This window comes from Nicotiana tomentosiformis, chromosome 3 (assembly GCF_000390325.3).
Source record: "Nicotiana tomentosiformis chromosome 3, ASM39032v3, whole genome shotgun sequence".
Lineage (NCBI taxonomy): Eukaryota > Viridiplantae > Streptophyta > Magnoliopsida > Solanales > Solanaceae > Nicotiana > Nicotiana tomentosiformis.
Window position 1 is genome coordinate 75804115 of NC_090814.1, and position 71314 is coordinate 75875428.

The 71314-nt window shown below is 37.4% G+C and overlaps 9 protein-coding genes across 9 annotated transcripts; 1 reads left to right on the forward strand and 8 right to left on the reverse strand.

Annotated features, from left to right (window-relative positions):
• The first annotated feature begins 22801 nt into the window (after positions 1–22801).
• On the forward strand, positions 22802–24775 carry LOC104086249 (protein PSK SIMULATOR 1). The gene has a single exon (XM_009590465.4). The coding sequence runs from the start codon at positions 22902–22904 to the stop codon at positions 24546–24548; it is 1647 nt and encodes a 548-aa protein (XP_009588760.1). The 5' UTR covers positions 22802–22901; the 3' UTR covers positions 24549–24775.
• Positions 24776–35933: 11158 nt separating this feature from the next.
• On the reverse strand, positions 35934–36350 carry LOC104086251 (putative zinc finger A20 and AN1 domain-containing stress-associated protein 8). Its single transcript, XM_070198665.1, has one exon. It carries the CDS (start codon positions 36348–36350, stop codon positions 35934–35936), a length of 417 nt encoding a protein of 138 aa, XP_070054766.1.
• Positions 36351–36710: 360 nt separating this feature from the next.
• Positions 36711–37127, reverse strand: LOC104086250 (putative zinc finger A20 and AN1 domain-containing stress-associated protein 8). Its single transcript, XM_009590466.2, has one exon. It carries the CDS (start codon positions 37125–37127, stop codon positions 36711–36713), a length of 417 nt encoding a protein of 138 aa, XP_009588761.2.
• A 360-nt stretch (positions 37128–37487) lies between these two features.
• LOC104121476 (zinc finger A20 and AN1 domain-containing stress-associated protein 9-like) lies at positions 37488–39458 on the reverse strand. The gene is made up of 3 exons (XM_070198666.1): positions 39185–39458; positions 38408–38578; positions 37488–37801 (listed from the first exon to the last, which is right to left on the reverse strand). The coding sequence occupies exons 1-3, from the start codon at positions 39456–39458 to the stop codon at positions 37488–37490; spliced, it is 759 nt and encodes a 252-aa protein (XP_070054767.1).
• Positions 39459–39818: 360 nt separating this feature from the next.
• Positions 39819–40234, reverse strand: LOC104121466 (putative zinc finger A20 and AN1 domain-containing stress-associated protein 8). Its single transcript, XM_070198667.1, has 2 exons — positions 40005–40234; positions 39819–39936 (listed from the first exon to the last, which is right to left on the reverse strand). The coding sequence occupies exons 1-2, from the start codon at positions 40232–40234 to the stop codon at positions 39819–39821; spliced, it is 348 nt and encodes a 115-aa protein (XP_070054768.1).
• Positions 40235–40594: 360 nt separating this feature from the next.
• LOC138908034 (putative zinc finger A20 and AN1 domain-containing stress-associated protein 8) lies at positions 40595–41011 on the reverse strand. Its single transcript, XM_070198668.1, has one exon. It carries the CDS (start codon positions 41009–41011, stop codon positions 40595–40597), a length of 417 nt encoding a protein of 138 aa, XP_070054769.1.
• Positions 41012–41371: 360 nt separating this feature from the next.
• On the reverse strand, positions 41372–42566 carry LOC104121457 (zinc finger A20 and AN1 domain-containing stress-associated protein 10-like). The gene is made up of 2 exons (XM_009633469.2): positions 42315–42566; positions 41372–41818 (listed from the first exon to the last, which is right to left on the reverse strand). Exons 1-2 carry the CDS (start codon positions 42564–42566, stop codon positions 41372–41374), a joined length of 699 nt encoding a protein of 232 aa, XP_009631764.2.
• A 361-nt stretch (positions 42567–42927) lies between these two features.
• On the reverse strand, positions 42928–43344 carry LOC104121442 (putative zinc finger A20 and AN1 domain-containing stress-associated protein 8). The gene has a single exon (XM_070198669.1). The coding sequence runs from the start codon at positions 43342–43344 to the stop codon at positions 42928–42930; it is 417 nt and encodes a 138-aa protein (XP_070054770.1).
• A 4622-nt stretch (positions 43345–47966) lies between these two features.
• On the reverse strand, positions 47967–53108 carry LOC138908035 (uncharacterized). Its single transcript, XM_070198670.1, has 5 exons — positions 51883–53108; positions 51318–51806; positions 50955–51134; positions 50782–50848; positions 47967–48239 (listed from the first exon to the last, which is right to left on the reverse strand). The coding sequence occupies exons 1-5, from the start codon at positions 53106–53108 to the stop codon at positions 47967–47969; spliced, it is 2235 nt and encodes a 744-aa protein (XP_070054771.1).
• Between the last annotated feature and the right edge of the window lie 18206 nt (positions 53109–71314).

The window sequence follows — 71314 nt, forward strand, 5'->3', positions numbered from 1 at the left end:
TTCGTTCGAAAATGCAATAAATATCAAAGGTTTGCACCAATAATCCATCAACCCGGAGAGCAGCTTCATTCAGTCATTTCTCCATGGCCATTCATGAAATGGGGAATGGATATCGTCGGCCCTCTACCATTGGCCCCAGGTAAAGCTAAATTCATTTTGTTTATGACTGACTATTTCTCTAAATGGGTTGAAGCATAGGCGTTCGAAAAGGTAAGAGAGAAAGAGGTTATAGATTTTATCTGGGATCACATCGTGTGTCAATTTGGGATACCAACAGAAATAAAATGTGACAATGGTAAGCAATTTATCGGCGGTAAAGTGACAAAATTTCTCGAAGATCATAAAATAAAAAAGATATTGTCAACACCATATCACCCTAGTGGGAATGGACAGGCCGAATCAACGAACAAGACTATCATCCAAGATATGAAGAAAAGATTGAACGAAGCTAAAGGAAAGTGGAGAGAAATTTTGCCTGAAGTCCTTCGGGCATATCGGACAACATCTAAATGCAGTACGGGAGCGACTCCGTTTTCCTTAGTGTATGGCTCCAAAGCTTTAATTCCGATCGAAGTCGGGGAACCCAGCGCAAGGTTCCGACATACATCGGAAGAGTCGAACTATGAGGCTATGAATACTAGCCTCGAATTATTAGATGAAAAACGAGAAGTGGCACTAGTTCGAATGGCTGCACAAAAACAACGAATCGAAAGGTACTACAATAGAAGAACCAACCTCCGCCATTTCATGGCCGGAGACTTGGTCCTGAGAAGGTCACCATCAACACTCGAGATCCTAATGAAGGGAAGCTAGGCCTAAATTGGGAAGGACCCTATCAAGTCCTCGATATAGTTGGGAAAGGGTCTTATAAACTTTTAACAATGGATGGAAAACCATTACCAAACAATTGGAACATATCGCTTCTCAAACGATATTATTGTTAAGGTATAATTTTCTCCTCTCTATCGTCTATATACATATATTCGACATTAACTCATTGCAGGAATTCGACAAAAGACATCAAGACCTATGGTTTCAAAGTACGTGTTGTACTCTTTTTTTCTTAAATCGGCTTTTATCCCAAATAGGTTTTCCGGCAAGGTTTTTAACGAGGCAACAACTATGTGCTACCTGAGGGAAAATCAATAGTATCTGAGGCTCATTCATAATCAACCTCGAATACTGGGGGGCTACCATCGAATAAATCAAGTTCGGTATAAGAGAGTTGTTTCATATCAAATTCATATCGGACAGGGTCTCGATAGAGAAACGTGTAAGGGCCAAATGGTCAAAATGAACCATGCCCACGTAGTTTTGGCCGAACCCTGGCACAAGATACAAACACATGTATAATGACCTATAAAGGAAAACTACTTCTTTTCAGATATCTCATACTTTGAAAAGATCTTCCTACTTCATGATTCAAACAGGCTTAAAGGCCAACCACCATCGAAAGAATTTTGATACGAGCAATCATAAAAATCCTACGGGCTACGATACTTTGAGTTCGAGTTCGAAGCAATCACTCATTCAATTATTAAGCCTAAGAGCTATCTTACTTCGAGTTCGAGCAATCACTCACTCGATCAACAAAAGCCTACGGGCTACGATACCTTTAGTTCGAGCTCGAAGCAATCACTCACTCAATTATTAAGCCTAAGGGCTATCTTACTTCGAGTTCGAGAAATCATTCACTCGATCACAAAAAGCCTACGGGCTACGATACTTTGAGTTCGAGCTCGAAGCAATCAATCACTCAATTATTAAGCCTAAGGGCTATCTTACTTCGAGTTCGAGCAATCACTCACTCGATCATAAAAAGCCTACGGGCTACGATACTTTAAGTTCGAGTTTGAGGCAATCACTCACTCAATTATTAAGCCTAAGGTCTATCTTACTTCGAGTTCGTGCAATCACTCACTCGATAATAAAAAGCCTACGGGCTACGATACTTTGAGTTCGAGTTCGAAACAGTCACTCACTCAATTATTAAGCCTAAGGATTATCTTACTTCGAGTTTGAGCAAATCACTCGACCATAAAAAGCCTACGGGCTACAAATACTTTGAGTTTGAGCAATCACTCACTCGACTATTAAGCCTAAAGGCTATGCTACTTCGAGTTCAAGCAAATTGCATGAAGCCTAAGGGCTGGACATTTTCATAAAACACAAGTAAACAAAATCCTCACTAAGCATAAGAATGGTAACAGTGACAAGCTGGGAAAAGAAAAGACTTTATATACATAATAATATTTACAAAACGACCGATCAGGGCCTTACAAAGGAACCTAATCATCTACGGAAGAAGTCTTTTCTACATCGGGCTCCTCCCCACTCTGAGACCCACTTTTGCTCCCGTCATCATCGTCGTCGTCGTCGTCATCGGAGGCTAAGGCCCCAGCTTCAGCTTCAAGCTCTCTTGACTTTGTTATCTCTTCAGAAAGATCGAAGCCCCGAGCATGGTTCTTCTCGAGGGTTTCCCTCCGAATTTGGCATTTGGCAAATTCGGCCATCTAATGTGCTCGAGTTCGAGTGGTATCAGCAACCTCTCTCGCATGGAACTGAGCGGCTTCGGCATCGGCCCGGTAAACAACCACCATTGCGTCTGTATCGGCCTTTGTTTTTTTTTAGCCTCGGCGAGTTCAGAGGCCAACCGAGCCTCGAGATCATCTTTTTCCCTCGCTTGAGCCAAGCTTTTCTCCTTCAGGATCTGAAGTTGATTTTCGGTCGATGACAACTGGGCCCGAGCAGTATCTCTCTCTACAGTAAGGCAATCCATATTTTCTTTCCATTTTAAGGACTCCGCCTTTATCTCATCAACCTCATCGCGGAGTTTCCCGATCAACTCAAGCTTCTGCTGCAGCTGTGAGACTGAAAGATTAGCCATCGTTCCAGTGTCGAGCCCATAGGCTTTTAATAGTATCATTACCTACTCGGATAGATCGGTCTGATCGCTTTAGTCAACTCAGCTCGGAGATCCTTGATTTTCTCTCATTTTTGCCTTAAGAGGAGTTTAAGGATATTCCTCTCCTCCGTAACCCGTTGGATATCGACCTCATATTGGTGTAGCTCAGCTCGGGATCGAGAACATGCTTATTGATAAGTCGTCGCAGCCTACGGGGGGAGAAGAAACGAAGTGAAAAAAGAAAAATAGACATGAGAGATAATACCAACAAAATAAATTAAAGTTTACCTGATTCAAAGCTTGTCACACTCCATGGAAAAATTTGATTCCTCATTGCTACCAGCAACATCCTCGACGCCGGTAAAAAGACCACAGAAAGGATCGTCCCCCTCATGAGGCCTGTCTAGTTCGAGGGCCCCCAAAGCTTGGGCTTCCCGAATCTCCCCTTCAGAAAAAGTAGGAAAGGTGGGCGAGTCTTCGATTGCTGCTGCCCCAGGTGAGTCACTTGGGGAGTTCCCTTCGGTTCGAAGAGATTCGGGAACAGCCCCTTCGGATACACCCCTAATCCGTTGGCTTCGATTGGAAACATCCTCGATCCACAACAACTCAGGAACTCTACCCGAATCCTTCTCCGATATACCCCCGGTATGGGCTGGAGCTGTATAAATCACCATCGATCCACCTGCCTGTGGAGAATCGGTGGTTTTCTTTGTTCGGGCTATCAGCACGAACTCCTTATTTTCCTCTTCCTCATCTTCATCTCTTAGGTGCTGAACCGACTCTGGGGTCAATGGGATGGTATTTTTCTTCGACTTACGAGTCGACCTTGCCTTCGGTTTTGGATTCTCGGAAGAAGAGGCCCTTTTTCCGCTTATTTCCCTCCGGCGGTCCGGAAGCTGGGATCGAGGTCTCTTCCTCGCCAGGAAGGGACCTCAAAATTGCATCTCTGCGCAGGCCTACACACGAGAAAATCGATCAAGTATAAGGAGAACGTTTCGTTCGAACTCCCAAAACATGAAAGATAGGCTTACCATGATTTTTCGCCTCCCATCGTCCCTTTTCCAAGTCACGCCACGAACGTTCGGCGTAAGAGGACTTCAAAGCTAGAGCCAGTACCCAGCTCTTAAGGTCAGGAATGACGCCAGGCATCCAAGGAACTGCTGCATCACAAAAGTGATATCGGCAAGAAAACAAACAAAGAAACAAGGCAATATAGAATAAAACAACAGAGTACACTCACGATTCATATTCCATTCTTCGGGGAGCGACATCTTTTCGGCATGGATCAGGTCCGAAGTCTTCACTCGAACAAACCTGTCCATCCAACCTCGATCATTATCCTCGTCTATATTCGAGAACAATACCTTGGTAGCCTGGCGTTGTAGTTTTATCAATCCGCCTCAAAAGAGGCGGGGACTATACAACCTAATAAGATGATCGAGGGTGAAAGGCATCCCCTCGATCATGTTTGCAAAGAAACAAATCAAAATAACGATCCGCCAAAAGGAATGATGAATCTGGCCTAGAGTTATTTGGTATTGCCAACAAAAGTCAACGATAACAGGGTCGAGAGATCCTAACGTAAACGGGTAGGTATACACGCTTAAGAACCCTTCCACATGGGTGGTAATATCGTCATCGGAAGTCGGAATCACCACTTCCTTATTGCCCCAGTTACAATCTGCCTTCAACTGTTCAAGTTGCTTTTTGGTTATCGAGCATAAATATCTCGATATCGGTTCGCATCGACCGAGAACCAGCGTGCCTTTGTCGAGCTTAAAATCAGAGGTAAGAAGGCATGTTTTGGGAACAAACTCCTCTGGCCGTGGCTCCGCCGGTGTTCTATCGGCGGCAGGCTGCGAAGCAGAGGCCTCTCCTTTTTGAGGAACGGTCTTTGATGTTTTCACCATTTTTACTTGAACTTAAAAGAAAGGAATAAAAGGGGGTATGATGTTTCAAAGGAAGATTTTTCGTAGTGAAAACGCAGAAGGAAAATTTCACACAAACAAATTTAGAAAATATGGGAAGATGCTAAGAAAATTTTGATCAGAGAATGTAAAAGTGATTAATGGTATTCAAATAGGATATTTATGGGTTAAGCGGTGGCGGTTCAATCTCAGTAATGGCCGACCATCGCCTGACACGCATTGAATGCCTCGGTAAACGGAACTGACGGGACCGCTATCTCATACATCACGATCGAACTCGATGCACACGTCAGTGTACGTATAACCGTACTGATGGAAATTGTATCGTTTCTCATTACATCCTTTCGGAGAAACGAGGGGACTATCTGTGTACGGTCAAAACCGATTAAGTCAGTCGTATGGACTGGTCGAGATGATAATACTTAGATCAAAGGGTATCTGCATGACGACAGGTCGAGGTCCGAAGTAAAGACGTCAAGCTTCAAGCTCTAAGACCAATCAATGACAAGATCGGTATCAATATCGAGCTCATGTCCAAATCGAACTACGAGTCAAAGCGAATATTATCGAAGATGCATAGACTGACCAACATTCACTCCGAATTTTGAGACTCCAAGTCATAATCGAGCTCGAACCAAGACCGAGGGCTCGATCCAATACCGACAGGGCTCCGAGTCAGTATCGAGCTCACAGACAAGAGCCGTTGCAATCGCACTAGGGGAGAGAATCTTGGCGGGAATCGAAAAAATGACAATTCATCATGGATTCTCCACTATATATTTTTTATTATTATAGATAAAGTAGGATCTCTCTACTATAAAGAGGAAAATCCTTGTAAGCATGGGGGCATTGTAACAAAGACAACTTGAGAGAGATTAACTTTTTTTGGCTCATTTACTTTGCCTTATTCATCAACATTTTTTTTTTCTCTGCCTTATATTTCATTCCATTTGTCAAGAACATATATATTCCTATTTCATTCTATGATTTGTACCAAGTTATATCACGTATCCTTAGGACCATACACAAATTTAACTTTATCCAATTTTTCGGGTAAACACGTATAATTTTATGTGTCACACGTATTTTTGTGAATTCGATACTACAAATTGTTTGAATGAAGTGTTAGTTGCATTATACAGTATGTCAGTGTTTGCTTTTGTCAGCTAAGGATCCCAATACGAGCTGTAGAATACAAGCACTTTGTTGCCTTCGATAGCTTTTTGGGGTTATCCCACTTTTAGAAGAGTTTTAAGACTAACGATATAAAACATATTGTTGTTACTTAAAATTATTATAGGTTAATTTAATGTTGGCTCTCTCTATATATGAGTTAATACTTAGAAAACAACGTTGAAACAGTTTAAGCAGATTAAGTTTTATTGAGCGTGTAAAATTTTACACGAAATAAAACTTAAATTGCACAAGTTTCATAATAGTAGTCTAATTCCTTTTACATGGGGTCTGTCTTGCATGTGATAGATCTCCACTATATATAGCAGAAAGAAAAAAAATTAAAACAAAAAGAAAGAGGAAAGAGTACAGAAAAATAAGAGAGGCATATATAGTTCTTTATTATATGATGTGTTTCACACGAAAAAAAACCCTTTACACGGAGTTCTTTCTTTTGAATTTCGTCACGTCTCTAAATACAACAACAACAACCCAGTATAATTCCATTAGTGGAGTCTGGGGAGACCCTGTGGTAGAGAGGCTGTTTTCGATAGACACTCGGCTCCCTCCTTCCAAGAACTCCCCATCTTGCTCTTGGGGTGACTCAAACTCAGAACCTCTTCGTTGGAAGTGGAGGGTGCTCACCACTAGAGCAACCCACTGTCACGTCTCTAAATTCTAAATAAAAACGAAAAGAAAAACCTTTGTAGGTGCTTGTATACGATTTAATTATATTTACATTATAACTCTCTTTATATGTATAACATGCCGTTGTTGAAAGTATTGTGAAGCTAAGATGCCATGTTTTACTACAACAACGTTATTTTCTTATAATATTATGGGTATATATATATACACCATTTGACTAAAACATGAATTGATGAGAAGAATAAATAAATTAAAATTTTGTATAGTCACGAAATAGCAAGTTTGACCAACTGTCTTGTGGGATCTAAACCTTGGAACATTAACCATTTACCATCGACAAATGTCTCGTTCCTTGCAGACTGTTACGTTGTAAAATCTAAAACCCTAAGTTTGAAGGAAAGGATGGCTTCCTTTTCCAACATTTCTCGCTGTACGTACATCTTCTATCATCTCCTATATATTTATTATTCTTATTCCTTTCAACTACATATCCCGCTGCCTCAGGGCTTTCCCCCGATCCCTAAACTTATCTTATTTGATTTAATTTAATTTATATATATTGATACTAGTGTAAACAATTTACACTATTAGGAGTAATACATATTAAACCTCCCTTATTCTATATGTTACTAATCCTTTTTCTATGGCTGATCGTCTGTTATGTAAGAGTTCTTTTACACCATCAGTCAGAGGTGCATGGAGTGTTGCGGCACCGAATTCATCTTAACCCAATAGCGGAATATATATTATATGTAAAAATTCACTAAAATTGCAATAAGTAGTATATTTGAATCCATAATTTTAAAAATATATTGAACTCAATACTAAAAATCTTAAAGATTGAAACTATTAAGTTTAAATCCTATATCTGCCTCTGTCATCACTATATACAAAGTTAAACCCGATCTGATTAATTTTAACTTCTACCTTACCTTCCTTGTCTCTTCCTACTCCAGTACAAAACTATGTTAACTTCAAGAATAGAATGAGTTGAACAGAACTGTGCTTATAAGCTTTATGGATCTCTAATTTTGTTTCTTTTCTCCTTTTTATCTTTTTACCATTTCCTTGGAAAAGGGTGGGCTACACGGGTATGCTTGTATATTACACGTTATACTGTATTAGAAAATAGCAATTTTAACTCAGATGCACGTTACTCCGATCAAGACGTGAAAATGTAAGATGGCTGCCCAACTATTAACCGACAAAGAAGCAAGGATCTCGTTTACTGCTTTTTCAATTGGTAATGTAAAATCCAGAACGAAAATAATTTAATTAAGCTCATCAGATCAGCACTGGCTTTTTTTTTCTTTCTGTTTTCCCTTTAGAGAGGACCAACTGGCTATGAAACCAGAATGACACTATCATCACTAAATTAAGTAGTAAAAAGTTCTATTTTAGATAAAAAATATTATTGCATAATCTGATTTATTCTATTTTATCAACCGAATAACCTCTGCCCCGGCCCCAAATGTTATGTGAATGAGTGTCGGAGTGGAGAGGGGTAGTAGCGGTGGAGGCAGTATTTTAACTAAAGGGATTTAAAAATAAAAAAAATAAACACGCGAGGAAAAGGGGATTCAACATATAATATATTTACATAAAAAAGGTTTTAACAATGTAATTTTCTGACCAAGGGAATTTGGATGAAACCCCTTCCACCCCTAGCTCAATCCCTGGGAGGCAGTGTGGTCTATTCTCCTAAAAACTGCACTGATAGTGCCCAAAAAAAAAAACTGGAAGCCTATTTTAATCAGCATTGTTAATTGATAATTGAAAATTGATGGGGGTATTATTTTCCAGAATATGAAGCATGCTGCTGTTGCGCATGTTGAGGATCGAGTAATAATATATGTTTCCATCTCAACAACACACTCGCAAATTGTTGATCATCAACAATTGCCTATTTGGCATTGACACACAAAAAAATTGTATTTGCCATCATTTTGGTCAAATTAAAGGCGCTCGTGCACGAAAATATGTGACTACTAACTATTGATCACTTGTTGCAGTTAGGGTTGTGGACCGGGTTGGTTTTGATTTTTATCAAAATCAAATCAAATCAAACCAACTATATCGGTTTGGATTGATTCGATTTTGCCTTTTTTTCGAGGTTTTTTGTTACATAAATATTATTTCAATCTTACTTCGTTAAAGTTATAGATAAAGTTTTGATAAGTGAATATATGTTTAGTAAAAATTAAAAAAATTGACAAACATATGATCTATTAAAATATTCTTATGGCAGAATTTTTTTAGTAACACATGATAATTATTTTCTTAGTCACCTAACAATAATTTTTTATTGATGTACGCTTTCAAGGTTGATTAAAAATTAATAATTAAGCATAAAATCAATATGAAACCTAAATAATGATATGTTCTAGTTAATTTTAAAATTATCGAGCTACTATTTCAAATTCGAAAAAGGTGTATGAATTTAACAGATTTTGACATATGAATAAGAAAGAACAAAGAGATTGACGCATTTCAATAACACTTGATAAGAAAGTGATGATACAACTAATTATTTAACGTAAATAATATGGATGCAATTCATAGTTCTATTAAATATTACGTACCATGAGAGAATCCCAAATATTTCTAGATATTTTCTAAAGAAAGTTCTGTATAAAATCTTAAAAGTATATATAAAAATTATATATTTATATGTCGGGTTGGTTCGAATTTTTTTACTCAATACCAAACCAAATCAAACCAAACCACCTAATCGGATTTTTTAATTGGTTTGGTTTGACTTTTTGGTTTGCTGCGATTTTCCAGTTCGGTTTGAACACCCCTAGTTGTAGTATTTTCTATTCCACAGGAAATTAATGTTTACCCGAAAAACAGATGGAGTTGAATTTGTACGTAGTTCTAAGGATATGTGATATAGATTAATACAAATCGTAAGGATAAATAGAAATATCAAATATGAATTGTAAAGAATACAAAATGAACAAGGTTGTAAAGAAGATGATTTTTAGGACTAAGCAAGATGAATCAATTTATGAAGCTTAAAAGAGTAACTCTTGAATAAGAGAATATGGTGCTTGAATTACAATGTAAGCCAAAAAACTGCCCTCTACAGAAATGTAGCCATCATCTTTATAGTGGAGGATGCTACTTTAGATATAATTAAAAATGCCTATTGGAGAACCCATGATAAATCAACTTTTTCCTAATTTCTGCCGAGATTCTCTCCCCTAGTGTGTTTGCAACAGATCTTGTCTGTGAGCTCGAGCTCGATCTGCCTCGATGCTGGTCGGTATTGCTTCTAGAGCTTGATGTTGACTCAGAATCAGGTGATGATTCGGGCTCGGTATCGATTGGCCTCTGCCCCTTAAGCTCGAAATCATCTCCTCATAGTTCGATTGAGACTCGAACTCGATAGTGACTTCGAACTCGGTGTTCGACCTATACCTGAAATCTAAAGCTCGTTCATACCATCTTTGGAACCCATCTCGATATTACGAAGGCTATCTTCGATCCATTATGTTTTGACCTCGATCAATCATACGAAGGCCGAAATCTATTTCGACCGTATACAGATAGTCCCCTCGTTTCTCGGGAAGGATGTGGTGAGAAACGATATAATTTCTCAATGGCTCGATTGGATAAGCGCTGACGTTTGCATCGAGCCCGACCATGACGTCTGTGATAGCTGTCTGTCAGTTTAGCTTACCAAGGCATTTAATGCGTGTCAAACGGTGGTCGGCCACCGCTGATATTGAACTGTCATTGTTTCAACCTATAAATAGCCTTTTCGTCCACCATTTATCACTTTTACTTCTTCAATCTTCAGAAGATATTTTAAGTTCTTTTTCGTCTCTTCTGAGTTTATTCGTTGATCTGTGACTCTTTTCTGCAAAATTCTTCTTCTAAACCACCAAATCTTTGTCACCTTCTTTAAATCCAAAAATGGTGAAGACATCAAAAATCGTCCCCCAAAAAGAGAAAGCTTCTTCTTCTTAATCTGCCGCAGACAAAACACCGGTGGATCCACGGCCTGAGGAGTGCGTTCCGGCGGCGTGTGTTCTTACCTCTGATTTCAAACCCGATAAAGGTTCGCCAGTTCCTGGCCGATGTGAGCCCGTATCGAGATATATTTATTCGATAACCGGAGGGTATATCGAGCAGATAAAAAAAGATTGTAACGGGGGGAACAAAGAAGTGGTAGTGCCGTCTCCCGAAGAGGATATTACTACTCACGTGAGAGAGTTTTTAAGAGGGTATACTTACCCTTTCACGTTAGGCCCCCTCAACCCCGTTATCATAGATTTTTGTCGTAAATACCTAATAACTCTAGGCCAGATCCATCCCTCCTTTTGGCGGATCATTATTTTGATATGATATTTTGTGAACAAAATCGAGGGGATGCCTTTCACCTTCGATCATCTCGTCTGATTGTACCATCCTCGCCTTTTTTGAGGAGGGTTAATAAAACTTCAACGTCGAGCTACCAAGGCTCTGTTCTCGAGCATAGACGAGGATATGGATCGAGGCTGGATGGGCAGGTTCGTTCGAGTAAGGACTTCAGACCTGATTCCGGCCATAAAGATTCCTTTTCCCGAGGAGTGGAACATGAAGCGTAAGTGTAATTATGTTGTTATCTCCTACTATTTTGTCCTTTCATTTCCTTTATCACCGATATTACCCCCTTTGTGGTGCAACGGTTCCCTGGATGCCCGGCGCAGTGCTCGATCTTAAGAACTGGGTACGGGATCTAGTTTTGACCTCCTCATACGCCGAGCGCTCATGGCGTGACTTGTCAAAGGGCCGATGGGAGGCCAAAAATCATGTTAAGCCCCTTTCTCATATTTTTTGGTAGTTCGAACAAGATGCTTTTCATACACTTTAATAAAAATTCCCGTATGTAGGTATGGGAAAAGATGCGATTTTGAGGCCCTCGTCCATCGAGGAAGAGGAAGAGGCCTCTGTCCCAAAGCCGGTGAAAGATAATAAGAGAAAAAGAGCCCCTTTTCCCGAAGATCAAAAATCGAAGAAGACGACGGCTCATAAGCCGAACAAGAATACCATTCCTTTGACCGTGGAATCAGTTCTGCATCTGAGGGACAAAGAAGAAGAAGAAGAAGAAGAAGAAGAAGAAGAAGAATAAGAAGAAGAAGAAGAAGAAGAAGAAGAAGAAGAAGAAGAAGAAGAAGAAGAAAATGATGGGTCCGCGCTCGCGGCCCGAACAAAGAAGACCATCGACGTTCCACAGGGAGTTGGATCGATGGTGGTCTATAAGGCTCTGCCTCGAACTGAGGATATATCGGAGAAAGTTTTGGGCAGAGTCCCCGAGTTGTTAGAGATCGAATATGCTTCCCATCGAAGCTAACGGATGGGGGATATGTCTGAAAGGGCTCTCCCCGAATCTCTTCGAACCGAAGATAATGCTCCAAGTGATTCACTTGGGATAGTAGCAATCGAAGACTTACCCACCTTCCCTTCTTTTTCCGCAGGGGCGATTCGAAAAGCCCAAGCTTTGGGGGCCCTCGAACTAGACAGGCCTCATGATGGAGAAGATCCTTTTCGTGACCTATTTACCGGTGTCGAGGACACTACCGGTACAAGTGACACATCGGATCTTTTTCACAAAGTGCAACATGCTTTGAATCAGGTAAGCCTTAAATTATTTGGCATTACCTTTATGTTTGCTTTTCTTTTCTAACTTTGTTTCTTCTATCTTTGCAGGCGGCGGTAGTTCATCGAGAAGCATCCCGAACTGAGCTGTGTCGATATGAGGCCGACCTTAAGCTCCTCTTAGGGCAAAGGGGAAAGGAAATAAAAGACCTCTGAGCTGAGTTGGCCAAGTATTACCAAGATCAGACCGATCTGTCCGAGCGGGTAATGATACTTTTAAAAGCCTATGGAATCGATACCAGAATGATGGCTAATTTTTGGGTCTCACAGCTGCAGCAGAAAATTGAGATGATCGGGAAACTCCGTGAGGAGGTCGATGAGATAAAGGCGGAGTCTTTGAAGTGGAAAGAAGGTATGGACCGCTTTGCTGCGGAGAAAGAAACTGCTCGAGCTCAATTATCATCAGCCGAAAACCAACTTCAAAGTATGAAGGAGAAAATCTCGGTTCAAGCAAGAAGAATAGAGGAGCTCAAGGCTCGGTTGGCCTCTGAACTTGCCAAGGCCGAATCCAACACCGAAAAGGCAAAGGTTGATGCGGATGTACTCGTGGTCGTATATTGGGCCGACGCTGAAGCTGCCCAGGTCCAAGCAAGAGAGGCAGCCGAGACCGTCGATACTCAAGCACATTGGGTCGCTGAACTTACTAAGTGCCGATCTCGGAGGGAGACCCTCGAGGAGATCCATGCTCGAGGTTTCGATCTCGCTGAAGAGATAAAAAGGGCTAAAGAACTTGAAGCTGATGCTGGAGCCTTGGCTTCCGATGATGATAATGATGACGATGATGGGAGTAAGAGTGGGTCCGAGAATGGGGGGGAGCCCGATGGAGAAGATACCGCTCCCAGAGATAACCAAGAAACTTATCCCTTAGTTTCTATGTTGTAATCAATCATGTAAACAATCTTGTATATATAAAATATCTTTTTCTTTTGCCGACTTGCTTCTGTTTTGTTTCCTGCCTTGTGAAGATTTTATTCATGCCTTATGAATGTTTTCACAAGGATTTAGGCAATTTGATTGAATTTGGACTTCGTAGCCTTTATAACCGAGTGAGCTCTTACTCAAACTTGAAATAAGGTAGCTCATAGGCTTAGTAGTCGAGCTGAGTGATTGTTTGAATTTGAAGTGATGTAGCCCTTATGCTTATTAGTTGAGTGAGTGATTCGAACTCGAAGTAATATAGCCCGTAGGCATAATGATCGAGTGAGTGCTTGCTTGAACTCGAAATAAAAATAGCTTGTAGGCTTAGTAGTCGAGTGAATGTTTCGATCTCGAAGTAATGTAGCCCGTAGGCATAATGGTCGAGTGAGTGCTTGCTCGAACTCGAAATAGAAGTAGCTCGTAGGCTTAGTAGTCGAGTGAATGATTCAAACTCGAAGTAATGTAGCCCGTAGGCTTAATAGTCGAGTGAGAGATTTAGAACTGGAAGTAATATAGCATGTAGGTGTAATGGTCGAGTGAATGATTCGAACTCGAAGTAATGTAGCCCATAAGCGTAATAGTCAAGTGAGTGATTTCGAACTCAAAGTAATATAGCCCGTAGGCATAATGGTCGAGTGAATGATTCGAACTTGAAGAAATGTAGCCCATAGGCGTAATAGTCGAGTGAATGTTTTCAAACTCGAAGTAATATAGCCCGTAGGCTTAATAGTCGAGTGAGTGATTTTGAACTCGAAGTAATATAGCCCGTAGGCGTAATAGTCGAGTGAATATTTTCAAACTCGAAGTAATGTAGCCCGTAGGATTAATGGTCGAGTGAATGATTCGAACTCGAAGTAATGTAGCCCGTAGGCGTAATAGTCGAGTGAGTGATTTCGAACTCGAAGTAATATAGCCCGTAGGCATAATGGTCGAGTGAATGATTCGAACTCGAAGTAATGTAACCCGTAGGCGTAATAGTCGAGTAAATGTTTTTGAACTCAAAGTAATGTAGCTCGTAGGCCTAATAGTCGAGTGAGTGATTTTGAACTCGAAGTAATATAGCCGGTAGGCATAATAGTCGAGTAAATGATTTGAACTCGAAGTAATGTAGCCCGTAGGTGTAATAGTCGAGTGAAATATTAGCGAACTCGAAGTAATGTAGCCCGTAGGCTTATTGGTCGAGTGAATATTTTCGAACTCGAAGTAATATAGCCTGTAGGCTTATTAGTTGAGTGAATGTTTCGAACTCGAAGTAATGTAGCCCGTAGGCATAATGGTCGAGTGAATGAGTCGAACTCGAAGTAATGTAGCCCGTAGGCGTAATGGTCAAGTGAATGTTTTTGAACTCGAAGAAATGTAGCCCGTGGGCTTAATGGTCGAGTGAATGATTCGAACTCGAAGTAATGTAGCCCGTAGGCGTAATAGTCGAGTGATTGTTTTCGAACTCGAAGTAATGTAGCTCGTAGGCGTAATAGTCGAGTGAGTGCTTGCTCGGACTCAGAGATTTATCTCAATCCTGTTTGCATAATAAATCTCGAAAATAGAGGAATTTATCTTGGATATAAGATATCGGTAAAGAAGAGAACTTTCTTTCTTTATACATGTATTCATGTTTTGCGTCAGGGCTCGGGCCAACTACATGAGCATGGTTCGTTTTGACCATTTGGATCTTACACCTTTTCCTATTGGAACCTTGTTGTTACGAAATAACTTTCTTGCATCAGAACTTGATATATTTAAGGGCTAATGCCCCCCTCCCCAGTATTCGAGGTCGATTGTAAAGAGGCCTCGTATACTGTCGACTTGTTTCTAAGTTTAGCACGATCATTAGTTGCCTCTTTAAAAACCTTGTCGAAAAATCCATTTGGGATAAAACCGGTCTAAGGGAAAAAGAGTGCAACGCGTGCTTCCAGACCTAGGGCTTCGTATTGAAGGATTCATCCTATCTCCTGATCGGACTCTTGCAGGGGTTAGTTTCGAAATGTAAACGAATATGGGAGGGTCATACCTTAGCAGTAGTATTGTTTTAGGTGCGACACATTTCAATTGCTTGATAGTTTTTTGCCGTTTATAATACCGAGCTTGTATGATCCTTTTCCGACATTTTCGAGAACCTGATACAATCCTTCCCAGTTCGGTCCTAGTTTTCCTTCATTTGGATTTCGGGTACTGAGGGTGACTTTCCTTAGCACTAAGTCCCCGAGTTTAAAATGGTGAAGCTTGGTTCTTCGATTATAGTATCTTTTGATTCGCTGCTTTTGGGCGGCCAATTGGATGAGAGCAGCTTCTTGTTTTTCATCCGATAATTTTAGGGTAGTGTTCATAGCCTCGTTATTTTATTCTTCTATTGTATATCGAAACCTGGTACTGGGTTCCCTGACTTCGACTCGAATCAAGGCTTCAGAGCCATATACTAAGGAGAACGGGGTTGCCCCCGTACTAGAATTTGATGTTGTTCGATATGCCCAAAGGACTTCGGGTAGGATTTCTCTCCATTTTCCTTTAGCGTCGTTCAACCTCTTCTTTAGGTTTTGAATGATAGTTTTGTTCGTTGATTCGGTCTGTCCGTTCCAACTGAGTGATACGGTGTTGATAATATCCTTTTTATTTTGTGGTCTTCGAAGAATTTCGTCACTTTACTGCCGACAAACTGTTTCCCATTGTCACACACTATTTCGGTGGGTATCCCGAATCGACATATGATATGATCCCATATAAAGTCTATAACCTTTTTCTCTCTTACTTTCACGAACGCCTGTGCTTCAACCCATTTAGAGAAATAGTCAGTCATAAATAAAATGAACTTAGCTTTACCTGGGGCCGATGGAAGAGAGCCAGCGATATCCATTCCCCATTTTATGAATGGCCACGGGGATAGGACTGAGTGAAGTTGCTCTCCGGGCTGATGGATCACTGGTGCAAACCTTTGAAATTTGTCACATTTTCGAACAAACTCCTTTGCATCTTTGCCCATATCGATCCAATAATACCCTGCCCTGATTCTTTTTTGGACTAATGAATTGGCATCAGAGTGATTTCTACATGTGCCCTCGTGCACCTCACGTAGGATGTGATCGGTGTCTCCTGGACCTAAGCATACTGCCAATGGTCCATCGAATGTCCTTCGGTATAGCGTTCCATCTGCAGTTAATGTGAATCGAGCAGCTTTGGTTCGTAGGGCCCTCGAAATTTTAGGGTCCGATGGGAGCTTTCCATTCTTTAAGTATTCAATATACTTATTCCTCCAATCCCAGGTTAAGCTCATAGAATTTATCTCGGCATGACCTTCTTCGATAACAGATCTCGAGAGTTGAACTACAGTCCCCGAACTTATCTCGCCTTCCTCGACTGATGATCCCAAATTTGCAAGTGCATCAGCCTCACTGTTTTGCTCTCGTGGAGCATGCTGTAAAGTCCATTCTTTGAAATGGTGCAAAGTGACCTGCAGTTTGTCCAAATACCTTTGCATCCTATCTTCTCGAACTTCGAAGGTTTTGTTTACTTGATTTACCACCAGCAAAGAGTCACACTTGGCTTCAGTGACTTCTGCTCCCAAGCTTTTAGCTAGCTCGAGATCTGCAATCATGGCCTCATACTCGGCCTCGTTATTAGTCAACCTAGTAGTTTTGATAGATTGCCTAATAGTATTACCCGTGGGTGGCTTTAAAATGAGGCCTAGCCCGGACCCCTTCACGTTCGAAGCCCCATCCATAAAAAGAGTCCATACCCCCGATGACGTACTCGATTTCAATAAGAGTTCTTTTTCGACTTCGAGTACGAGGGTCGGCGTGAAATCGGCCACGAAGTCTGCTAAAATTTGAGGCTTGATGGCCGTACAGGGTTGATACTCTATATCGTACCCACTGAGTTCGACAGCCCATATGGCCAATCGGCCTGATAGTTCGGGCTTGTGTAAAATATTACGAAGTGGGTAAGTGGTTTATACGCATATGGGGTGGCATTGAAAGTACGGTCTTAACTTTCTAGAGGCGCTTATCAGTGCAAGAGGTGAGGATATCTAGTTTCTTCTTCTCATAAGGTTCGACTTATATAATAAACGGAAAATTGCGTACCTTGCTCTTCTCGAACTAGGACACCGCTTACCGTGATTTCCGATACTGCCAAGTACAAGCAAAGTTTTTCGTCTATTTTTGGAGTATGAAGCAGTGGCGGTCTCGATAGATATCGTTTTAATTCCTCTACTGCTTGTTGGCATTCCGGGGTCCAAGCGAAACCGTTCTTCTTTTTGAGTAGAGAAAACAATTGGTGACTTCGATCTGACGACCTTGAAATGAATCGGCCTAAGGCTGCAATCCGTCATGTTAGCCTCTGTACGGCTTTTACAATGTCCACGATGGTGATGTATTCGATGGCCTTGATTTTATCGGGGTTAATCTCGATCCCCCGATTTGACACCATGAAGCCGAGGAACTTGCCCGAACCGACCCCGAAAGTACACTTCTCGGGGTTGAGCTTCATGTCGTATTTTCTTAAAATTTTGAATGTTTCCCGCAAATGGGTCAAATGGTCCTCTGCGCGTAGGGACTTAACTAGTATGTCATCAATATAAACTTCAATTGATTTACCTATTTGTTCCTCGAATATTTTATTTACTAGGCGTTGGTAAGTAGATCCTGCAATTTTTTGTCTGAAGAGCATCACATTATAACAATATGTTTCATACTTGGTGACAAATGAAGTCTTTTCCTGGTCTTCCGGGTTCATTTGGATTTGATTATACCCAGAATAGGCATCGAGAAAAGTAAGGATCTCGTGGCCAGCCGTGGCATCAATCATGCGATCGATGTTGGGTAGCGGAAAAGAATCTTTGGGGCATGATTTGTTCAAATCCTTATAATCTACACACATTCTAAGTTTGTTCCCTTTTTTAGGCACTACAGCTACATTGGCTAACCATTCAGGATATTTCACCTCCCGAATGGACCCTATTTTGAGAAGTTTGGTTACCTCGTCCTTTATGAATGTGTGCTTTACCTCGGACCGGGGTCTTCTCTTTTGTTTCACCGGTCTGAACCTAGGGTCCAAGCTTAGCCGATGTGTCATTATATCCGGTGGGATTCCTGTTATATCTAAATGGGACCAAGCAAAACAATCCATGTTATCGATAAGAAATTGAATAAGTCTGTTCCTAAGTTCGGGGGTTAATCCCGTTCCCAGGTATACCTTTAGTTCGGGCCAACGCTCGATTAATATGACTTGCTCCAATTCTTCGATCGTTGGTTGGATAGCGTCGGAATTATCGGGAAGCACGAAGGATCGAGGAATCCTATGATCATCATCTTCATCGATCTTCTAATTTTCTGGTTAGGTAAAAGCTGGTGTCTGTGATTGCTATTTGGCATCTTGTTCCCCCTTTGAGCTCGATCCCTTTATTGGCGAAGGCGAGGATATTGGATTCGCTTCCTCGACGGCAAACATTTCTCTTGCGGCCGGTTGCTCTCCGTACACTGTTATGACCCCCCTCGATGTTGGGAATTTAAGAACCTGGTGTAGGGTCGAAGGTACAACTCTCATGTTGTGGATCCATGGCCTTATAAAAAGGGCATTGTACTTGTTGTTGCCTTTGATTACGTGGAACTTCGTTTCCTGGATGGTCCCGACCACGTTTATCGGCAGAATTATCTCGCCTTTGGTGGTTTCACATGCCATATTGAATCTGTTTAGGACTAGGGTCGCGGGTACGATCTGGTCCTATAGACCGAGTTGTTGTACGACCTTCAATCTAATGATGTTGGCCGAGCTACCTGGATCAATTAACACACGCTTAACTTTAGTTTTATTCATAATTACGGATATTACCAGTGTATCGTTATGAGGTTGTATGACTCCTTCTGCATCTTCATCATTGAAGGACAAAGTTCCTATGGGTGCGTAATCCGGAGTTCGAGATCGCTTTTCTCTCACAATCAATGTCTTAGTGCATTTTAGCACCGGCCCTTGAGGGGTATCGACGACGCCGATGATCACGTGAATGCGGTGCTGTGGTTCTTCTCGTTCATTTTGCTTGCCGAAATCCCTGTTTTTGAAATGGTTCTTCACGCTGTCGCTTAAAAATTCTCGAAGTTGCCCTTTATTGAATAACCGGGCTACCTCCTCTCTTAGTTGCCTGCAATCTTCCGTTCTGTGGCCATGGGTGCCATGATATTCGCACATTTGATTGGGATTTCTCTGGGCAAGATCGGTTTGCATGGGTCGAGGCCATTTAGTATTTTTGATGCGTCCGATAGCCGACACGATAGCGGATGCATCAATGCTGAAGTTATACTCCGATAACCGAGGCGCTTTTTAGATCCGGTAGGCCCGTCGAACCGACTTCTATTCATTAGCCCCCGAGACCCTTGACCTCGATCACTTTTTTTGTTGATTTGTTCGGGGTTACGTCTCGATTCATTGATTCTGTGGTTTTCGTTATACGGTCGATATCGATCCCTGATCGGACCTTGTTCTCGATTGATATCCCTCCGAGCAGCGGGTTCAGCTCCCAACTAATCATCTTCGACTTTAATTTTTGATTGGTAGATTGTGCACGTCGGCCCAAATGATAGCTAGGTACTCGATCAGGTTATGCTTCAGTCGTCATGATGCCGTCGAACTTCGTTCGTTCAAACCCTGAGTGAAAGCCTGAACAACCCAATCGTCTGTAACTGGTGGCAGATCCATTCGTTCCATTTGAAAACGAGATACGAACTCCCTTAGCATCTCGTTATCCTTTTGTCTTACCTTGAAAAGGTCTGATTTCCTCGTTGCGACCTTTATGGCCCAGACATGTGCCTTTACGAAAGAATCTGCTAACATGGAAAATGAGTCGATCGAATTCGGTGGTAGGTTGTGATACCAAATCATTGCTCCCTTCTAGAGGGTCTCTCCGAACTTTTTCAACAACACAGATTCGATTTCATCGTCCTCCAAATTATTACCCTTGATGGCACACGTGTAAGAGGTGACGTGTTCGTTGGGATCGGTCGTTCTGTTATATTTGGGAATTTCGGGAATACGAAATTTTTTGGGGATTGGTTTTGGGGCTGCGCTCGAGGGAAAAGGCTTTTGCACAAATTTTTTGGAATACAACCCTTTTATCATTGGTGGAGCCCCCGGGATCTGATCGACCCTGGAATTATATGATTTTACTTTTTATTGTTGGCTTCAACTCGCTTTGTGAGTTCCTCGAGTATTTTAGTGATTTCGGGAGTAGTCCCCGATTCTTGCTCATTTGACCTCACTATGGCTGGCTCCGTTCTGTGGGCAATTTCTTGGGGTGGACTGGGCTCCAGCCTGCTTGGTAGTTGGGTTTGGCTCTGCAACTGAGCTATCGCTACTTGTTGGGCTTGCAATATTTCAAAAATCATACGCAAGCTGACATCGTTTTTCTCAATGTTATGGGTGTCTCGAGCTGCAGACCGAGTGCCACCATGAATGCTATTTTCAAGTTCAGAATGTATGTTCGCCTCAATGGCCACATGCGAATTGATATCTATCGGCACTCTGATCCGAGCTCCAACAGCGTTGACAAGTGGTCTTTCGGTACTGGGTGTCGAGTTATTGTTCGCATCTTGAAGACCAGCTTCGTTGTCGATGGATAAGGCCATTTGATTGGTAGTTACTCGCCGCTAATCCGAAATCTGAGATATTTTCGGAAACAAGCACAAAATGGTGTATTTTTGCAGATTCGTATCAAATAATCACTCTTATCCTTAGCCCCACGGTGGCCGCCAAACTGTTTACCCGAAAAACGGATGGAGTTGAATTTGTACGTAGTTCTAAGGATATGTGATATAGATTAATACAAATCGTAAGGATAAATAGAAATATCAAATATGGATTGCAAAGAATGCAAAATAAATAAGGTTGTAAAGAAGATGATTTTTAGGACTAAGCAAGATGAATCAATTTATGAAGTTTAAAAGAGTAACTCTTGAATAAGAGAATATGGTGCTTGAATTACATTGTAAGCCAAAAAACTGCTATCTACATAAATGTAGTCATCCTCTTTATAGTGGAGGATCCTACTTTAGATATAATTAAAAATGCCTAGTGGAGAACCCATGATAAATCAACTTTTCCCTAATTTCTGCCGAGATTCTCTCCCCTATTGTGTTTGCAACAACTCTTGTCTGTGAGCTCGATCGACCTCGATGCTGGTCGGTATTGCTTATAGAGCTTGATGTGGACTCGGAATCAGGTGATGATTCGGGTTCGGTATCGGTTGGCCTCTGCCCCTTAAGCTCGAAAATCATCTCATCATAGTTCGATTCGGACTCGAGCTCGATAGTGACTTCGAACTCGGTGTTCGACCTATACCTAAAATCTGAAGCTCGTTCATACCATCTTCGGAACCCATCTCGATATTACGAAGTCTTTATTCGATCCATTATGTTTCGACCTCGATCAATCGTACGAAGGCCGAAATCTATTTTGACCGTATACAATTAGCTACACATTTCTTTTGCAATTTATATAGATGATAATTAATTAAAATAGAAAATATTGGCCGAAGATGATATATGAATGTTGATTGTCGTTATCAGATCATGATGTTCAATTTGGATGGAAGATATATAGATAGCTAATTCTTGACTCCATAAATTCAACAGTTTTAGAAAGTTTTCTTTCCATGTCATTTTGTGACCTAATACGTCCCGTGTTTCATTGCCTAATCTTTAAAATTCAAAAATCTAATATTGCTTGCAAGCTGGCTTCGTCTAAATAGGAAAAAAAAAGAAAAAAAAGAAGAAGGAAGAGTGGGTGGGGGGCGCACAGAACGTCCTTCACAATCATTTAGCAACGCAACAAAACCCGACCAGTAAAGAAAAAAGGAAACTAAAAGAAATGAAAATAATAGAAATGTCTGACCCTTTAGAAGAAGAATGTCTTCAGAAAGTAAAAGCTAGAAATGATTCACCCAACTCATTGTAGAAGAAACATTGTTCAGAGGAAAAAAGTACTTCTGTTCGTGTTGTGTTGAAACACACTGGAAAAAGTAACCTTTTCCCCGACTAAGGTTAGAAACATAATCTTCAAATTTAAATCGAAAATATAAAATGAACAGTGAAGTCGACAGCTAATTAACTACTCTCTCTTCCATATATGTTTGATGTTTTCTCAAAAGTCAAATGATTTTCTCTTTTACTAATACAAAATTCTTAAACATTTTGAAAAATAAAAAACTGTGTATGATGGTGTGTTTTATATAATTTTAGATACAATATGTTGCTATTTCAAGACCCAAAAAAAAAAAAGGAAATCGATCTCCAAATTTATAATATTTTAGTTTAACTATTCAATATTCGAAACTTACTGTATTAATTAATTTAAATTCTTATCGCACATGGATATGATCGACTAAAGTGTGAAATGCTCATTGTCTTTATTTTTGAGTTAAACTCGATACCTCAAATTAAAAATTAAGAGATTGTGATGGTAATGAAATTTGATTATTATACTCCCTCATTTTTTGTAGAGATATAGAAAGAGTAATCAATACCACTCCCATTTGATAGCAAGTGGACATCAACTTGAAAGAGACAAAATATCCTTTTGCTTAGTAAATTAAACCACGCCCTGTCATTGAATGTGGGCTTTTGCAGTATTTTTTTTTATTATCATATATCCTCTCCCTAAATATTCAAAGTAATGTCTGATTTTTTCTTATTAGACTATTGCTAATGGTCACAACATCCCACGAGCCTCAAGAACTTGCTTTTATCTTCTTCTCTGCAGCTCCATTCTCCAATTATTTCTCCTTCATATCAACTATTCGTCTCTGTCTCTTTGTTTTTCTCTCTAACCCTTTCTCATTTAACCCATCAATTCTCTCTTACCTCAATCAACAATTTCTAAAACAAATCTACTTCCTCAAAAAACCCAGAAGTTGTTTAGTTCTTAAACTTAGAATTATATCAGTAATGGCTCTAGAAACATGGTTAATTAAGGTGAAAAAATCGATAGCCCACAGCTTGGATTCAGTAAGAGCCAGTGCGCCACGTGCAAAGCCGGCGCTGATCAAGAAATCCAGTGTTGGAGTTTTAGCATTTGAGATCTCTGGCCTTATGTCAAAACTCCTCCATTTATGGCAATTTTTGTCAGACAAAAATATGATCCGAATTCGCAACGAGTCAATCTGCCTAGAAGGTGTTCGTAAAATTGTCTCAAACGATGACGCCTTTCTTCTCGGCCTTGCCTGTGCAGAAATTGTGGAGAATCTGAGGCTGCTTGCAAAATCTTTGTCAAGAATCAGCAAAAGATGTGAAGATTCTCATCTCAGAAACTTTGATCGCTACTTCAATGAATTTGCCAACACGGGTCGTGATCCTTACAATTGGGTTCTTAGCTTGAAAGATATGGATTCAAAAATCAAGAAAATGGATCAGTACGTTACCACCACTGCCCTGCTCCATCGACAAATGGACGAGCTTTCAGTACTTGAGAATAGTTTAAAGAAAGCTTCGAATTCCCATTTCAAAGATTCTGATATTTCATCAATCAAAGAACAGAAAATCATTGACCTGCGACAGAAGTTTCTGTGGCAGAAACAAGAAGTTAAGTATCTAAAAGAGAGATCTTTATGGTGTCGTAGCTTTGATACAGTTACATCATTACTTGCTCGATCCATTTTCACTACTCTAGCAAAGATCAAGCTTGTTTTTGGTATCAATCATGGATATCCAAATTCTCTGCCACGTAGTCTCTCTGCTTCAGCCACTGTTTATCCTTCAGAAAACCATAACACATGCAATTTTGTCTCTGGTCCATTGGTAAAGCCCCCTGTATTTAATGAGTTTTTCGAGTCAAACACAAAGATGCTTAAACCACCTTCTAGCACTTTAGGTGCAGCTGCACTTGCTTTACATTATGCTAATTTGATCATTGTTATGGAAAAGATGATAAGATCACCACAACTAGTTGGTGTTGATGCTAGAGATGATTTATACTCCATGTTGCCAAATAGTATAAGATCATCATTAAGATCAAGACTAAAAGGAGTCGGGTTTTCGGCTAGTGATCCAGTTCTTGCGGGGGAATGGAAAGATGCACTGCAGAAGATTTTAGGGTGGTTGTCACCTTTGGCACATAATATGATCAAATGGCAAAGTGAAAGGAGCTTTGAACAACAAAATATAATTCCAAAAACTAATGTTCTCTTGCTGCAGACTATGTATTTTGCAAACCAGGACAAGACTGAAGCTGCCATAACAGAGCTGTTAGTTGGACTCAACTATATTTGGAGGTTTGAAAGGGAAATGAATGCTAAGGCCTTGTTTGAGTGTACCAACTTCAACAACTTCTTGACTTTGAAGCGTTCAAGTAATTAAACATAGGAATTTTTATTTCTGCCTTCCAATATTTTTCTCTTCTTCTCAAGTGAATTTTCTTTATCTTTTTTCTTTTTGTTTCTTTAATTACATAGATATCATTTGAAGGATTATTAGATGGAAACTCCTTTAAAGATCTGTGAGGTTATGTTTTGTTTTAACCCAAATTTGTATATTGTATCATATCAGTTGCAGACTATATAAGCTTGAGTCAAATTTTCAACCCATCAAGATTCTAGGTGTTGTATGAATAATTGCCATTTGCAGGCATGTGAACAGATTCTTGTAGCTGCTATTATTGTGGTAACACATGGAATCACTGAATCCAGTTTGATTAGATCCTAGCTTACAAATCTGATAAAACATTGATTACTTACATTAGAATTAAAGGTTAGCAGATAGCCACTAAGAAGTTGGTTGAAGATATGATTGGTAATAGACTAGTGGTCCCTCATTTAAGGTGAGTAAGATTAAACAACAAACTCCGACTTTGGATGCTTCATGCGTCATATGATATTTTTTGGTGGGTTAGACTTCAAAGTGTGATTACATACAACTCTTCCAACCCCACACATCCTCCAAAAGAAAACCTTTAACTTCTACACACTAATTGTGTATTTATGTGTATTTAAGCAATCACATAAATATAATTTTAAAAGTTTTGTTTGAGTTATAAAGTAAAAGTTAAAAACAAAAGTATGTAAGTACAATCGAGATATTCAACTTAAAATTGTTCAAGTTTTTGTATGAATTTTCTTGAAAAAGTATTTATTCATAAATACACAAATGGTCAGCTAACTGAAAGATATCTTTTTTTTTTCTCACAAGCAAAATGCATAAAATACAAATTGTCCTTTCTTTTAAGTCTATAAGAAGTTATTTCCAATATATTGAAGAATAAAGCATTATTGCAAAATAAAGTCTAATTGTTACGTCTTGATTAGTGTACTCTTTTTACATTTTGAGGAGAGGTTTCTTTCTATGTTGAAACACACAACCATGCATTTGAATATTGTATTTTTATGGAGGCAAGAGTCAATGATTGTTATTGAATTTCTTCCAATTAATGAATTTTGAAAGGATTGTGTTAATATTATCCGAGAAGCTGTGAAAATATGAAAAACATGTTAATATCATATTAGAATTTATTCTTTCAACTAATTTTTATAAATTATTAAGTTTTCGTGTGTGTGTGTATGTAATTAATTATTATTTAAATTTGGGCTTTTTAAAAATAAGCTTAGTTCGATGCAAAAAATATTTTAAGTGTTTATATTTTCTAAAGATATTTTTAAGAGAAATATATTACAAAAATACTCTGCCTATTTCTTTTCTACTTTTTTCTTTCATATTATATTTCTTTTACTATTTTATTTTCACTTAAAATAGCAAGTGCTTTAATATTATTTAGATTTCTGCACTAAAATATAATATAATAGCTTGCTAATCAATTCACTTTAAATTATTTTTAAAATTTTATTATGGTTTCTTTAATTGAGGATCAGTCATATATTCTAAATTTCAGTCGCTTATAGGCACCTTCAATTCGTAAAACTCTACGTTCAGTTCCTCTCTTTGTAATAACTTAACTTTATTTTTTAATAAAGTGCATTTTGTTTGTAGAATAATAAATAAATATAGTCACAGAAACTCTTTTGTAGTAAGAATTGCCTAATAAAAATATATTACATACTATTAATTAAGGTGTTTTATCATGCCTTTCCCCTTTAAAAACGATGAAAGTTGAGCATATATCTTTCTAAAGTTTGTAATTTTTTCATATTGCCTTTTTATAATTTGTATATTTCATTCGTAAATATATTTAATACAAAATGATAATTTTGATCTTTAACAAATGCATGAAAAAAATACCCCACATAAATCATTATAGTTTCTCTTTTTTAATCTCCAAAATAAACCAAGGAAAGAAACTAAACCAAAAACTTAATATTATGGCAATAGATACTAAACAAAACCAATATATATGTATGGCACAAGAAAATAAGAGTTTTATTATCACGAAACGGAAAATACTCAATAATAATAATACAAAGCTACTAACATGCAAAAAGAGAGAAGAATTTGCACCATTGTATAGGAAGGACATTAACTTACCGATCGAAGAAAAATATTTGATGCGTGATGGACTCCTCCATTTATTTCCTTTCGTATCTCCATATTTTTAATAGAAGAAGTCAAAAGATCAATGAGTGAAAAAAAGAAAAGGAAAATCTAAATTAAAGATATTACTGTACACACATGCTTGTTGACTTAGTTTTCTTCAGAAAATTATTCATCCCTAATTTTGGATCTCTATGCCATTTATCATGTTGTATGGAAACAATATGATTTTCAAAACTTCTAAGGTTCAAAGAATACCACAATCTTGTAGGACCATTGTTTCTTTGGTTAGAATAATACTCAGACTTGCAAATAAATTTAGTCTTCATCATTGGTCTTTAGCGGCATGTTTATACCGTTTCAAAAACTTTGAAAAATATGAAATCTGGAAATTAAGGTGAAATGGCACGTCCTCTCTTCGGTCATATACCGCATTTATGCTTTTCTCAAATTTTTAACCTTTTCCAGTTTTTCCTTTGTTTTATTTTTAAAAAGCCAAAGTCATTTCTTAAATGACACTTGTTTTGGAAAGAAAAGGCACCTTTTCGGATGGGCGTTTTTATTTTAATTTTTTTTATAAGTAAGAATATTTAGGATATTTAAAAGGGCATTTAAGTAATTTAACTTTTTAACTAAGGACTTCCCACTTTTATAATAACTAGTTTTAATGTACGAGCGTTGCACGTGTGTACTGCATAAAATATGTTACTTATATTGTGTAAATGTAAATATTTTATTATATGAGATACAAGTATGTTGTGTTGTATCTCGCCTAACACCTATTTATAAATAATATTTTTGGTGTCTATTTCCTTATGTCTCTTTGACCGCTTTGTCATGATTAAAGATTTTGTTATCGACATTAATATTCTTCTAATAAGTACAATATCTAATTATTCATGTGAGAAATCATGTCTCAGCAAAAAATTATGTTCAACTTTTGAGATTGACACTGTGTTATATTATTGCAAATCATAAACATATTCAAAATTATTTTGAAAGAACTGATGTATTTTTTTAACGAAATTAGAGTCTTATTTGTTTATTTATAATTGGGAATAGTAGTGAAAAATTCGGTCAGAATTTCAATATAGAGCTCTAATTTATATTTATGTAACAAACAAATTTCAGGAGTTAATTCTGTAAAATTATTAACGCTTAGACTTTTAACAATTGAAAAATATATCACTTATTAGGACATTTAAAATTTAGTGAGAATAACATAACTGAAGTATTCATGCAGATAGGTCATATTGGGAAAACAAGTAAGAAAAAGAAAGTCATTATACTATGCTCTTCAATCATGAAATCCCAAGCTTGTTTGGGAATTAAGTGTGATCAATTCTTTGTACTCAATGTGATAATTTCTTTCGAGCTTAACTATGAAAATGCTCTCGAATAATATTAAATTATAAAAACTACTTTTTTACTTCCAGTCCTTGCTAGATATGTACTTCCAGCAGGCAATAGAATCAAAATAATTCTATGCTTGAAAAAGATAAATACAAGATGTAATGTGAGAGAAAGAGGAGATATTTAACTACAAATAACTTAATACATAAAATAACAATAAAACTACATACATTAATTCATATTGTTGTTTTGCACTTCATTTTTAACTTGCTAAAGATTTCCTTCACACTATACTATGTGCAACCCGCTTTGGTCCTCCAAAGTTCAATTTAATTATAATATGAGTGACTATAGTCAAATTAAATTTATTCATAGCTTCAGTAATTAGACATATCTTACTAATTTGATACCTGTCACACTAAATTTCATAAAGATATAATCTATTCTGAATAAATATATCAAATAATTTAATCTCAATATTGAATTAAATTAGCTGAATTGGATTAAAAAAATGTACAAACTATACAAACGTCACTCAACTAAATAAAAATCATGTGTTTCTATTAGTATGCAAGATATATAGAAAATAAAAAAAATTAACGCATACTACAAGAATAAAAATAATTGAACGTACCTTAGAAACTTTAAAAAATAATAGAATGTAAGGCCTTCAATTATAAATCAATACTATTATTCGTTTTAAATATACGCTTCTCACGAGAAAATTAAAGGTTTTACTTGCAATAACATTTGTTTTCTAACTCACCAACATCTAGAAAGCTAATCATGTAATAGTTTGCTTTCTTTGGCTCTTGCACGTGATGCTGCTAAACAAGAATCCGTCGAAACTCATAAAGTAGGACTTTCGTGGGGCAAAAAAACCCTAGGGTAAAAGACAAAAACAATAAACCTAGTTTTACTAAGGAATTGTTTTTAAGAGTTAAATTTTAAGTGATTTTAATTAGAGTCTTATATAGGATTTTTTATATAGTTCAAATAAGAAAAAACTTAATAACCAAAATTGGAGTTGATTTTTAAGTTAGGAATATAATTAAATTATAATTTTATCCAATATGAAATCTATTTTTAAAGGACAAAAAAGGCGAACGACATTTCGCTAAGGATCTTCGTACTTTTAATATAATATAGACTAGTTTCTCTGCACGTGTATATCGAATTATATAATATCTAATTTTATAACATAATATTAATATTATTAAAATAAAATTCCGAACAAATAATTATACATAAAATAAGGTACAAATCTTTACGAATTGGTCCACGTAAATCATCATATATTGACTTTGAAAGTTCGTCCCAAACAAACACTTAACTTTGCAAGCATTAGCTTAAACGAAACAACATAATATGTAAATGTAGCCTGGTGGCTAAACTAACTAAACATAAACTCATTGCTAATGTCTTCATAAAAAAATGTATGTCACAAAACCGCTTAAGTTGGTAATTTAATATTTCATGAAAAGACTTTGTAAGTCTAATTAACAAAATATTTAATTTCTTTTAAAATATCTTATTTTGATGTTATTTTTGCAGGATCTTTTTTCTTTTGACTTAAAAGTATTAATTCAATTTTTCAAGATTTATCATTAAAACACAATTTAATAGGCTATTCGATATATAGGGAACTTGAATATGAAAATAACTTTTAAATACAGATAATATGAGTAGTAATTATTTATTGCGAGCGATACAATTTTTTTTTTTTTTTGGTTATTTTCTTAAAGAAAAAAGAAAGAGACCGCCTCTTTTGTATAATAAATACTCTTAATCTGATTTTAAATTCACAAAAGTATAATAATTGAAGTTTACTACTTGTTGTTTAGTTTCAAAATCTGTCTGTTAATGGAACAAAATTGCTGCTTGAATTTAGAGATGAACGATTTATGCGCAAAATACTTTTAATTTTAATTTAAAAATAAATGACTTATACTGCAAAATGCAAACATTGCGTCGTCTGGTCTAAAGCCAGTAGGAAAGCATTGTCTAAATAAAAAGCCAGTAGGAAAGCAGAAAGCAATAGATAGATACAACAATCATTTTCTTTCTCCACTTCTTAAAATAATGATCACCCAATAGAAAAAAAATATAGATTTTTTTCGTAAGTTAAATACTTTAAATCATCTCAATATATGTGCAGAACTTTAACACCATTTGTGAATTAGAATTTGAAGACTCGACTAAACGTTAACTAAAAAGGTCAAAAGAAAGGTATGAGTGCAATTTAATAACAAAAAAAAGACCAATAGTAAGAGAAGAATACCTTTCAATGATAATTTTATAGAATTGCTGATGAGACTAAGTACTCGGGGTGCGTTTTTAAGTCGCTCTGCTTAACTGTATATAAATACATACTTATTTTGTTATCAAGAAGTTAGAACACTCTTCGTCTTCTATTCCTTTGGAATATATCTGTGTGAGTTTATGAAACAAAGGCTTTTTTTTTTATTTGAATAGTAAGCCAACTGTTTCTTTATTCTAAAAGATACCAACGGTTGAAAGACAAAATCAAATGGGAATCGGTAGAAACTATTTTAAGCATTATTGACTAATGTGAAAGATCACATCCCTTCAAATAAATTTGGTATTTATTTAAAATTTTTGGTATAAATAAAATATTTAAATTATTTAGAAGGGCATTTAGGTAATTCAACTTTTTGGTTAAGAGCTTCCCACTTTTATAATAAATATAGATATAGATATAGATATAGAAGATTATTTTTACACTGTTAAGTTACCTAATAACCCTTCGGGGTGGCCTAGATGGTTGAGCAGTGGACTTCCTAAATGGGAGATCTAGGGTTCGAAATCCACTTGCATACCTCTTCGGTCAAGATTGTTGCACGTGGCTTGCCTATTGAAGTTTACCCTCCTTTGTGGTTTGATGACTATTACACAGGAGTCGAATTTATCATGTGCGCACCCAAAGAATAGCGGCTACGGATTCCCTTGTTAACCAAAATAAAGTTACCTAAGAGATAATAGTCACCTAGAAAATAAGGCAAGACAATCTATTCGAATTAGACTGATAGCCGAAAAATTCTCACACACTAAATAGTGTATATAAGTCAAGTCTAAAGAAAGCAATGAGTACTCTATGGAGTTCAATGAGAAAGGGCCAGCAACAAAGTGAAGTGCATGCATGAAAACTGGGATAAGAGTTTGCCATATTATTTATAGAGGGGTAGGCCATTGCTGTATTTCACTCTGTCCAAATGCATATGCACAAAAAAGAGTTGAAATGGGGCCTTGGAATATTTATTACTTGGAAAACATAGAAACAAGCAACTTGTGATTTGCATATATTGATGGGGGAGACTGATCGTCAACTTAAAGCCATGGCCTTATTATTGTGGGGTGACCCCACTTTTGGAATTGCCTACTATTTCTTTCTGCCTTAATGCATTACCATATGAGTTGGTGGATCAGAATATACAAAATTATATATCTAGCTCTAAGCTCTGTTGTTGGATTGCATTTTGATATTGTGACAGCCACCTTTCATTTCCATAATTTTTTTTCATTTTCTAAATTTCCTCCCAACGGAGAAATTTCTACACTTATACATTTGTTGTGCTTTCACAATATTTAGCTAATGAAACAAGCCAAACTGTTGTGATACGTAGGGATTCATGATTTTAAGTTCACAAATTCTGGACCACAATTTTTTTTTATACTGAATTTTGGATAGGTTGTTTATACATATTAAGTGAAGTTCTTAACATAATTTCTAGCAGTACAAATATTGGACGGATGTAGTTGATAGAATTGCATTTTATTATGAGGATTTCTTTTTTCTTCAAAATTATGAGAATTTGGCTAAATCTTCGATTTAGAGTTACTTATTATATGAGGTCTTGAATAAGAGGAAGAAAAATTTATATGGTATAGCTAACTTATACACTAAAACCATAAAACCTTGAACCAGTAGCTATTTTCATTGCGAAATCTACTACCTCCTCCGTGTTCGCCATTTTCTCGGCAAAGAGAAGTTTTGATTTTGGCTTTGATTCTTTGTCTATTCACTGAATAATAATGAAGAAGAATTTTCATATGGCTCGAAATCCACTGCCTCCTCCTCCCTCTTTTTCTCTTTGTTTCTCTGTTTTGGACCTCCCTACCCTCGTGCTGAAGATCTGAAGGGTCGTCTTCATTGATACAACCATTAATTGCGATTGTATTCATTGATACGGCCATTATGCGCGAATGAATATAGTTGTTATAGTTTTTCATCAAAATTGTATTCATTAATACAGCCATTATGCGCGAACAAATAAAGTTTATACAATTTTTTTAATTAAATTGTATATATTGATATAATCATTATGCGCAAATAAATACAGTTGATACAAGTCGCCAATAGATTGATACAACAAAATATGAGTTTGGCTGTATGCGTTGAAAATTGATACATTAGCTACGAATGATAATCAGGCAAACTATAGCTACGTGTGATAATTAGATCCAAACTATAGTGCTTTATGAAAAGGGAATTTGGTGCATCGTGACAACTGGCAACACGTTTTGTCAATATTTTAGCCAAGAATTAGATTTAGCAATTTAAGCCCCAAAAAAATGGGCATATATAGCCAAATTCCCAGAAAGTGACGACAGATAATAGAAGAATCTGAGGATTCTCATCCTAATTTTATGCCTGAAAAATATATCTCTATCCAAAAAGTAAGAACTAAGAGGAAAAAAAAGGAAAACCATATTTCAGATTTCTTTTTGTCCTCTCTTCTTCTTCTATCTTTTTTTTTTTTTTTTGGTTGGATCGGGTATGAAGATTCCCATTTGATATTTACCTATCTTAGAGGTAAATTCTCGTACTAATGAATTTCGCTCTTTTTCTCTTTCTTTTTCATGAGGCAAATTACCAATTTCTTCTTCTTCCTCTCTTTTATTTATTGTAAAAAAGAATATATGTGTTTGAGGTGTTGTACATCTATGTATATAATCATGTATACCTATGTGTATATCATGTTGTATATTGTGATATACATTGTTAGATTTGTCAATATAAGATTAATCGGGATCAAATCGTCTATTTTGATTTTGAAAGGGCGAAATTCATTATGAGTAAAACTTATTTAAATTTTGTTCTTGATCAAAGAAGGAAAATTAATTTTTGATATACACAAAGAAAAAAAATAAACTTGTGATATCCATTTTGGTATACACATATTCGATGTATTATATAATGTGATATACAAGTAATACGATTATTTTATTATGATATATATTGATATAGTGACAACAATAAAATTTAAACACCTTTATTTATAATTTCATATTTTGGATATACAAAGAAGGAAAAAAAATAATATACATTTGGATATATACAAAGAAGGAAAGTAAAAATATACACATTTTTTTGTGATATACATTTATTGGCTATCTGGTGCCAATATCTATAATTAAGATTTTTTCTGCCAATTATGTAGGAAAAATGACACTGTATAGCCGCTGTAAAAATAATAGCCGAAAAATGTATAAAATTTGTATATATTTTGTATATATATATATACATTCTGTATGTTATATACAAACATTATACAAATTTTATACACTTTTTTCGGTTACTAGATGTGAATAATTTCTGACACGGGGTAAATAATACCCCCAATTATGTAGATATGTTATTACACCATGCCAAAATCCCTTATGAAAATTGATAACATGGGCATGTAGCTAAGGCTTATTGTATGTCAGGCTCAAATAAGTCGAGAGCCCAAGAGTCTGGACCATATTTGAGGCCCATTTCTTTGTAAAAATTGCACGGGGCGCCCTATTTGGTCGCCCCCATTTAACCTATACCCATATTTTTAAAATTATTTAACCTATACCCTAATTTTAACAACTTCAGACGTCTCCTCTTCTTCCTCCTGACCTATGCGCTCCTTTCTTCCTCCTCTTCTTGTCTATCAAATTAACTTTTCAACCGCTACTTTAATATATTCACTAATAAAATATATTAAGTCAAATTAACAACTTAACCTACATTTGATCAAATACTGTTATAAAATAACAAAACAGAGTATTGTTATTGTTCTCTATTTAAATTCAGAAACCCTGCCAACAGAAGGTAAAACGTGGGCTTCTGCAAATTTTATAATCCTTTATTTTGCGAGCTCGAGATACAAATCCAAATGCATCGAGAGCGCAACACATACCCTCTAGTTCATCTTGTTATGTGTTTATCTCATACTGAATATACAGAAGTTCCAAATTCAGTATGAAGAACATGAAGAATTCCCCATGAGGTAAATCCCGATGTGATGCCAAACCAGCTCTTAGTTACACCGAACAGTTAAATTGTCCTGAAGTTTGCACTACAAATTGAAGAACTTCAGACTAATTTGTCTGAAATTTACACTATGAAGTGAGGAAAAACTGAAGTTTGCCCTTGCACTATGAACTGAAGTTCCTGAAGTTTGCACTACAAATTGAAGAACTTCAGACTAATTTGTCTGAAGTTTGCACTATGAAGAGTGGGGAAACTGAAGTTTGTCCTTGCACTATGAACAGAAGTTCCTGAAGTTTGCACTACAAATTGAAGAGTTTCAGATTAATTTGTCTGAAGTTTGCACTATGAAGTGAGGAAAAACTGAAGTTTGCCCTTGCACTATGAACTAAAGTTCCTGAAGTTTGCACTACAAATTGAAGAACTTCAGACTAATTTGTCTAAAGTTTGCACTATGAAGTGAGGAGAAACTGAAGTTTTCCCTTGCACTATGAACTGAAGTTTGCGTGATTGCCTTTGCAAGTCAGGCCAAACTTCAGGCAAAAATATCTGAAGTTTTGCTTTGATAAGGCTACACTTCAGGTAAAAAATTCTGAAATTCAAATTTCAGGTAAAGCTACACTTCAGGTAAAAATAAATTTTTGCTACTTCAGGCCCATATGCCTGAAGTTATCCGAAAAGTAGGTACGCTTGTAATTTTTTTTGCAAAGCGAGTATAGGTTAAAATGTGACCCAAAAACTGGGTATAGATGCAAATCCCCCCATTTCGTTTCCTATGGTCAGACACGGGCTTCATTCGGGACAATACCCATCTATTGGCAATTCCTTTTAGAGTTTTATGGAAAGAGCTGCTGGTTCAAGGAAGATGAAGATTGCTGTTGCGTAACTTTTTCTTTCTTAGCTACTAGGGTTTTTTCCTAATTCTTATAAAGGGTATTTGCTGTAAAATCCAAAATATAGCTATGTATTATAATTATTTTAAAGTGTATTTATTTATGGTAAATATAGTGCATAAATTAGTTATACCATGTAAATTTCCTTAAAATATACAAAATAGTCTAATCATCTTCTTGTTTCATATATAGTATTTACGAGTACATGGTGAATGAAGCTACACCGATCTTATTTTCCTGTATTAGTTTCTCCTTTTGTGTATGTGTTTGTGTGTGTGGGTATTTTACACAAAACATATTTCTTTTCCGTCTCATAGATACTTCGCCATCCCAAATTGGACATATAATTACTATAGTTAATGTGTATTTGGCTAATATTAAGAATGGAAAAAGTATTTTAAAGTTCCGTAAATACTGTAGGAGTAAAATGTAAATAGGTTTGACTACCCTCAAAAAATATTAAACATTATATTTTTATATAGGCGGATGATAAGCTGAAAGGCCAAACCATCACATCACTAACATATAAAAAGGGACCATTGGGGTTGTCCCACTTTTTCAGATGTTGAACAGTAATAAATATCACCTTTTGAAATAACCACCAGTTTCAAGGAAATAAGTGGATGGCGTGCACCAAACAAAAGCAACTTTAAATAGTATATACGACCTTAATAAAAATGTTCTCAAACGGAAACTGCAACTTTACACTATTTGGTATTAATCAAAACAAAAGCAATAGACTTAAAATTGAATGCCTTAGATCCTATACTCAAATTTATCAGCTTTGCAAAGAGGATTTTTCTTGACCAAAAGCGCACGTCCCATATACTTGAAATTGAATGTGCATGTAAGTTCCTCTGGGTACATATGAATCCTGTAAAATATTCCACCACACTTACAACTAAACCCTACTAATCCCACCTTCTTCTTACAACTATTGCACCTTTCTGTCTTCGTCTTCATCGTCAAACCATCTTCGTTTTCAGTTTTAACAGTATCATCAACAGTAAGAAAATATAACTTTTCAGATAAAGTTATTGCACTCTTAACGGATTCTTCTTTTAAGAAAGCTTTATAGAATTGGGAACAAATGTTGTAGTTGCTTGGGTTACCATAGAAGCCGCAACCCCTTGCGCATAAACTTGAGTTTTCTGCTTTGTCACAAGAAGTCATTCTTTTCCCTTTGAAAGAATTAATTTTCCTCTAATAGATTGAAGCAACTTATCACTTGTAGTAATAGTGTTTATGTTTCCCCAATTTGAACACGGGAAATATCTTGTTTGAGGAAAGTCGTTCTCCCGTCTCAAGCCTTCTTCAATTTCGTTTTCAATTATTGTTTTCCTAAAATAAAATGCCCCCACAGACAAAAAAAGGAGAAACTAATATAGGAAAATGAGATCGTTGTAACTTCATTCACCATGTACTCGTAAATAGTATATATGACCTTAATAAAAATATTCTCAAACGAAAACTGCAACTTTACATTATTTGGTATTAATCAAAACAAAAGCAATAGACTTAAAATTGAATGCCTTAGATGCTATACTCAAGTTTATCAGCTTTGCAAAGAGGATTTTCCTTAGCCAAAAGTGCACATCCCATAGACTTGAAATTGAATGTGCATGCATGTTCCTCTGGGTACCTATGAATCCTGCAAAACATTCCACCACACTTACAACTAAACCCTACTAATCCCACCTTCTTCTTACAACTCTTGCACCTTTCTGTCTTCGTCTTCATCGACAAACCATCGTCGTTTCCAGTTTTAACAGTATCATCAACAGTAAGAAAATATAACTTTTCAGATAAAGCTATTGCACTCTTGGCGGATTCTTCTTTCAAGAAAGCTTTATAGAATTGGGAACAAATGTTGTGATTGCTTGGGTTACCATAGAAACCGCAACCCCTTGCGCATAAACTTGAGTTTTCTGCTTTGTCATAAGAAGTCATTGTTTTCCCTTCGAAAGAATTAATTTTCTTCTAGTAGATTGAAGCAACTTATCACTTGTAGTAATAGTGTTTGTGTTTCCCCAATTTAAACACGGGAAATATCTTGCTTGAGGAAAGTCGTTCTTCCGTCTCAAGCCTTCTTCAATTTCATTTTCAATTATTATTTTCCTAAAATAAAATGCCCCCACAGACATAAAAAGGAGAAACTAATATAGGAAAATGAGATCGTTGTAGCTTCATTCACCATGTACTCGTAAATAGTATATATGACCTTAATAAAAATGTTCTCAAACGGAAACTGTAACTTTACACTATTTGGTATTAATCAAAACAAAAACAATAGACTTAAAATTGAATGTCTTAGATCCTATACTCAAGTTTATCAGCTTTGCAAAGAGGATTTTCCTTAACCAAAAGCGCACGTCCCAAAGACTTGAAATTGATTGTGCATGCAAGTTCCTCTGGGAACCAATGAATCCTGCAAAATATTCCACCACACTTACAACTAAACCCTACTAATCCCACCTTCTTCTTACAACTATTGCACCTTTCTGTCTTCGTCTTCATCGTCAAACCATCGTCGTTTTCAGTTTTAACAGTATCATCAACAGTAAGAAAATATAACTTTTCAGATAAAGCTATTGCAATCTTGGCGGATTCTTCTTTCAAGAAAGCTTTATAGAATTGGGAACAAATGTTTTAGTTGCTTGGGTTACCATAGAAGCCGCAACCCCTTGCGCATAAACTTGAGTTTTCTGCTTTGTCACAAGAAGTCATTCATTTCCCTTTGAAAGAATTAATTTTCTTCTAATAGATTGAAGCAACTTATCACTTGTAGTAATAGTGTTTGTGTTTCCCCAATTTGAACACGGAAAATATCTTGTTTGAGGAAAGCCGTTCTCCCGTCTCAAGCTTTCTTCAATTTCGTTTTCAATTATTATTTTCCTAAAATAAAATGCCTCCACAGACAAAAAAAGGAGAAACTAATATAGGAAAATGAGATCGTTGTAGCTTCATTCACCATGTACTCGTAAATAGTATATATGACCTTGATAAAAATATTCTCAAACGGAAACTGTAACTTTACATTATTTGGTATTAATCAAAACAAAAGCAATAGACTTAAAATTGAATGCCTTAGAACCTATACTCAAGTTTATCAGCTTTGCAAAGAGGATTTTCCTTAGCCAAAAGCGCACGTCCCATAGACTTGAAATTGAATGTGCATGCATGTTCCTCTGGGTACCTATGAATCCTGCAAAACATTCCACCACACTTACAACTAAACCCTACTAATCCCACCTTCTTCTTACAACTCTTGCACCTTTCTGTCTTCGTCTTCATCGTCAAACCATCGTCGTTTCCAGTTTTAACAGTATCATTGACAGTAAGAAAATATAACTTTTCAGATAAAGCTATTGCACTCTTGGCGGATTCTTCTTTCAAGAAATCTTAATAGAATTGGGAACAAATGTTGTTGTTGCTTGGGTTACCATAGAAGCCGCAACCCCTTACACATAAACTTGAGTTTTCTGCTTTGTCACAAGAAGTCATTGTTTTCCCTTTGAAAGAATTAATTTTCTTCTAGTAGATTGAAGCAACTTATCACGTGTAGTTATAGTGTTTGTGTTTCCCCAATTTGAACACGGGAAATATCTTGTTTGAGGAAAGTCGTTCTCCCGTCTCAAGCCTTCTTCAATTTTATTTTCAATTATTGTTTTCCTAAAATAAAATGCCCCCACAGACAAAAAAAGGAGAAACTAATATAGGAAAATGAGATCGTTGTAGCTACATTCACCATGTACTCGTAAATAGTATATATGACCTTAATAAAAATATTCTCAAACGGAAACTGCAACTTTACACTATTTGGTATTAATCAAAACAAAAGCAATAGACTTAAAATTGAATGCCTTAGATCCTATACTCAAGTTTATCAGCTTTGCAAAGAGGATTTTCCTTAGCCAAAAGTGCACGTCCCATAGACTTGAAATTGAATGTGCATGCATGTTCCTCTGGGTACCTATGAATCCTGCAAAACATTCCACCACACTTACAACTAAACCCTACTAATCCCACCTTCTTCTTACAACTCTTGCACCTTTGTGTCTTCGTCTTCATCGTCAAACCATCGTCATTTTTAGTTTTAACAGTATCATCAACAGTAAGAAAAGATAACTTTTCAGATAAAGCTATTGCACTCTTGGCGGATTCTTCTTTCAAGAAAGCTTTATAGAATTGGGAACAAATGTTGTAGTTGCTTGGGTTACCATAGAAGCCACAACCCCTTGCGCATAAACTTGAGTTTTCTGCTTTGTCACAAGAAGTCATTCTTTTCCCTTTGAAAGAATTAATTTTCTTCTAGTAGATTGAAGCAACTTATCACGTGTAGTAATAGTGTTTGTGTTTCCCCAATTTGAACATGGGAAATAACTTGTTTGAGGAAAGTCGTTCTCCCGTCTCAAGCCTTCTTCAATTTCGTTTTCAATTATTGTTTTCCTAAAATAAAATGCCCCCACAGACAAAAAAAGGAGAAACTAATATAGAAAAATAAGATCGTTGTAGCTTCATTCACCATGTACTCGTAAATAGTATATATGACCTTAATAAAAATATTCTCAAACGGAAACTGCAACTTTACATTATTTGGTATTAATAAAAACAAAAGCAATAGACTTAAAATTGAATGCCTTAGATCCTATACTCAAGTTTATCAGCTTTGCAAAGAGGATTTTTCTTAGCCAAAAGCGCACGTCCCATAGACTTGAAATTGAATGTGCATGCATGTTCCTCTGGGTACCTATGAATCCTGCAAAATATTCCACCACACTTATAACTAAACCCTACCAATCTACCTTCTTCTTACAATTCTTGCACCTTTCTGTCTTTGTCTTCATCGTCAAACCATCATCGTTTCCAGTTTTAACAGTATCATCAACAGTAAGAAAATATAACTTTTCAGATAAAGCTATTGCACTCTTGGCGGATTCTTCTTTCAAGAAAGCTTTATAGAATTGGGAACAAATGTTGTGATTGCTTGGGTTACCATAGAAGCCGCAACTCCTTGCGTATAAACTTGAGTTTTCTGCTTTGTCACAAGAAGTCATTCTTTTTCCTTTGAAAGAATTAATTTTCTTCTAGTAGATTGAAACAACTTATCACTTGTAGTAATAGTGTTTGTGTTTCCCTAATTTGAACACGGAAAATATTTTGTTTGAGGAAAGTCGTTCTCCCGTCTCAAGCCTTCTTCAATTTCGTTTTCAATTATTGTTTTCCTAAAATAAAATGCCCCCATAGACAAAAAAAGGAGAAACTAATATTGGAAAATGAGATCGTTGTAGCTTCATTCACCATGTACCCGTAAATAGTATATATGACCTTAATAAAAATGTTCTCAAACGGAAACTGCAACTTTACACTATTTGGTATTAATCAAAACAAAAAGAATAGACTTAAAATTGAATGCCTTAGATCCTATAATCAAGTTTATCAGCTTTGCAAAGAGGATTTTCCTTAGCCAAAAGCGCATGTCCCATAGACTTGAAATTGAATGTGCATGCATGTTCCTCTGGGTACCTATGAATCTTGCAAAATATTCTACCACACTTACAACTAAATCCTACTAATCCCACCTTCTTCTTACAACTATTGCACCTTTCTGTCTTCGTCTTCATCGTCAAATCATCGTTGTTTCCAGTTTTAACAGTATCATCAACAGTAAGAAAATATAACTTTTCAGATAAAGGTATTGCACTCTTGGCGGATTCTTCTTTCAAGAAAGCTTTATAGAATTGGGAACAAATGTTGTGGTTGCTTGGGTTACCATAGAAGCCGCAACCCCTAGCGCATAAACTTGAGTTTTCTGCTTTGTCACAAGAAGTCATTCTTTTCCCTTTGAAAGAATTAAGTTTCTTCTAATAGATTGAAGCAACTTATCACTTGTAGTAATAGTGTTTGTGTTTCCCCAATTTGAACACGGAAAATATCTTGTTTGAGGAAAGTCGTTCTCCCGTCTCAAGCCTTCTTCAATTTTGTTTTCAATTATTGTTTTTCTAAAATAAAATGCCCCCACAGACAAAAAAAGGAGAAATTAATATAGGAAAATGAGATCGTTGTAGCTTCATTCACCATGTACTCGTAAATAGTATATATGACCTTAATAAAAATATTCTCAAACGGAAACTGCAACTTTACATTATTTGGTATTAATCAAAACAAAAGCAATAGACTTAAAATTGAATGCCTTAGATCCTATACTCAAGTTTATCAGCTTTGCAAAGAAGATTTTCCTTAGCCAAAAGCACACGTCCCATAGACTTGAAATTGAATGTGCATGCATGTTCCTCTGGGTACCTATGAATCCTGTAAAACATTCCACCACACTTACAACTAAACCCTACTAATCCCACCTTCTTCTTACAACTCTTGCACTTTTCTGTCTTCGTCTTCATCGTCAAACCATCGTCGTTTTCAGTTTTAACAGTATCATTAACAGTAAGAAAATATAACTTTTCAGATAAAGCTATTGCACTCTTGGCAGATTCTTCTTTCAAGAAAGCTTTATAGAATTGGGAACAAATGTTGTGATTGCTTGGGTTACCATAGAAGCCGCAACCCCTTGCACATAAACTTGAGTTTTCTGCTTTGTCACAAGAAGTTATTCTTTTCCCTTTGAAAGAATTAATTTTCTTCTAACAGATTGAAGCAACTTATCACTTGTAGTAATAGTGTTTGTGTTTCCCCAATTTGAATACGGAAAATATCTTGTTTGAGGAAAGTCGTTCTCCCGTCTCAAGCCTTCTTTAATTTCATTTTCAATTATTGTTTTCCTAAAATAAAATGCCCCCACAGACAAAAAAAAGGAGAAACTAATATAGGAAAATGAGATCGTTGTAGCTTCATTCACCATGTACTCGTAAATAGTATATATGACCTTAATAAAAATGTTCTCAAACGGAAACTGCAACTTTACACTATTTGGTATTAATCAAAACAAAAGCAATAGACTTAAAATTGAATGCCTTAGATCCTATACTCCAGTTTATTAGCTTTGCAAAGAAGATTTTCCTTAGCCAAAAGTGCACGTCCCATAGACTTGAAATTGAATGTGCATGCATGTTCCTCTGGGTACCTATGAATCCTGCAAAATATTCCACCACACTTACAACTAAACCCTACTAATCCCACCTTCTTCTTACAACTATTGCACCTTTCTATTTTCGTATTCATCGTCAAACCTTCGTCGTTTTCAGTTTTAACAGTATCATCAACAATAAGAAAATATAACTTTTCAGATAAAGCTATTGCACTCTTGGCGGATTCTTCTTTCAAGAAAGCTTTATAGAATTGGGAACAAATGTTGTGGTTGTTTGGGTTACCATAGAAGCCGCAACCCCTTGCGCATAAACTTGAGTTTTCTGCTTTGTCACAAGAAGTCATTCTTTTCCCTTTGAAAGAATTAATTTTCTTCTAACAGATTGAAGCAACTTATCACTTGTAGTAATAGTGTTTGTGTTTCCCCAATTTGAACACGGAAAATATCTTGTTTGAGGAAAGTCGTTCTCCCGTCTCAAGCCTTCTTTAATTTCGTTTTCAATTATTGTTTTCCTAAAATAAAATGCCCCCACAGACAAAAAAAAGGAGAAACTAATATAGGAAAATGAGATCGTTGTAGCTTCATTCACCATGTACTCGTAAATAGTATATATGACCTTAATAAAAATATTCTCAAACGGAAACTACAACTTTACATTATTTGGTATTAATCAAAACAAAAGCAATAGACTTAAAATTGAATGCCTTAGATCCTATAATCAAGTTTATCAGCTTTGCAAAGAGGATTTTCCTTAGCCAAAAGCACACGTCCCATAGACTTGAAATTGAATGTGCATGCATGTTCCTCTGGGTACCTATGAATCCTGCAAAACATTCCACCACACTTACAACTAAACCCTACTAATCCCACCTTCTTCTTACAACTCTTGCACCTTTGTGTCTTCGTCTTCATCGTCAAACCATCGTCATTTTTAGTTTTAACAGTATCATCAACAGTAAGAAAAGATAACTTTTCAGATAAAGCTATTGCACTCTTGGCGGATTCTTCTTTCAAGAAAGCTGTATAGCATTGGGAACAAAGGTTGTGATTGCTTGGGTTACCATAGAAGCCGCAACCACTTGCACATAAACTTGAGTTTTCTGCTTTGTCACATGAAGTCATTCTTTTCCCTTTGGTAGTTATAGTGTAGTTAGCTCTTCTCAATATTGACAAGTGCAGCTGATGTTGTATTTGCCGTTAATATATAGAGGAAGCTTGTAATCCAAATTAAGATCGAACTAGGACTTTCCTAATTTAATATCCCTACCCTCCTTTTGTTTGGTTTTTGGTTGAGAATGTTACTAATATTTGGAAATCCTTGCCCGAAAGAGATTAGGACAATAGTTAGTGGGGTCGATCAAAAACTTTGGCCTTCTTTAATATGGAATGTCGTTTATATCGTTATTTAACTTGGCCTAATTGTTAGTATATTTTGTTGTGAGTTTAATAGGGACCTTCGGGTAATTTTTTACTTGTCAAGATTATTGCAAATAGTTTCATTAAAGATAAAAAATTTTGGAATTGTAAATTTAAATAATGAAAAATGAGTTACGATCACATAAAAAAGTTGGTATTCCCAATGGAAATCAAATTGGGACTTCCCTAATTTTTTTTTTTTCGGGTCGTTTCCTAATTTTAGTCTGGTAAACTGCTTGGTATTGACTTCTGTTCCCTCGGCTTCCTCTTCTATTTGGTTTTGGTATCGGTCCTTCCCCAACACAAATGAGGGAGAAATTCACAATTAGCCTGATTTATAATTGCCAATTGAAAATTAGTTATAATTTCAAAATTATTTAAAATTTAACTATTTTTTATGCGAAAATAAAATCTGAATAAAAGTATAAATCTGGTTTGGTCTTTCAGCTTATCATCCGCCTATATAAAAATATAATATTCAAATTTTCTAAGATTTCATTATTTTCTAATTCTTTTACATAGGAAAATATTTTCCTACAGTATTTACGAAACTTTTAAATATAAATGTCTTTTGAGAATAATAACGGGGAAGTTATATATTTGACCTGTCGGTCAAAAATAATTATATTCACTAGCCAATAAACAAAAATACACTGATTATGTATAAAAATATGTATATTTTTTTGTATATTATGCATTGATATACAAAATACAGACATTTTGTCGACTATTATTTTATAGAGTAGCTATATTGTGCAGTTTTCCAACAATAACTTGATCATCTTCTTGCTTCATTCTTAATATTATCCAAATACACATTAACTATAGTAATTATCACTACTAGAAAACTGCCAAATTTCGTCTACCAAAACCGATCAAAATCGGTCGGAATTAAAGGAAAAATGATCGATTTCTGACCGCTTTTAATTTGTCGGAACATTAATAGTCGCTAAGGTGTTGCGACTGACAGCGGTCGCACTTTTCCGACAGAAGTCGGTCGGTTAATTCAACCATTGGTTGACCGCTTTGGCTGACAAGTTTTGTTAGAAAAATAAAAACACCGACCGAAGTCGGTCGGTATTATTTTAATTATTTTTTATTTATTTTTCACAGTAGCGACTGACTTCGGTCGGAATTATAAATATATAATTATTTTATATTTCTTCGTAAATTTTAACAGACCGACCGAACTCGGTCGGAATAATAAAAAAATAAAAAAAGTTATTTCCGACTGACTTCGGTCGGAAATTTCAAATATCTGCAGATTTCAAATTGAACTTTACGACCGACTTCGGTCGGAAATTATGAATTTCGGAATAAATAAATAAATAAATAAAGTTATTTCCGACCGACGTCGGTCGGAAATTTCAAATATATACAGATTTCAAATTGAAATTACCGACCAACATCGGTCGAAAATTATGAATTTTTGGGTTTTAATATGAGAATTCCGACCGAAATCGGTCAGTTTTCTGGGTAAAAACCTGGTAGAATATGCTTGCTTTTAAGCTACACCACCTGCCAATTATAACCAATATCCATCCTATAATGGCAGCATTACATTGCTGCCATTCAACCACAATTAACTAACAACAACAACAACCACAACAACAACGCTAATAACCACAACCACAACAACAATGCTAATAACAACCACAACAACAACAACAATGCCAACCACAACAACAACTATACAAATGTTCAATAACAAAATAATATCAACAATACAATCATCATTCAAAACTATTCCCAACTAAATATTCACAAGTTCAAGACTTTGTTTAGCAATACACACATTCAATGAATGTTTTGTATTGCATCATTTCCATCTTCACTACTAGAAGCTTCATCATCGGCATGGTTCGAAGGATCACGATGAAGGATTAGCATCTGGGGAAGACTCACGAGACCGGGGAATGGGGAAAGCACCACTAGCAAGAAGATTGGCTAGCTCACCTTGAAGGAGATTAAATTGTTGGTCCCTCTTTTCTAGTTGAACTTGAAGGGTATCATATTATTCATCTCTCTTTTGTTCTCTAGCCTTTGTCTCTTCAAGATCTGCTATCAGCTTTGCGATCTTCTTCTCCATAGACAAGAGAGTCGACATATCAATTTCCTCGCCTTGGGCGGAAGTCCCTATACGTTGCAATCTAGCCCTGTAGCGCCGAAATGATCTCTCTGGAAGGCCGTATGCTATCCCCTTTTTAGGACCACCGACAACATCCAATCATATCTTCTGCGCTTCTTGGTCTGAAATGGGTGGTCGCTCGCCTTGCTCATTCGGTGGCAAGCTCTGAGTGTACTCCTCCACATTAATTTTGTAGCGACCCTTTATTTAGAAGATAAAAAATTATTAGCTATATAATATTATAAATATTAATTTCAAGTTATAGTAGTTATGAAACTTACATATGTAGTCTCCGCCCGGTCCTCGACCCATCTACTTGGATCTATCGATGCCTTCTTCTTCCAGATGTGAGTCTCCATGAAGAACTCATCATGAGTCATCTTCCTTCCATATTTTGTTTCCTACAAATATAATAAAAACATGTTAACTAAATTAAAATATATAAATATAGTTCGATAAAAATAGAATTAAATATTTTAAGGAATTACCAGTAGTCTCCTTGCAGTCCACATGCTCCTTGTGCCCATACAGTGCAAGGAGCTACCCTTCTCAGATGCTCGGACCTTCTTTCCCTGTTCACTCTTCTTCTCGAACTTCTCAGTGGTCTACTGCCTCAGCAGATCCTCCCATATGTGCGGTAGAGCCCATGAAGGTTTCTTGCTCTTCTTCCAAACATAATAGAAGGAATCAGATAGTCTCTTACGGCATTTGAACTCAAAATTTGCAAGAATGACACTGTTATGCCGGTCCTCCCAGGTACACTTAGTCTGCAAATGAAGCATGTAACGTTAGGTGAAAATATTATTAATATAATATTTAAATAGATAAGAATTGTATTAAAATCTTAAATTGGTTAAAAATTTGTTGCACGAGCTCCGGTGGAAAGTCACTCCAAGTCGCATAGGGCGCATCATACAACCGGCCAAGAGCTTTAGTGATTATCTTTGTAGTCTGATGATTAGGTATGAACCTACAGCATAGAAATTACATTAAATAAACAATACTAACTATTATAATTCAGCAAAAACAAAGAAATAATAAATAAATCTTACCCATTGCCCTCAGGCCTGATGATCATCCTATGATAACGATCATACCGCACTTCCACTGGATCATCTTCCTCGATGAATCTGAAGCGTGCGCAAAAGGGGAGACATCTAGCTCAGCGCTACTATCCCGAAGGCGAAGTCTAGAAATGCTAGGAGATGAACTCCGTGGAGAGGGAGACGGGATCGCTGATGAAGATGGATGCGATCCACACCCCTGCATCGATCTACACCCTTGTTGCGATCCAGACCACTGCTGCGATCCGGCTGGCTAAAATCTAGATGGATGCGATCCAGCTGGTGATGAAGCAAATGGATCAGATGACAGGCGTATCACCACATAGCCCTGTGACTGCTGACTCGATGGACCCATGTAACTATATGCAGGATCATGTAGAGGAAGCGGGGTATAGCCCTGTGAAGGAGAATGGTAAGAATACTGCTGGGAGGGCGAATAGTAGGTAGTCTGATGAGTAGATAGATGTGGTGGAATAGATGTGTGCCTAAAAGATTTCTACCGGCCATCAGCAGCGGAGGGATGCAAGTGTGGAGTGGAAGGAAGAGAGGGTGTAGCACCATCATCATGATTAATTGGCCTCTTATCCTTCCTAGACCTACCTCGACCCTACCGGTCATCTGCATAAATTAAAGAAAATGTTAGAATTGAGAATATAAATCTATATAAGTTGAGAGCGCTTGAAAAAACTAACATGCTAGTCGTCTTCTAAGTATCCTTCCTCGTTCGAAAATTCTTCCTCTTCACTTATTTCATTTTCATTAGGTGATTCTTCATCCTCATTTTCTATGATTGTTATTTCCTCCATATCAACTTCTTCTAATATGCGTTGGGGATGCTCCAAGTCATTTTCTAACTGATCATCCACCATTTGGTTAACACTTGAAATATCGTTTTGGTAAGAAACATCTAGCACATTTTCAACTTCCACCCTACCAACAGGTTTAGTTTTGATTACAACCAACAAATCAGCCTTATCCCTCCACAATGGATATGGAGCATAATATACTTGTCTAACTTTTTCTGTAATTATAAAAGGATCATAGCGATCATACTCCCTCTTTTTATTAACCTCAATTATGTTGTACTGCGAGTATACATTTGTACCTCTTCTAGGTGTTGGGTCAAACCACGTGCATCAGAAAAGTATGATCTTCTTATTTGGCCAACCTGAATATGATAATTCTAGAATCTCTTTGATCACACCATAATAATCATTTTCCCCATCCTGGTTGCCTTCACCACCTTTGACACACACCCCACTGTTATTGCTTTTTTTATACTTGGAGCATTCCTCGGCGTGAAATTTGTAGCCATTCACAAAATACTGAGACATAGTTGTAACCGTAGGTGCAGGTCCCCAAGATATGTCTTTCAAAAATTGATTAACACCGTTGTTTGAATTATTGACCTACATGTAGTGTTAAATAAATCACAAGTGAGAAAGTATATTCACAAGTGACCAAGTATGTATATTCACATGTTGTCATGCCCTAAAATCCATAAAGGTCGTGATGGCGCCAGACTCCACTGTCAGGCAAGGCAACAATAAATACTTAATTAAATCCTCATTTTAATATTTTTGAAATCGTCAATTTTCTTCAATTTATCTAGTAAAAGATGAATTTACAGAATAAATAACAATGTTTTCCAATTCCAATAGTGAACATCCCATAATCATCCCAGAACCCGGTGTCACAAGTGCATGAGCCTTTTCTAGAAATTTAAAATAAAATACAATAACTGTCCGAAATACAACTTGGATATGAAAGAAAATATAATACTCTGAAGGAGACTCTGCTGGATGAGGTGCGTCGTATAAAATGCAACTCACCTAAGTCCCGGTCATAATCGCGCCTCTACGCCCACAAGGCTGCTAAACATATGTGTACCTACACAAAAATATGCAGCAAGTGTAGCACGAGTACGTAAATCAACGCGTACCTAGTGAGTATCCCGCCTAACCCCGAAGAAGTAGTGACGAGGGGTCGACTTCGACACTTACTAGTGGTCCAATAATATCAGGTACAGTAAAGAAGTGAGTGAATATGAGACAGAGTAAATATATGAAACAAACAAATATAAAATACGTAGTACCATTTTTCTCTTTATAATTTGCTCAAGCTCTCAACTAGCAAGTTCCCTCCGTAACCAGAGCATATGTATAGATATAGTGGATTTCATCAAAGAGGTTGTCATAATCCAAATCAGGGAAAAACCCTCAGATACACTGGCTTCTTGCTAAACGTTAGGCATGATTCCATGAGGATAACTTATATTTAGGAAATGCCGAGGCGTACGATCCGATCCAACATAAAAGTAAATTATGCACTGCCGAGGGTCGAACGACGTGAACCATAGATGCATCTATTAACCTGCCGAGGCGAACGGCCCGCTCCCATGAGAGTGTGGTACATAAATCCTGTCGTGGCGAACGACCTGATCCCATAAGAGTGGTAGAAGGAAATACCCCGATTTATTCTCAAATATATAATTTATTCTCCATTGCATGCCCAATTTCGTGATCAAAATCCAAGAATACCGATTTCTAGGTTTTCTTCCAAAACCCCATAATTTCTACAAATTTTCATATCTAAATCCATATGTAAACCATGTATTTAACTCGCAATGCGCGGGAATTACTTACCTCATAATACATGATGAAATCACCTCTTCAAAAGCTCCAAAAATCGCCCCAAGCCGTGTGAAAAATGGGTGAAAAGAGGTCAACCCCCGTTTTAAAGCAATCTGCCCAGGTGCTGCCCTTCTTCTTCGCGAACGCAGAACCTTCCTCGCGTTCGCGAAGCACACAAACCACTGCCCCAAAATTTCTCTTACGCGAACGCGAGGTTCCTCTCGCGAACGCAAAGCACACTGGGCCAAACTATCGCGAACGCGATCCATTTTACGGGAACGTGAAGAACAACCACACTTGCCTCACCAGTAACCCTTCGCGAACATGGTGCCTCCTTCGCGAACGCGAAGGGTAAATTCTAGCAGCCCTCAACTTCCTCTACGCGAACGCAGGAATACCTTCGCAAATGCGTAGAAGGAAACTAGACACTAGCAGATATGATGCTTCAACCATTAACCAAGTCCAAATTCCAATCCGTTAACCATCCGGAATCCATCCGAGGCCCTCGGGACTCTAACCAATCATACCAACCAGTCCCATAACACATTACGAACTTGCTCGAGCCTTCAAATCACATCAAACAACATCAAAATCATGAATCACATCCCAATTCAAACTTAATGAACTTTGAAACTTCAACTTCTACAACTGATGCCGAAACCTATCTTGTCCTCAAATTTTGCACACAAGTCACATCTGGCATTACGGACCTACTCTAATTTCCGGAATCGGATTCCGACCCCGATATCAAAAAGTCCACTTCCGGTCAAACTTCTCAGAAACCTTCAAATTTCTAGCTTTAGCCAAATGACTCCAAAATGACCTACGGACCTCTGAATCCACTTTTGGATGCGCTCCCAATACCAGAATCACCATACGGAGCTATTCCCAGACTCGGAATTCCAAACGGAATCGATAATATTGAAATACACTTCATCCCAAATTTATGAAATTCTTTCAAAATGTCAATTTCCACATTAGGCGCTGAAACATTCCCGGATCATCTAAAACCCGATCCGGACATACGCCCAAGTTTGAATTCATCATACGAACCTATTGGAACCTTCAAATCCTGATTCCGAGATCGTTTACTCAAAAATCTAACCGTAGTCAATTCTTCCAACTTAAAGCTTCCGAAATGAGAATTTTCTTTTCAAATCAACTCTGAACTTCCAAAATTTCAATTTTGACCACGCGTACAAGTCATAATACCTGAAGTGAAGTTGCTCATGGTCTCAAACTGCTGAACGACGTGCTAGAGCTCAAAACGACCGGTCGAGTCATTACATATGTGAGAAAGTATGTAAGATGCACTTACACACTCTTTAAGCCATGCCTCAAATGTAGAATATACAGCATCAAGGCCAAATTTACTCACGAAGTCACTAAGCGACACATTAAAAATTTTGTTAGTTGCATCAACCAAATTAAATAGTAGTCCATGTAAATTAATCTTATGTCAACACTTACTTAAGAAAGGGTTGAACTTACGAACAATTTAGCAACACATGATTTGAAGCTGATTTGTACTCCATACTACTTCGACCTCTTTTTGTTCGATCTTTAGAACCTCGACCTGGTTGATTGAATATGGACATTGGTGGATATAATAGATCAATCTCAATCACGGCATTGTACCAATTTGGCCTATGTATAGCACATGGCACATGACTGTCGAAGTAGTAAGAACAAAAATGGGCAGTTTTCTTTGCAAGATAGGCTTCGCATATGGATCCTTCAATCCTATTCCTCTGTTTAACAAATCATTTACACTTGCCGATAGTACTGCACATTGTCATATTAGACGATAACGTTAAAGAAAATTATAAGAATAAATCAAGGTTTGATCATTACCTCTCGAATGGATACATCCACCTGCATTGAACCGGCCCTCCAAGTCGCGCATCGTGTACAAGGTGAATTGGAAAGTGTTCCATCACATCAAAGAAACCATATGAAAAAATCCTTTCCAGCTTATTACTGATTACAGGAATCTTCCGATTCATTTGAGATAGGTTTTCTTCCCTTAATGTGGTAGAACATAAGTCTTCGAAGAACAAACTTATCTCTGTGATGGGTTTCCAGATATTTTCAGGAAAACCACAAAATGCAATAGGGATTAAGGTTTCCATGAAAATATGACAGTCATGACCTTTCATATGAGTCAGCTTTCCTTCAACCATATCGACATGTTTTCCCAGGTTCGAAGCATAGCCCTCGGGCATCTTTAGGTTTGCAACCCACTCACAAATCTGTCCTCTTTGTTCCAAAGTGAATGTGTAGCTGGACTTGGGCTTGAACACCTTACCATTGTTCGTAGATTGCAAATGTAATTCAGGCCACCTGCAATATTCTTGTAAGTCCAGTTTAGCCTTCGGGTTATCTTGTCTTATTCTTATCATCCATCACTGTGTTGAACAAATTGTCAAAATAGTTTTTCTCAATATGCATGGAATCAAGATTGTGTCGGAGAAGATTATCCTTCCAATATAGCAACTTCCAAAATATGCTCTGTTTTGTCCAGTTATGAGTAACACCATATCCAGGAAATCTAGAAGGTGGGGCCTCGGTAACTTTAGTGAAGTTCTGAACCCTCTCCCAAATTTCCTCACCGGACAAAATTGGAGGTCGCAAATCATGTTCAACTGTATTCTTTTTGAATGCGTTCTTCATCCTACTGAACTCATGATCAATTGGCAAGAACTGACGATGACAATCAAACCATGACTGTTTTTGGCCATGTCTTAAAGTGAACGCTTTACCATTTTTCATGAAGTAAGGACATGCTAACTTTCTAGCAGTCATCCACCCAGACAACATTCCATATGCAGGAAAATCATTAATGGTCCACATTAAGTTAGTACGCAAACCCAACCGAACATTCCTCGGTTCACTAGCATAATCTGGATATGTCCTATCAAAATGCTTCCAAGCTTCCCCATCTGAAGAATGACACATAACACCGAGCGACCTTCTATTTTCATAGTGCCATCTCATATGATGAGCGGAACTCATTGATGTGTACAACCTCTTTAATCTAGGAATAATAGATAAATAATGCATCGACTTCACAGCAACATTCTTCCCGCTGGAAACCCGCTTAAAACGAGGTTTTTCACAAAATTTACATCTTTCTAAATCTGTATCACCCTTATAATATAACATGCAACCATCTTTACAACAATCGATTCTCATAGATGAGAGTCCTAACTTAGAAACTAATCTTTTAGCCTTATAAAAATTTTCAGGTTTGTTGAAAGTTGGGACAACTAGTTTACTTAGTGGACGACTAGCGGCCTCTAACTGTTCATAAAAATATTTTGCCTCTTCGTTAGGAGTTTGTTCAACACTTTCATGGGTTTCAAAACTGAAGTGCATCCTAAAAGCATCCGCAACCATTGCATGGTATCTATGATGTTGAACGCTATTCTCCACCGACCTACTACTTTCACCAATAACTACGTTATGAAATACACCATCAGTTCCATCAACCTCTCCATGACTAGTCCACACAAAATAATTATCTATAAACCTCTTTCTATAAAGATGAGTCGTAACATCCTCCGAACCCAAAAAATTCAAACACTTGCACTTCGTACAAGGACACCTAATCATCCCACTAATCCGAAACGGTTCAAGTGACATTGCATGCCTAATAAATTCCTTAACCCCTTCTATAAATTCCTCCCTAAAAAACCGACGATTAGGATAATTTCTATTATACATCCAACTACGATATTCCATCTACATAAAGAACAAATAAATTATATTTATATTAATCATAATTCAAATTAATTTATAGAATTAAGTTACATAATAAACTTTAGTTACAAAGTACAACATAGTCAAACACTAGAATATTGAATTAGTTAAATCATTCAATTAGACTAACTCACTTACTATTAATCATAATTAATAAACCCTAAATCATTATTTAATGTGCCCTAAAAGTCCAACCACGACATTCCATCTACATAAAGAACAAATAAATTACATGTTATATTAATCATAATTAAAATTAATTTATAGAATTAAGTTACAAAACAAACTTTAGTTACAAAGTACAACATAGTCAAATACTAGAATATTGAATTAGTTAAGCCATTCAATTAGACTAACTTACTTACTATTTATTATAATTAATAAACCCTAAATCATAATTTAATGTGCCCTAAAAGTCCAACTACGATATTCCATCTACATAAAGAACAAATAAATTACATGTTATATTAATCATAGTTCAAATTAATTTATAGAATTAAATTATATAATAAACTTTAGTTACAAAATCCCAAAAATCCCAAATTATAAACCCTAGTTTATAAAATTAAAAGAATTTAAATAACTAAAATTAATAAATGTAGATAACTAACCTTCAGAGAGAGGAGAGGGGTATGATTTTGGGAGTGGCGCGGCAATGGCGGAGGAGCAGTGGTGGCACGACAATGGTGGCGGAGGAGCAGTGGTGGTGCGGGAGAGACGAAGTGGGGGGGGGAGGGGTGATTTTGGGTGAGAAGGTAGTGGTGAGGTGATTTGGAAAGGGTTTACGGATGTGGAAGAAAGAGTAAAGAGAAAAATGGGGAAGAAACCCGTCTCTGGCACCCTAAATTATATTAATCATAATTCAAATTAATTTATAGAATTAAGATAATACACTTTAGTTACAAAGTACAACATAGTCAAACACTAGAATATTGAATTAGTTAAGCCATTAAATTAGACTAACTCACTTACTATTAATCGTAATTAATAAATCCTAAATCATAATTTAATGTGCCCTAAAAGTCCAACTACGACATTCCATCTACATAAAGAACAAATAAATTACATGTTACATTAATCATAATTCAAATTAATTTATAGAATTAAGTTACATAATAAACTTTAGTTACAAAATTTCAAAATCCCAAAAATCCCAAATTGTAAACCATAATTTATACAATTGAAAGAATTTAAATAACTAGAATTAACAAATGTATATAACTAACCTTCAAAGAGAGGAGAGGGGCATGATTTTGGGAGTGGCGCGGCAGTGGCGGAGGAGCAGTTGTGGCGCGGGAGAGACGAAGTGAGGGGGTTTGATTTTGGGTGAGAAAGGAGTGGTGAGGTGATTTGGGTGGGATTTGGGAAGGGTTTACGGATGTGGAAGAAAGAGAGAGAGAAAGAGTAAAGAGAAATAGGGGAAGAAACCCATCTCTGGCACCCTAAATTAAAATATTCCAACCGACTTTGATCGAAAAATTCGGTCAGTATATTTAAGTTAGTGTTTGACCATTTGACCACACGTTTTCGAATGAAATCGGTCGGTATTTCAATTTTAATTTTTTTTAAAATTAATTTAATTGAAATACCGATCGAAGTCGGTCGGTTTTTGTCAATTTATAATATTTAATATATATATATATATATATATATATATATATATATATATATATATATATATATATATATATATATATATATATATATATGTGTGTGTGTGTGTGTGTGTGTGTGTGTGTGTGTGTGTGTGTGTACCGCCTCATGTTTTACTTTTGTTTCGTGAATTTAGGATGTAAAATGTGTTGATTTATATTAATTTGAGATATTTTTATGTGTAGGAATGATCCGGGAGCAATTGGGGGCGAATGGTGCGAGATTAGAGCCAAAACGGACGAAAAAACAAAAAAAAAAGGAATTTCCAGCGCCACACCTGTGGCGCCAGAAGCAGTATACTCCAATTTGCCAGCGCCAGGGACAGCGCCTAGCGCTGGGCTGGGCGCTGGTGGCGTGAATCATGTCCAATCTTGCTTGGGACAAGGTTATTTCGGCTCTAGACTTACCCAACACGTATACAAGTAAGACTAAGCTTATTTTTAGAGGGGAGGCGCCACTTTGAAGGGATAATACACACGAGAAACATCCGGGAGCGAAGAGATCTCAATTTTCTTCATCTTTCCTTAGTATTTTCAATTATCCAACACTTATGAAATTGTTTGCTATTATCATGAGTGGCTAAAAATCCATAGTTCTGGGGTTGTGATTTAGCCATGAATATTGTTGTCACGACCCAAAATCCGTTAAAGGTCGTGATAGCGCCGGACACCACTGTCAGGCAAGCCAACACTAAATAGTTAATAAAATTCTCATTTTTATATTTTTGAAATCGTAAATTTTCTTCAATTAAATAATAAATGGTGAAATTCACAGAGTAAATAATAATGTTTTCCAATTTATAATATTGAACATCCCATAATCATCCCAGAACCCGGTGTCACAAGTGCATGAGCCTTTTCTAAAAACTTAAAAGAAAATACAATAACTGTCCGGAATACAACTTTGACAGGAAAGAAAATACAATACTCTGAAGGAGACTCTGCTAGCTGCGGTGCGTCGTATAGAATGCAGCTCACCTAAATCCCCGCCATAATCGCGCCTTTGCGCCCACAAGGCCGCTAAACATATGTGTACCTGCACAAAATGTGCAGCAAGTATTGTATGAGTACGTAAATCAACGCGTACCCAATAAGTATCCACCCCTAACCCCGAAGAAGTAGTGACGAGGGATCGACTTCGACACTTACTATGGGCTATAAATGGGGTACCAATGATATAATTAAGTATGGATTATATGAACGGTTGCAAGCTCTATATTTTGAAGTAAGTAAGCAGTTCTTTCATATTTAAGAAATCTCCAAATTTATCTCCCATTATTTAATAATTTAACTCAGGCCGAGGAGGCAATATCATTATTTATAACCTTCAAGGAAAGCAATACAAGCATGCGCAAATCATGCCGAGGTTGTACGGCCTGATCCACAAATATTTAAATTATGCACTACCAGAGGGTCGAATGGCGCGAACCATAGATGCATCTATTTACTACCGAGGCACTCGGCCCGATCCACAAATAACAATTATTTTCAAGAAAACACAAGTTTCTCATTTACAGTCAAATATCTCATACAAACCTTCAAGTAAGTGAATTTAACCTTATACAATTATTTTACCAATTTCTATCATGACTAAGTGATTATATTAGCAAGTAGGGGCACAAACCTTCCAAGTATAGCATGATACGGGTCCTAAACTACCCGGACAATAGCATAATAGTAGCTACGTACGGACTCTCATCACCTCGTACGTACGTAGCCCCCACAATTAGGTACAAATATTTATTTAATTCACCTATGGGGTTAATTCCCTCTTACAAGGTTAGAAAGGAGACTTACCTTGCTCCGAAATTTTATAACCGGCTCCCAAGCCATTCAATAAACTCAAATCTATGCCCAACGCTTCAAAACTAGTCAATAAGTAAGCAAATCCATAAATATATACTCTAATACTCATTATAATCCTATTTATAACAATTCCCAACTCCGTTCGAAAAGTGGATAAAATCACCCTCAGGCCCACGTGCCCGGATTTCAAAAATTTTCGAAGATAATTATTACCCATAGCCTTATGAACTCAAATATATGATTTATTCCCAATTCCATGCCCAAAATTCGTGGCAAAAATCCAAAATACCAAGTTCTAGGTCTTTCTTCAAAATCTCAAATTTATACTAGTTTTCATATCTAAATTCGTATATAAACCTTGTATTTAGTTTGCAATAGTTGGGAATCACTTACCTTGATGTAGATGATGAAGATGGAGTTCCAAAATCGCTCCAATACCGGCTCCCATGGAGGAAATGAAGTGCAAATGAGCCAAAACCTCGATTTTAAAAGAACACTGCCCCAGGTCTTTCCCCTTCACGATCGCGAAATCCACTCGCGATCGCGAATGCCAATCAATCAGCTGCCTAAGAGATTTCCTTTCGCGAACGCGATGCCTAGAGCGCGATCGCATTACTCATCCCCCTTCCACTTTCGCGATCGCGAACACCTCTATGCGATCGCATAGAACAATCTTCACCAAACGGGCCAGCCGCATTAACACAGTGTGTTCGCTATAGCCCCGACGCGAACGCGAATAACCTCCCACTCGACCCTCCGCGAACGCGAACCATTATACGCGATCGCATCGAGTAAAAATCCCACCAGTCCACTTAACCTTTCGCGATCGCGGCCCTTTCTTCGCGATCGCGTAAAAAGAAACCAGATGCCCAGAAACCAGCAATTCCTCAAAGTCCAAAATCCGTCCGAACTTGATTCGAGACACACCCGAGGCCCTCGGTACCTCAACCACTTATGCCAACATGTTCCAAAATATATTACGAACTTAGTCGATCCTTCAAATCATATCAAATAACATCGAAATAATGAATCGCACCCCAATTCAAACTTAATGAACTTTGAAACTTCAACTTCTACAATCGATGACGAAACCTATCAAATCACGTCCGATTGTCCTCAAATTTTGCACACAAGTCACATTTGACTCCAACTTCCGGAATCGGATTCGGACCCCGATATCAAAAACTCCACTTCCGGTAAAACTTCTCAAAAACCTTCAAATTTCTAGCTTTAGCCAAATAACTCCAAAATGACCTCCGGACCTTCGAATCAACTTCCGGTCGCGCTCCCATTACCAGAATCACCATACGAAACTATTTCCAGGCTCGGAATACCAACGGACATTGATAACATTTAAATGCACTTTAACCCAAATTTATGAAATTTTTCCAAAATGCCAACTTCCACAATAGGCGCCGAAACGCTCCCGGGTCATCCAAAACCCGATCCGGACGTACGCCCAAATTCGAATTCATCATACAAACCTGTTGAAACCTTCAAATCCCGATTCCGAGATCGTTGACTCAAAAATCCAACCTTAGTCAATTCTTCCAACTTAAAGCTTCTGAAATGAGAATTTTCTTTTCAAATCAACTCTGAACTTCCGAAATTTCAATTCCGACCATGCGTACAAGTCATAATACCTGAAGTGAAGTTGCTCATGGCCTCAAACTACTGAACGACGTGCTAGAGCTCAAAACGATATGTCGGGTCGTTACAATTATTGTTTAACATTGACTTAACCTTGATTATAATTCACTAATATATGGTCGTTTCTTCAATTTTGTGATTAATTACTTAATTGTCTGGCCAGCAGTTAGGTTCTATTTACTATCTATGCTTTGCTTGGGAAAGCCATGTTTAGATTAGAGAAGAATTGAAGAGAGCATGATCTTAACTCTTAGGAGGGGTAGATTTGTGGTTAGGATAGGAATATACCTAGTCACCGTGCTTAATTAAATATCTTAATCTTAATGCGTTCTTGATTTATTGATTCCATCGGAATATAAGCATTAATCTATCTTGAATAGGCGAGTAGTAATTCAGTAGAAACCTATGAGAGCAATTATCGATTAATTAGCAACCATGAGTGAATTGTATGAAAGAGAGAGTTAACTAGAACACAATAGGATTGGTGAATCGATCACAACCCTGGAATATTTGTCTCTAATGAATACACAACAACCATTTTACTGCTTGATAATTTAGTTACTATTTAGAAGTATAGTTTAATATAATCACATTCCTGAACTCGAATTTGGCTTGACTGAATAATAATCTTGGTGAATTTAGTGGGTAGTTGATACAAGTCTCTGTGGGTTCGACAATCGACTTATCATTTTATTACTTGTACGACCACGTATACTTGCATGTGCATTTGGGAGCAATAAGTTTTTGGCGCTGTTGCCGGGGACTTAGAAATTAACTATTTTACTAGATTAAATTTTTACTTTTTATCTATTTAAAATTTTAATTTTAGTTTAGTGTAGTGTAGTTAGTATTATATTTTTTTATATGGCATCTTTGAACGAAAAGTGGTGGGATAGTAAGTATTCTTGTTTTTGTGATCCTTGTCCATATTGTAAAGGACCCCACTTGTGGTAATATTGTAAAAATATTTCCAGGACCGAGTTGTGTGCACCATCTAAATCCTGTACTATTTGTGGTGGAAATTGGAATAATTGTCCTAAGTATTGTTATCCTACTCCAATCCATTTTTATGTTGATTCTAATAATTCTTGTGAGTTTGACAAGAGTAACAAATTGGATGATGTGGAACATGATGTTCACATTCTTGATATGCACATGAAATTATTAGAGGAATATGGAGGTTTTCGTGAGAAAATTACAAATGGGAGGCTCAAGAGATCGACCAATTTGGCAAATCTATTCGCGACTTGGAGGCACAATTGAGTGCAAAGGTTGATGCGTGTAATGCCCAACAATTTAGTGATGAGTTGTGTGAAGTTAAAAAAGATCTTCTAGGATAAATTGAGGAGCTAAAATGAGAATACCAATCATTAGACCATGCTTTTGTTGATGATGCTGAGGTTGAGGAAGTATATATTATTGAGGATGTCAAAAACAATGCAGTTTTGGAGTTGGGGCGTGTTGGTCCTCATTCTAATCATTTTTCTACATTATGTTTGGATGGAGACATGGAGATCGAGCCTTTGGAGAGATGTATAGATGAAAAACAAGACCCTTATATTCTAAAATTTGCAATACCAAAGAGACAAAATGACATCCCTCACTTAAAGGCCAAGAAGTGCAAGATGCGATACCTATTGCTTGGTTCCTTTATTTTTACACCACCGCCCCATGAACGTGATAGAAAAACTGATGCAAAATTGGGGACGCAATTCATATCCTCAAAGTGGAAGGAAAAGTGGTAAAAGTGATGGCGTCGTGCCGCGACGTTAAATCAAGCGCTTGTTGGGAGGCAACCCAATTCTATTTTTTTTGTTTATTTTTTTTTTATTGTGTTTTTCTTTTTGTAGTGTTGTTTTTGTATTTTGTAGGAGTAGGTGCATGGAATCTCTTAAACGTTGGAGGATGGAGTCTCCCAAACCTCTCTAATCTCTTATGTTCCTCGTCATTCATAATAGGACCCACATGGGCCTGAGCAACTGCAATCGGCTGGACTGGTAGTGCCCCCGGTATCTGAAGTCCCTCAGTACCTGCTTTGGAGTACGGACGACAGGGTATGAGTACCTCCCCCTGCCTGAGGAGTGGCTGGTGCGGCCTAAGCCGAAACAACCTGAGCAAGGCTAGTGCAAACAGTCAATATGTGGGCTAAAGCCTCCTGAAGACCTAGAATCACAATAGGAATAGCTGGTGCCTGAGCTGGCCCTGCCGACTCAACTATATCTGGAACTTGCTCCTGAGCTGGAGCAACTGGTGGTTCTACCGGTGCTGCTCTAACTGTTATACGAGCTACACCTATACCTCTACCACGGCCCTAACTGGTGGCACTGGTGGCTGACCGTCTGATCCGGTAGTACGTGTCCTCACGATCTGTGAGAGAATAGAATAACAAAAATTTAGTTTCCGGAATCAACAAATTCGCACGACAGAATACAAGAAAGTAAAATTTTCCTAAAGGTTCGGCAGCCTCTCGAAGATAAGTACAGACGTCTCCATACCGATCCGCAAGACTCTACTAAACCTGCTCATGACTCGAGAGACTTATGTAACCTAGGCTCTGATACCAACTTGTCACGACCCAAAATCCGCATGTCATGATGGCGCCTATCTCAATACTAGGCAAGTCGACAACCTCAATAAGCCACAACTTTTTTTATGTTTGAAAACATAATATTTAAAATTAATAGAAAAACCCCACACATACTAATATAAATATACTCCCAAAACCCGGTGTCACTGAGTACATGGGCATCTAAATGATAACATTGTCTGACTAATACGAACATTGTCTGGAAATATAGAATAGTACAAATAATCGAAAGGAAAGAGAGTCAAGGTCTGCGGTCGTCAAACAGCTACCTCGATAGTCTCCAATAGATAATCTCCTAAAAACTAGCAATCGCCGTGTCCGGAAGTACGTGGATCTGCACACGAAGTGCAGAGTGTAGTATGAGTACAACCGACCCCATGTACTCAATAAGTAACAAGACTAACCTTTGGACTGAAAGTAGTGACGAGCTCCACAGGTACAGTCCAATATAGAAATAATAGTACAGAAACTTAGGCATGCTTTCAAGTTCAATAGTTAAACTCAGTTCCAATCAAATAGATAAATTCTGAATGATATGAGGAATATGACATCTCTATATCTACATGCCAATGTACATGCTGTATGTGATGCACCTCTGTGAAAACCCTCGTGCACTCACAATCTCAAAATACTCAATCACTCATTACTGTATATGGCCAATCCATCCCAGGGAAGATCCATCTCGTATATATACACATCAACTAACAATCAGTCAATCAGTACTGTATAAGGCCAATCCAGTCTAGGGGAAGATCCATCCCCAGTTATAAATGATTCGGACAAGATCCATGTCTAAGGAAGATCCAACCCTCAATATAAATGAATCGCGCTCACTGTGGGGGGTGCAGACTCCGGAGGGGTTCCTTCAGCCCAAGCGCTATAATAGCCAGATCCAGGCATAAATAAATAAAATATGCTGCAGCGTGCAGCCCGATCCCATATAATATCACTCAAAATTTCCAGTATCTCGAGCTCTCAATGACATAAAAATCAACCTAACATGATGATATGATGTATCAATGAATGACAACAGATACTGAGATATGATATACAAATGATGGATGTGACTGAGTACAAAAATTACAATTCAAACAAAAATTCAACAGCAACATGACCCTGTGGGTCCCAAAATATCAACACATAGCCTAAACATGATCTTTAACATGAGTCTCAACTCAATTTCCTCTTAACACGTGGAGGATATGTGGATAATGACATGATTTTTTTAATTATAAAGCTCCACGAAATTTATTTAAGTCACAATCTCTATGGTGCACTCCCACACGCCCGTCACTTAGCATATGTGTCACCTCCATACAATTCACATAACACGTAATTTACGGATTTATACCCTTAGAACTAAGTTTAGAAGTGTTACTTACCTCAAGCCGTGTAATTCTTTATTCCAATTTTCCTTTGCCTCGCGAATCGGCCTCTGAACGCCTTGAATCTAGTCACAATTAATTCCATACAGTCAACACAAATTGTAGGAATTAATTCCATATAAAAATACTAATTTTCCAACAAAATTCGAAATTCCACTCAAAAATTTCCAGTGGGGCCTACGTCTCGGAACCCGACAAAATTTAAAAAATATGAATGCCCATTCAACTACGAGTCCAGTCATACCAAATTCCGATATCAACTCGAACCTCAAATATTCAATTTAACCTTAAGGGTTTTCACAATTTTTCCTACTTAAAACACCAATAAAATGCTAACAATTACAATAGATTTGGGTAATTTGACCAAAATTGAGTTAAGAACACTTACCCCGATATTTTCCTTGAAAATCTCCTGAAAATTGCCCTCCACGAGCTCCAAATTGTTAAAAATGGAAAATCAGAACTTAAATCTGTTGCCTAGTCATTTACCCTATGTGATCGCGGAAAATTCTTCACGATCGTGAAGCACAAAATTTTCCAGCACAGTTTTACTCTATGCGATCACGGACATTCCCCCCGCGATCGCGATGAACAAGTTTCCAACGGCCTTGTCCAACTCTTTCAGATAGTTTCTAGTATAATGGTCATATAATTTTGTACAAAATTCTAAATTACAAATGGTGTAACTTACTGAAAACTAGACACCAAGGGCTATAACTTTCATTTTTTGATCATTTCCAAATTCCTTATAGAGTGTGAGATATAAGCTTCCAAAGTGAGCCTTGTGCAGCAGAATTTTCCTTCTACGCGACCGCGAGAAACCTTCCGCGATCTCGATGCACTTTTTCCTATTTTTCTCTTCGCTATCGCGACCAAAACCACGCTATCGCAATGTATACCCCTGTAGCCAAAAACTAGCAACTGAAAATGGCCTAAAAATGGTCTGAAACCACCCCGAAACTCACCTGAGCCCCTCGGGACCCCGTCCGAACATATCAACAAGTATCAAAACATATTACTGACCTACTCAAGGCCTCAAATCACATCAAACAACGCTAAAACCATGAATCACACCCCAATTCAAGCCTAATGAAAACTAACTAATTTCAACTTCTACATTCGATGCCGAAACCTATCAAATCAAGTCCGATTGACCTCAAATTTTGCACACAAGTCATAATAACATAACGGACCTATTCCAATTTCCAGAATCGGATTCCGACCCCGATATCAAGAAGTCAACTCCCCGGTCAAACTTTCAAACTTAAATTTCCTAATTTAGCCATTTCAAGCCTAATTTAATTACGGACTTCCAAATAATTTTCTGGATACATTCCTAAGTCCAAAATCACCATACAGGGCTATTGGAATCATCGATGTTCTATTCCGGGGTCGTTTACACATAAGTCAACATCCGATCAATTTTTTCAACTTAAGTTTTCATCATTGAGACTAAGTATCTCAAGTCATTCCAAAGCCTCACCGGACCCGAACCAATTACCCCGTCAAGTCCCATAAAAACTTTAAAGCACAAAATGAGCAGTAAATAGGGGGAACGAGGCTGTAATACTCAAAACAACCAGCTGGGTCGTCACACATTTTGACCACTTATACCGACCGACTTAAGTTGTAGAAACAACAATATATACTCGGTCAAATCACACAACTGGAGAATATATATATATATATATATATATATATATATATATATATATATATATATATATATATATATATATGTATAAGTGTATGTATATTTTGTGTGTGTATGTATGTGCGTGTAACAATAATGTGCATGTGTATGTGTGTATGTATGTATCGGTATTTTTATAATTATATTAAAAGTATTTTTATATTATCAAAAAAAAATAATTAACGCAGGGCGGGTATGACACCCCGAAGAAAGTTAATGTGCGCTAATTATATTATTTTGTGTGCGGATGAGGACTATTAATATAATGGATATCAATTGGATATGATAATAAGTGTACGAGGCATATTATAAGTGATGTGGGGTCTAAGAAGAGCCCCAAAGCTAAGTCAAATTGAAAATTATATGATGGGATAAAGTTTCAAGTGAGTTCGCACAAGACCTAACTTCAAACAAGCATAACTCTCACGATAAGAAGAGTTATATGGTGTATTACCTAACTTCAAACAATCATAACCAAATTACCAAAGGCTGGCAAAAAGTGATTCTGCACCCAATTCTGCGATCGCAAAAGTGGTTATGCGACCACAAAACTAGTTGCAGACCTGGCCAGCGCAGCCCAGTTCTAGGCATCGATTTTACGGTACATTGTGCAACCCGCATACCCATTATGCGGTCCATTATGCGACCGCATACCTGATTTCGGATGGTTAATTTTTTTATTTTCATAACCCGATCTCATTTTGATAAATAGGCTTTGGGGCTTATTTTGGGGCAATTATCTAATGATTTTAGAGAGAAGTGGGAGTGTTCTAGAGAGAGGAAGTAGATGAAGTGTCTTGTTCATCAAATTCTTGTCCAAGCCTTGAAATACAACAAGAAATCCCTCAAGTTCTTCATCAAAGAGGTAAGGTTCCATACCCTAGTTTTCAATTTCGGGATTTGGATTAAAAGTAAGTCATAAGAAGTATGATTTTTGGGTGTGAGAGTATTATGTATACATGTATAAATTTATTATGGAATATGAGTATGAATCAAGTATTGAAACTCATGGTATAGTGACTGGAAGCCATAAAGTCTCAATTTAAATGAATACCCATTGTAAAAATTAAAAAGTGATTATTTGATAGAATTTTGTTGGTTGGGTGAGAATGGTTGGTCACACATGTGATGTTAGAATTATAAGTTGTTAAAGAATGATGGTGGGATGAATTGTTGGTAAATGATGGTAGTTGGAAGAACTAATTCTATGGTTAAGAAATGTATAAATGTATGCCCACTAGGTGTTTGGTAAATTGTCTAAATGACCTAAACTATGGAATTGGCTACTAATGTTTGTCCCATTGGATGTTGATATTATAGATTGAATTTGCTTAGTATAGTAGATCGTTGTAGTATAATTAAGGGGTGAATTTCAATCTCGGATTGTTGGCATTGAATTGAGGAGACAAGAAGGCATTCAGAGGTGGATACGCGCGGAATGGAATTTCCAGAGTATTGATTAGCTTGCTCGACGTTGGGTTCGCCTTGTTGAGGTAAGTAACACTTCTAAACTTGGAGCTGAGGGTATGAAACCTGAATATACGTGTTATATGATTTGATGGGAGGTGACTCACATGCTAGGTGACGGGCGTGTGGGAGTGCACCATTAAAATTATGACGTAATTGATTCCGTTGAAGTTTTTAGTAAACTAATTTTGGAATTTTCCTTGTATTGTCATATGTTAAAGGAATTTGAGCTGAGAAACATGTTAAAATCATGCTGAGGCTATATGCCAGTATTATTAAGATCCAGAGAGGTCATATTGTTGTTGAATTTGTTTAAATTGAAATTTGAAACTCAGTCATGTTCAATCATTTATATCATATCTCAGTCTCTGTTGTTATTTATTGATACATAATATCATCATTTTTGGGCTGATTTTCATGACATTTTTTAGCCCGAGAGACTGGAGAGATTGATGACTGAGTAAGTCCGAGGGCCTGATGGTGAGGATGTTTATAGAATCGGGTTGCACGCCACATCATGTTTTATTGATTTATGCCATAATTGGCTTGTTATAACATTTGGGCTGAAGGAGCCCCTCCGGAGTCTGTACACCCCCCAGTGAGCGCAGGTACCTATTGAGTGCGAGTGCCGAGTGATTTGGGAGGATTGAGTGACTGTGAGGCATGAGTGACTGTGAGGATTGAGTGATTAGGAGGGCTGAGTGACTGAGAGGATTGAGTGACTGGGAGGACTGAGTGAAGTGATACTCTGAGGGTATGCATATGGTTTTATCACTATGTTGTATTGCATTGGCATGCACATTGACATGTAGGCATAGAGATGTACTTTTCTCATGCCATTTGAAAATGAAATTTCCTATTGTGGAAGAAAGTTTTTGGGAAAAATCACAATTTTCAGACTTACTCATATTTTGGTGATTTCAGTGAAAAGAATTTAGTTTTACTATTATACTTAAAAAGAAAATGTTTATTTTTTCGGAACTGTGAGCGAGCTAATCATTTTATTATTGAGTTATTCTTTGTGTTGCCTCAATTTTATTGTTATGAGATGTTACTTGTAATGATCTGACCGGTCATTTTGAGCTCTAGCGCATCATTCAGCGGTTTGAGATCCTGAGCAGCTTCACTTCAGGTATTATGACTTGTACGTATGGTCGGAATTGAATTTCAAAAAGTTCGGAGTTAGTTTGGGAAGAAAATTCTAATTTCGGAAGCTTTAACTTGGAAGAATTGACTAAGGTTTGATTTTTGAGTAAACGATCTCGGAATTAGGATTGGAAGGTTCCAACAGGTTCGTATGATGATTTTGGACTTGGGCGTATGTCCGGATCGGATTTTGGATGACTAGGGAGCATTTCGGCGCCTATTATGGAAGTTGGCATTTTTGGAAGAATTTTCTAAATTTGGGTTGAAGTGCATTTCAATGTTATTGATGTCCGTTTGGGATTTTGAGTCTGGGAATAGCTTCGTAAGGTGATTCTGGTATTGGGAGCGCGTCCGGATGTGGATTTGGAGGTCCGTATGTCATTTTGGGGTCATTTGGCGAAAGTTATAAATTTGAAAGTTTTTGAGAAGTTTGACCGAGAGTGGACTTTTTGATATCGGGGTCGAATTCCTATTCCGAAAGTTGGAGTAGGTCCGTAATGTTGAATGTGACTTGTGTGCAAAATTTGAGGTCAATCGGACGTGATTTGATAGGTTTCGGCATCGAATATAGAAGTTTGAAGTTCTAAAGTTCATTAAGTTTGAATTGGAGGGTGATTCGTATTTTTAGCGTTGTTTGATGTGACCTATAGGCTCGACTAAATTTGCATGATAATTTAGGACTTATTGGAATGTTTGGTTGGGGTCCCAGGGGCCTCGGGTGGGTTTCAGATGCTTAACGGATCGATTTTTGGACTAAGAAAAATGCTAAGGCAGTTGGTATCTGGTGTAACCGCACCTGCGAGGTTTTGGCCGCATGTGCGGAGCCGCAGAAGCAACCAAGAGGGTCGCAAAAGCGATTCTGGCTGGGGAAGGCTCGGACCGTAGATGCGATCAAGTTCCGCAGAAGCGGGACCGCACCTGCGCACGAAGAGCCGCAGAAGCGGAGGCGTAGAAGCGCTGCGGGGCCGCAGATGCGGGAAATGTTGGGCTGAGCCTGAACCGCACCTGCGATGGAATTTCTGCAGGTGCGGAGCCGCAGGAGCGGCTGTTGGACCGCAGAAGCGAAAGTCGGGCTGGGCAGTGTCATTTTAAAGACGTGATTTGGCCATGTTCCTCCATTTTTTCTTTTGGATGGGCGATTTCTGGAGCTCTTGGAAGGGGAACTTTCGTCATCTATGTCAAGGTAAGTGGTTCCCACCTATTGCAAGTTAAATACATGGTTTGTATAAGGATTTAAGCATGAAAATTAGTAAAAATTATGGGATTTATTGTAGAAAACCTAGAAAGTATATTTTTGGATTTTGACCACGAATTTGGGTATAGAATTGAGAACAAATTATATATTTTGGTTCGTAATGCTATGAGTAGTCTTTATCTTCAAAATATTTCGGAATCCGGGCATGTGGGCCCGAGGGTGATTTTATCGATTTTTCGAGCGGAGTTGGAAATTATTGTAAATTGAATTATAATGAGTATTAGAGCATATATTTATGGATTTGCACATTTATTGAATAGTTTTTGGAGCGATGGGCATCAGTTCGAGTTGTTGGAAAGAATTTGGAGCCGGTTATGGAACTCCGGAGTGAGGTAAGTCTCATGTCTAACTCTGTGAGGGGGAAATTACCCCTAGGTGTTGTATATTGATGTGTGCTACTTGTTGTAGGGGCTACGTACGCGCGAGGTGACGAGAGCTCGTACGCAGTTACATTCATGTTATTGTCCGGGTAGGCTTAGGTTCACATCATGCTATAACTGCACTATTTGAGCAGTCTCTCGACTATTAAATTCCTCTGGTTGTACATTACTACCTGGGACTAGAATTGCTATTGTAGAGGCTTCACGAGTACATGATTAGTCACCGAATAATTTTACTCCTCTTACGAAATGCTTCCGTGATATATATGGTTCATTGAAAGTTTTTGTAAAAGAAATTATAACTCGCATGTTTATTCGTGAGTGGGGTCAAGGACCCATCAAAGCTTCTTATTCTAATGGGATCGGGCCGTTCGCCTCTACAGGATTTATGTACCACACTCTCATGGGAGCGGGTCGTTCGCCTCGGCAGTTTAATATATGTATCTATGATTCACGTCGTTCGACCCTCGGTAGTGCACAATTTAAATTTTATGTTGGATCGGGTCATACGCCTCGACATTTCCTATATGATATCCTCATGGAATCGTGCGTAATATTTGGCAAAACGCCAGAGTATCTATGAGTTTTCCTGATTTGGGTTATGAAAATCTATCTGATAAGATCTATTATATGCGTTCCAGTTAAGGAGGGAATTTCAAATGGAGAACTTGAGTTCCTCGTAAAGAGGGGTATTTGTACCACATGATCTATACTTGTTTATCTCATTTATTTGCTCTGCCTCATATTTACTTACCTCTTTACTGTACATGATATTATTGGACCACTAGTAAGTGTCGATGTCGACCCCTCGTCACTATTCCTCTAGGGTTAGGCTAGATACTTACTGGGTATATGTTGATTACGTACTCATACTACACTTGCTATATATTTTTGTACAGGTACATATGTGACTAGTGGTCTTGTGAGAGCAGAGGCGTATATGCATGCGGGGACTTACGTGAGCTGCATTCCATATTACGACCCGCAGCCGACAGAGTCTCCTTCAGAGTATTTATATTTCTCCTGTCCAAATTTGTATTCCGGACAGATGTTGTATTTTATTTTACATTCCTAGTTGATGCTCATGCACTTATGACACCGGGTTTTGGGGTGATTATGAGTTGTTCTGTATTGAAATTTTTAAAAATATTATCATTTACTCTGTAAATTCCATCTTCTACTATTTAATGGAAGGAAAAATATGATTTCAAAATATTAAAATGAGAACCAAACCAATATTTATTTTTGGCTTGCCTGACAGCGGTGTCCGGCGCCATCATGACCTTTAATGGATTTTGGGTCGTGACAACATGGTATCAGAGTGCTAGGTTCACTTAGGTCTCACGAGTCATGAGCGAGTTTAGTAGAGTTTTACGGATCGGTACAGAGACGTCTGTACTTATCTTCGAGAGGCTATAAGGTTGTTAGGAGCACTTCCCTTCTTGATTCCTCATCGTGTGAATTGATTCTTTTAAGGCTTGTACCTTTATTTCTTTATAATTCAATCTTATGCGACGTGAAGAGCTTGTTATAAATTGGGAATCTAGGAATCGTAATGGTACTACAGATGTGGTGCAGGATGTTTCTCCCTGCGTATTTGATTGGGCTAGAGTCGTCACCTTACGGAAGGTCGTTCTGTCGTTTCGGCTCAGTATCAGTATTATCTAAGGTTTTGAGATTAATTGTTATGACAATTCATGTGTTGCTATCGCACAGTATTTGTGTAATGGTAGGATGCTTGCCTATGTGTCGAGACAACGAATAACTTGAAAGGTGGTTTTACTCAGTGCATGATTCAGAGATTCAGTATTTTATTTCCGGCAGAGGAAAGGTAATCAGACTGAGAATCTTCAGGTTTGGTTTGATGGAGTGGCGAGACTTAGTATTTTCGAGCATGGTGGAATTTTCATCTGTGATGTGGTGTCGTCGTCCGTGTTGAACGCGTTAAGGTTCGTCGATGTTATGGTCTTCTTCAATTTGCCTTTGGGGGCAGGGTGTTGTGAAATGGTGCCTGAGATGCGGTTGTCAGAGATAATGGAGTATAGCGATTTTGGAATTGAACTGGTACTTCTAGTATTGATGGCTCGAGAAAGATGATCTTCTAAGAGGTTTAGAGTTGGTGGCGACTTATGTGATCGAATGTTACAGAAATGGATTCGGGTTTGCAGCAACAATTGGGCAGCGAAGGACGAGGAAGGACATGTGGGAGGTGTCTTGCGATGGTTGAATTGTCAGGAGGTCAAGTGTGAAAAGTAGAAGTCGAGGAGTTGCCTAAGGGAGAGGGTTTGACCAAAGTGGGAGAGTGGCAGAGTAGCATATGGGTTCTGTGGTAGGATAGCCATACGTTTTGAGGGAAGCTTAGAGCAATTTGGGAATCGTGATGGGCAGTGACTAGGACCATGGATTTTATTTGGATGCAACATGACTTCGAGTTTGGAATGCGTTGTTGGACTTTTAGCTGATGTCAATGGGGAAGGAAGAACCTTGGCGGGTCCCAGGGTTATGTAATTGTAGCTTCAAGCTAAGTGGGAGAGCCCCACCGTCTATGATTGGATTGCGTAGTTGTCAACTTGTACGGTTTCTGGTTATCGGTGTATTGATGGGTTATTACGACTAAGGAAAGAAAACATCAGTGGTAACTTGAGCAAAGGATTTGAGGAACGTGTGCTATCTTTGGCCTTATCAGTTCATGTTCAGGTCTTGGGTATACTCAGATTCTATGCTTCATGTGGATGTGATGTATAAGGAAAGGAATTCAACCGGTTGCTTCTTCGAGAGAGTGTTCAGGTGCTAGCAGAGCCTTGGAGTTTGATTATATTCGGGGACAAGTCAGAGTGGGTGACTCTCAATAATGGTTCTAGTGGGTTCAAAATTCAAAGTGCGGTGCCTAAAGATTTCGAGTCTATGGTATGGTTAAGTATCGAGTTTTGCCAGCGGATTATGGAAAAGGGGGCTTGGAATGTTCTATGTTGTCTACAGTCTGCGGTGTAGCATCGGAGGAATGGGAGAAAATAACTTCGGATTCATGGAAGAATTTTCAGAATGGGTGTACCAGTTGAAGATGAGAA

What these genes read in the sequence shown, in the direction of transcription:
- LOC104121466 (XM_070198667.1), bottom strand. Translation starts at nt 40,234, where the DNA reads ATGACTTCTTGTGACAAAGCAGAAAACTCAAGTTTATACGCAAGGAGT. An exon ending in ATGAAGACAAAGACAGAAAG is followed by an intron (nt 39,937 to 40,004) that starts GTGCAAGAATTG and finishes AATATTTTGCAG; the next exon opens with GATTCATAGGTACCCAGAGG.
- LOC104086251 (XM_070198665.1), bottom strand. Translation starts at nt 36,350, where the DNA reads ATGACTTCTTGTGACAAAGCAGAAAACTCAAGTTTATGCGCAAGGGGT.
- LOC138908034 (XM_070198668.1), bottom strand. Translation starts at nt 41,011, where the DNA reads ATGACTTCTTGTGACAAAGCAGAAAACTCAAGTTTATGCGCTAGGGGT.
- LOC104086250 (XM_009590466.2), bottom strand. Translation starts at nt 37,127, where the DNA reads ATGACTTCTTATGACAAAGCAGAAAACTCAAGTTTATGCGCAAGGGGT.
- LOC104121476 (XM_070198666.1), bottom strand. Translation starts at nt 39,458, where the DNA reads ATGACTTCTTGTGACAAAGCAGAAAACTCAAGTTTATGCGCAAGGGGT. An exon ending in GGGATTAGTAGGGTTTAGTT is followed by an intron (nt 38,579 to 39,184) that starts GTAAGTGTGGTG and finishes AATTCTATTAAG; the next exon opens with ATTTCTTGAAAGAAGAATCC. An exon ending in GGGATTAGTAGGGTTTAGTT is followed by an intron (nt 37,802 to 38,407) that starts GTAAGTGTGGTG and finishes AATTCTATAAAG; the next exon opens with CTTTCTTGAAAGAAGAATCC.
- LOC138908035 (XM_070198670.1), bottom strand. Translation starts at nt 53,108, where the DNA reads ATGTCACTTGAACCGTTTCGGATTAGTGGGATGATTAGGTGTCCTTGT. An exon ending in TGGATGTATCCATTCGAGAG is followed by an intron (nt 51,135 to 51,317) that starts GTAATGATCAAA and finishes CTACTTCGACAG; the next exon opens with TCATGTGCCATGTGCTATAC. An exon ending in AGGCATGGCTTAAAGAGTGT is followed by an intron (nt 48,240 to 50,781) that starts GTAAGTGCATCT and finishes CACTACATGTAG; the next exon opens with GTCAATAATTCAAACAACGG.
- LOC104121457 (XM_009633469.2), bottom strand. Translation starts at nt 42,566, where the DNA reads ATGACTTCTTGTGACAAAGCAGAAAACTCAAGTTTATGCGCAAGGGGT. An exon ending in GCAATAGTTGTAAGAAGAAG is followed by an intron (nt 41,819 to 42,314) that starts GTGGGATTAGTA and finishes TCAATCTGTTAG; the next exon opens with AAGAAAATTAATTCTTTCAA.
- LOC104121442 (XM_070198669.1), bottom strand. Translation starts at nt 43,344, where the DNA reads ATGACTTCATGTGACAAAGCAGAAAACTCAAGTTTATGTGCAAGTGGT.
- LOC104086249 (XM_009590465.4), top strand. Translation starts at nt 22,902, where the DNA reads ATGGTCACAACATCCCACGAGCCTCAAGAACTTGCTTTTATCTTCTTC.